The sequence below is a fragment of the Gopherus evgoodei genome, chromosome 1 (assembly GCF_007399415.2).
Source record: "Gopherus evgoodei ecotype Sinaloan lineage chromosome 1, rGopEvg1_v1.p, whole genome shotgun sequence".
In the NCBI taxonomy this organism is placed as follows: Eukaryota; Metazoa; Chordata; order Testudines; family Testudinidae; genus Gopherus; species Gopherus evgoodei.
Window position 1 is genome coordinate 125,502,447 of NC_044322.1, and position 72,089 is coordinate 125,574,535.

Here is a 72,089-nt window from a genome sequence, read left to right on the forward strand (position 1 = left end):
GCCTTGGGAGTTCATAGCTCTGGCACTTCTGGGCTTGCTGTGTCAGTCTTGAAAGTAGAAAAATTGCTGAAGCTCCAGAACCTCTTTTATTACAAATTAAGCACTGAGCCCAACCCATTCGTTTTCTCTTCTACTCCTTTTACCTTCCTCCTGGGAGCATGGATTTCATGCCTCTTCCAACCCCCTGTTTTTTCCCCTTCTACCTCTCATATGTCCTTTATTGGTAATAACAAAGAGGGAAAGACAAATGGAGAAGAGAGACAGAAATAAAGCAGTAAGCAGAAGTTCCTATGGCTAAGGGACTGTACTGAGACTCAGGGCCACAGTTCCTGGCTATGCCATAGACTAGCTGGATGTGCAACTCAAAGGTAGAATAAACCAAACAGTAGTAGTAGTTTCAGCTGGCCTCCTGGCTGTAGTTACTTATATTGAACAGCCTATTTAGACCTACAGACTGCGCTGAATTTCCTTCGGAATGTTTGATTTGGGGCCACACTTCGGAGTTCAGAATCATCCTCTGTTCAGCGGTAAAAAAAATGTGGTGAGCCCATTCTCCTTTTAGTTCACACTATCCCTACTGCCTCCTGTTCAGCCAGACTTACCTTGTGTAAAGATCCATGTCCATTTGGTATGTTGTGCCTGGACATGTATTTACTAGATCTCTCTCTTTCATTTAGAGGGCATCATGCTATCTGTCTCTTGGGCACCTAACAGAAATATAACTAAGTACACGTCCAGACTAACCCGCGGCATCGGCGGGTTAAAATCGATTGCTCGGGGATCGATATATCGCGTCTAGTCTGGACGCGATGTATCGATCCCCGAGCGCGCTTACATCGATTCCGGAACTCCATCAACCCGAACGGAGTTCCGGAATCGACACAGAGAGCCGCGGACATCGATGCCGTGCCGTCCAGACGGGTGAGTACCTCGATTTTAGAAATTCGACTTCAGCTACGTTATTCCCGTAGCTGAAGTTGCGTATCTAAAATCGATTTTAATACCTAGTCTGGACGTGGCCAATTTATTTGGAAAACCAGCTCCAGTGCTCTCGCACATATACAGCCCTGTATATTGGGAACTATCATTAGAAGAGGACGCAAGTGTTAAAGGACAGAAGTGTTCCTGAGGCTGGTATAATACACTAGAACACCTGCTAGCACTTTTCAGTGAGCTAGTATTAAATTATGGACCAGTAAAAAGGAATCAGATTGCTGTGAACAAAAAGAAAAATCTGTCCTGGGCAGTGGGTAAAGGAGGCTGGTGGAGACTCAGCCTCCCCAAACCTCTGCTAATGCTCCCTGCTCAGAGATGGCTCCAGCTTTTTTGCTGCCTCAAGTGGCCAAGTGAAAAACAACAACAACAAAAAGATACGTTTCATTCTTCAGCAGCACTCTGAGAGGGACTGAGGGACCCGCCGCTGAATTGTCGCCGAATCATAGAATCACAGATCCGGACATGCCATCCCTTTCCATTATCCACCCCAAGCACCTGCTTCATTTGCTGGTGCCGGGAGCTGGCCCTGTCCCTGTTGCAGCCCTGGGGCCGGGCTGGGCCATGGCAGGCTTCAGCGCTCCTCTGGGTGGCCTGGGCTCAGGGCTTGGCCAGGGCCCAGAGCTACTCTGGACTGTTTTGGGTGCTGGCAGGCCAGCTTGGGCTTGGGGCTGCTCTGGGCACTGGTGAGCAGGCTGGGGCTTGGGGGGGGTCAGAAGAGGAGGAGTGAGGTGAGGCCTTGGGTGGAAGGGGTGGGGCGGGGGCTAAATGCCCTGAACAGGGGTACACATGGCACCCATGAAAATTGTAAAAAAAGAATATGTACAAGCAAAGACCAGCTAATATTTCAAAATATGCACAGTTTTAGGTAACTCTTTATAATGAATTAATCTTCCTCAATTTTTGCTGTGCCTTCAATTTTTTTCTGACTTGTTTGGATTTACTTGTCCTATTAAATAGATTTACATTGTTTTTGTGGGTAGGAGCAGTTATCACATTTGCCAGTAGGTGTCACTATTGTTATAGTCTTGTTATACGGTTGAACCGGCCACTTTTATTGTGTATATAAATGCTGGTGAGAACTACATAATAAAGTCCTGTGATGGCAGCTAAAAATGTTATGCAGCTTTCTTTCAAATATTAATGAGGATCAAGATAAAACCACTATCAGAGCCGAGGGTGAAACTTTCCTGTGTGGTCTGTGGGAATAAACGTGTATTTGTCATGCAAACTTTGGCCAGGATGTATGTATGGAAGGTAGCAGACTAACATCCCACAATCTTCTTGTTCAGTGCATGTCTCCATTTGTAAGAGTAACCATCTCTGGAGCTTTTATTATTATTTAGCACAGACCACATTGCCAATTTTGGTTCCTGGAGGTTTCGTCACATGACATGATCTTTAATTAAAGATTAATCTTTTAATTCCTGGAGATTCCAGGACAATCCTGGAGGATTGGCAACCCTAGACTCTATCGTGCTAGGTATTGTACAAACAAAGCATCCCTGCCCCAAAGACTTTGTTATAGTCTGAGACCCTGAGCTTGGCCAGGTTTATGCCCCTGTTTAACTTGACAGGCAACAAGCTGTTCCATAGGGCTGCTTGCAGTGCATAAAGTTAAACACTTGCTTAAGTGCTTGCAGGTTTGAGACCTACAGACAAGTGCTAAGAGATAGGTGAAGCAAGTGGGTGCAGGGATGGGGCAATTAAAGTACAAGCGTCGAATAGCATAGGCTAGCTGTGTGAACAATTTGTAGCAAATCAGTAGCAGTTGCCACAGAAGTGCCTATTAGGCTGGGGTCATGTTCCCTCAGTATGCAGGCCTGGCTGTTTCTCTTTTGACTGACGTTGCTTTCATCAGCATTGAAATGACTGTCTGGTTTCATCTATTACTTATTTGTTTGGATTTTTATAGCAGCAATCTGTCTCTTGACACTTCACAAAATTTAATATAGCGATAAATACAAAAATTCTAATATATTAACTAATTTACTGCAGAAAATTCCCACCTAAGCTCCACCCCACCTAGCTCACCAACCCATCACTTCACCAAATACAATAATATTTGCAGAATAGAACTTCTTTGTGTCAGGCAGCTATTTGGAGCATTATAGGAGGTATTCTGGGTTGACTGTGCTGCCCACCACAAAGGCATCTCCACTGGGCAGGACTTGACTGATCCTAAAGTGGGACAGAAGAAGACTCCTTACTTTGTGGGATCAGATGGGCTTTTCCTTTTGTTGTAATTGACTGCGATGATTCTCTTGCCGCTGACATTCCAGTATCCATCCCTTGCACTGGATATGTCTTTGGTTAGCAGGAAATTTTTGGTAGTGCGAAAGAAGGGATTATCTAGGCTCTTGATGGTAGTCAAGGGATCATATGTGGCTCTTGATGGTAGTCAAGGGATCATATGTGGCTCTTGATGGTAGTCTGCTGTAGGTTTTTACAAGATAGGCATTGGTATGTAATGTCCTGCAAGGAAGTAGTGGAAGCTCAGATAAAACTGTTACTTGCTTATACTTATGGCAGGTCTACACTACAGCAGAGATGGACGCTCTGAGATCGATTCATCAGCGGTTGATTTAGCTGATCTAGTAAAGACCCACTAAACCAACTGCAGATTGCTCTCCTGTCAAACCCTGTACTCTACACCTGATGAAAAGAGTAAGGTAAATCGATGGGAGATTTTCTCTCATCAACCCCATGTGACGTAGACCCCGTGGTAACTCAACCTAAGGTACGTTGACTACGGCTACATTAGCCACGTGGCTGGAGTTGCATAGCATAGGTCAACTTCCGCGGTAGTGTAGATATAGCCTTATAGAAGTGACTGCTTTAGTGATTGACATACTTTTCTGTAGTTATATCCTAGTTCTCTTTGCCTGTAGATATTAAAGTGCTTTAAAAGGGATATCAGTGTCATTATCTCCTGTTTACAGATTGGGAAACTGAGACAGCGAGGTGATGCTGACTTGCTTAAGGTCACCAAGTCAGCCATGCTCAGAATCAGGAATAGAACCCAAGTATCTAGACTTCCCATGCAGTGCTTTATTTATTATATCATGCTGCCTCAAAGCTACAGAATACTATGAATTGAACTGATTTGCTGCTCTGACTACAACTAAAGTACACTGTATAATGGTAATAACTAAGCATTTACTTTGATTAATTTAACAAATCTTTTTTTATAGATTCACAAGTGGCTATTTGCATTTGTAATAGTCACTTCACTGCTAGCCCTGTGTCACTGGTAGCATATGATCATGTTAATTGAAATGGGAGTAGAATAGGATTTTGCTTCGTAACTTACTATAGCAATAGTATGTCAGTATTAGTCTATAGTGCAGATAATGGCACTTGCACAATGATGGAAGCTTGATGCTTCATCCCTCCAACTTTCTATGCCAGCTCTTGCATATGTGCAGTCGGTACCTTACAATGAAACTTACGGTACAGTAAAACCTCAGAGTTACAAAGACTGTGGCAATGGAGGTTGTTCATAACTCTGAAAGTTCATAATTCTGAACAAAACATTATGGTTCTTTCAAAAGTTTACAACTGAACAGTGACTTAATACAGCTTTGAAACTTTACTATGCAGAAGAAAATGCTGCTTTCCCTTCATTTTTTTTAGTAGTTTATGTTTAACACAGTACTGTACTGTATTTGCTTTTTTCCCCTCTGCTGCTGCCTGATTGTGTACTTCTGGTTCCAAATGAGGTGTGTGGTTGACTGGTCAGTTCATAACTCTGGTGTTCATAACTCTGAGGTTCTACTGTAGTGGATTGAGAGTAAACAGCATACGGTGCATGCACAAATCTATGATTTCTGATTTCCTCCCCTGCCCTCCTAGTGAGTTGTGACTGTGTTCCTCACTCAGGAGAACTATGCATATGCACAAAACAAAGCTCTTTAATGTTTATCCTGTGTTGTTTGAGGGCAAAAAAGTCACTCTTGAACCACAGGATTTTTTCATAACTTCTTAATTCAAAAAGATGCTCATATTTAGAATCTAACTCATATTTGGGTTGAGGCCGTGGATGTGATGTTCCAGGCCAAAAGGAAAACTTTTGACAGAACTGAATTGAGTGTTCACACTGGAAAAACCTTCTCAGTGTAACTTACTGCTGAAGTCTGTGATTGGGTAGGTGAACTCAACCTTACCAACTCTCATGATTTTATTATGAGGCTCATGGTCTTTAGTGTGTCTTAAGCCCCAGCTTCTGGAAGGAGATGATTACATGAGAATCTCAGCTTTCATTTAAAGAAAAGTGTTTCTAGTGCTTAAGTTTGTGGATTAGATTTTGAAATGTGACTTAAGTGCAACTTCAAAGCTAAAAAATAGGTGCCAAATACAAACGGCCCCACTGTTATTTCTTTGTAAATCTCATGGCTGCTTTTTGGGGGGTGGAGGGGGTGAGTGGGGGGGGGGCTGACTCATGATATTTTCATGCTTTGGGTTATCTATACTTTCTCTCATTACACTTCAAGCTGATATATATTTAAATTTACTTTGAAGATCGGTAGAGTTTTCTTTACATAATGAGTGACTTTTGTGATGATATAAATGGTTGAGCACTCAAAACTGTGATAGGTGCCTCCTAGAAACAAAGTCCTTTCCCCAAAAAGCATACAACTGAATGCCTGTATCCTGCAGGTTACTCAGTGTAGGAAGACCCCTGAGTCTACAGGGAGCTCCACTGACTTCAATGAGGCAGGGCATGGCTCTGTCTATGCCGTGTAATTTGCATGTGACAAATGAACATCAGATTTTTGTGGAGAAGGGGAGAACTGGGAAAGATCATGTAATTGGTCACAGGCATGTACATGGTCTGGTCCCTTTCCATTAAGTGTGGGGGAGAGGAGAGGGGCAGGTTGGACACCATCTCTTTTCTCATGGGTGACAGAGCAGAAGTGAGTGAAGAGGGGGACAGGCAAAGAGAGGTCATTCCATGCATAACTGGGAGCTAAGTATCCTCCCTAACCCCCCAAAACAGTCCTAAGGTGTCTTATGGGGGGAATTGTGGTGTGAGCCTGGTCCATTACTGCTCCTGAGAGGCCAATTAACCCACCTGGCTGCACCTGGAGCATGGGCCAGGCCTGATTAAAGATGAAGCCCAGGTAGGAAAGGAGCTAGTTGGGAAGGGAGCTACAAGGGGAGAGGGAAGGAATGGTGGCATGCCTCTGTGTGTGTTAGAGAGCGGATCCCAGAGATATATAGAGAAACAACTTTAAAGGGAAGGACCTGGACTGCCCAGGGAGGCATTCAGCTGAAGAGGAACATCAGGAGAGAACTCCCACTAGGGAACCAGCCCTGATGGGAGAAGGCAGCCTGGGAGAAGACCTCTGGGAATGGACCTGAAAGAAGGCCAACTACAGGTGGAAGTGGAGAAGCCAGACTAGGTGCAAGACTCCAGAGAGGTAAGTGTCCAGCAGAAGAATGGAAAGCCAGGAAAGATTCAGGATGGTTTACAAGTTTTAAGCCTGAGGGAGAGGCCAGAAGCTACTTTTATTGTGGGTTGTGTGCCACTTTTGAATGTGGTTCAGCCTCCAAGGGGAAGCCTGGGGGCCACTACTCTGGCAGCAGAATGGAATGGATGAGGAGCCCTGGATGGGCAGAGGATGTCAGATTGATGACCAGTGGTGTGACACTTTTTGGGACACTAACTTGGCAGGGGAGAGATGTTAAAGTGATCTGGTCAGAGGGCTGAGTCAGAAGAAGAGGGACCCACTACAGGGCTGTAGTTGCTATCAGTAAGGGACTGGAGAAGCTTCTATGCCAAGTTCAGCCAGGAGAGGGAGCTCCAGCAGTAAGTCCATTCTTCCAGAGGGACCCCATGTCAAAGGCCACTTCCGAATATGTTGACACTAACTACTGTGTTCCTCGGTTTCCCCATCTGTAAAATTGGGATGGATAATGCCACTGTAAAATGCTTTCAGACCTGGGATAAAAGATGCAAAGTTTTAGTCTGAAATACGCACAAACTTCAAATTTGACATTTCTCTCTTAAACAACTTATTTTGATTTTGAACTTTCTTAACAAAGGTTCTAGAATCCTCCTTAAATATGTCCTGTATCTCTTGGACTTCAGCAACAATAAATGCCCATGACTTTGGCCCAGAAACGTCAATTTACACGATTGTCAGCCCCATGTATTCAAAGATGAGTTAGGCCCCCAAAAAACATGAGATTGTTTAAAAAATTAAATTTGGAGTTTATTTTATTTGCTTTCAGGTTTCTGAAGCTTCAGGATTGCTCCTCTGTTCATGGTCCCAAGCTTTTCTACACAACCAGGAGGGATAAAAGCTTTCTTTAAAATGAAAGCTGAGACTTTCAAATTCATATGATTCCCAGAACTGGAGCCAGAAAAAAAAAACATGTGCAGACATGTAGCCAAGTGTTTCCGTGTTGTTGGTTTTTTCTTTCTGATATTCCTTGTTCTGGGAAGCAAATGGATCTGAAAAACCTCAGCTTTCATTTTTTCTGCTATGTGTTGCGGGCTTAAATGCAGGCAGGTTGGACTTCAGCCGTACCACAGCCTTCACCAAAAAATATGGAAATAATCTGAGGCAAGCAAAAATGCAGTTAGCCTAAACTGTATTATTCAGAAGCCTTCAAGTAGAAACAAAAGATTGGATTGATGCTACACTTGAAAGCAAACTTTCTGCTTTTGAGGTGGTGATACATTTCCATTACGTGGAGTCTTCAAATCAAGACTTGACATCTTTCTAAAAGAGATTTAATTCAATCACAAGTTTATTGGGCTTAATATAGATATTGTTGCCCAAAGTTCTGCGACCTGTGGTATGCATGAGGTCAGATTAGATGGTCATAATTCAGAGGGGTAGCCATGTTAGTCTGGATCTGTAAAAGCAGCAAAGAGTCCTGTGGCACCTTATAGACTAACAGAAGTTTTAGAGCATGAGCTTTCGTGGGTGAATACATGCACCCGACAAAGTGGGTATTCACCCACAAAAGCTCATGCTCCAAAACTTCTGTTAGTCTATAAAGTGCCACAGGACACTTTGCTGCTTTTACATTGTCATAATTGTCTCTCTTGACTTTAAAATCGGAACCACAAGCCACTAGTTCCCCAATGATCTAGCTGATTTACACCAGCTGGGGATCTAGCCCTATCAACCTATACTATGATGCAATATCAAGCTTCCAGTCTAGAAGATCTTCCCCCGCCACTTGAATTGGAGCACTTGTGCAGTGTGGGTTACAAGGCATGAAGGTGACTTTGCCAGGAGCGCCTGCTTTTGAGTAATCTATTCTGAATGCTTTTTAAACAAAGAAGGGTGTTACTTCCCGCAGCAAACATGCACAAAAAACAGAATAATCCAATGAAGTTGGCAGTGATACATGTGGCTGACTCAGTTTTTTTTCCTTTGAATACAGTTCAGAGAAAATATATTGCTTATTCAACTACACCAAACATGTTATTTGCATGCTAACGAATAGCCTGGGGCAAATGGTGGTATAACATATGAATTAATTACCCTTTTCAGTGACTGAAATAAATGGCTAACATGTTAACTCTTTGCATTTTTAGCGGAGGAAATGTTACTTGTACCTTGAAGGATTAGCGTTACAAATGTCTGTGTCTGTGTAAGTTTCAGTGTGTTCTCTCCTTGAACTAAAACTGCACACAACACCAGGGCCATCTGATTATCTTTTGCTATTGTAACCCTGGTCCTCTCATGCTCTCCCTACTCTTGCAAGTATCTGTCATTCTTGCTATATAAAGCCTAATTTAATTGTCAGGCCTCCAGGGTGTGGAATTGTCATTTGAGTGTTCGTAAAGAACCATGTGTGCCCACAGAGCTCAGCGAATAAAGAGAAAGCACTCGTTCATAGCCAAAGAATTCTTACACGGTTCCACTAGCCAGCACTGATGGGCTGACCATATGCGAACAGTGCATAGGTGCTGGAACGAGGCTTGGGGGCAGGAGGATGCTGTGGCATCCTCCTGCTTGAAGTAGTTTCTGTTATAGATACAGTTTACAGTTTGGTTCAATGACTCTCAGCACCCCCACTATACAAATTGTTCCAGCACCCCTGGAAAAGTATTTAGAAAATCATGTTCTTGCCTAGGCTGACCTATTATCAAAATAGCTTCCAATGCATGCCAGCATAGAGAGCACAAGCTGTGTCCTGAAAATCTTCCAATCTAAAAAACGGAGTGGAAAGTTGAAGCAACATATGAACAAAATAGTCTGGTGTATAGAAATGAGAGATGGGAGGCACTTAAATAGCTAACAAAAGATCCCAGGGGACTAGCATATGGGTGTACTGCATCCTAACCAATCCTAAAATGCAGGGATGTCCAAGGGGTTAGGGTGGTAGACTTGCATTGTAGGAGACCCAGCTTCAATTTGCTGTTCTGATACTGAACTCAATAGACATGACATGCCTCAATGTCTTAAAATCTTTGTCTGTGCCTATCATAACCTAGTCCCAGATTTGGACCTTAGCGTCCAAAATATGGGGGTTAGCATGAAAACCTCCAAGCTTAGTTACCAGCTTGGACCTGGTAAAGCTGCCACCACCCAAAAAATTAGAGTGTTTTGGGGCACTCTGGTCCCCCCAAAAACCTTCCCTGGGGACCCCAAGACCCAAATCCCTTGAGTCTCACAACAAAGGGAAATAAACCTTTTCCCTTCCCCCCTCCAGGTGTTCCTGGAGAGTCACACAGAAGCAAGCTCCGTGAATCTAAACAGAGGGATTCCATCCTCCCCGTTTCCAGCCTTGGAAAACAGAAGTACCGAGAGCTAATCTCTCTTCCCCCCTCACCCAGAGGGAATGCAAAGTCAGGCTAGTAAATCTAACACAAACAGATTTCCCCCTGACTTCTTCCTCCCACCAATTCCCTGGTGAGCACAGACATAATTCCCTGGAGTTCCCCACTAAAGAAAAATTCCAACAGGTCTTAAAAAGAAAGCTTTATATAAAAAGAAAGAAAAATACATAAAAATGGTCTCTTTATATTAAGGTGACAAATACAGGGTCATTTGCTTAAAAGAAATATGAATAAACAGCCTTATTCAAAAAGAATACAATTCAAAACATTCCAGCAACTATACCCAGGTAAATACAAAAGAAAACAATAGAAACCTTACTGCCTTACTATATTTGTACTTACAACTTGGAAACAGAAGATTAGAAAGCAGGAAACAGAAATCCTCTCATAGCCGAGAGAGAGACAGACAGAAGACCCCAGAACAAAAGACTTACACACAAACTTCCCTCCACCCAGATCTGAAAAAGTCTGGTTTCCTGATTGGTCCTCTGGTCAGGTGTTTCAGGTACTTCTTTCCAGGTGTAAGAGACATTAACCCTTAGCTATCTGTTTATGACAGTGCCTCAGAACTTTGTTTGTAAAATAGCATTTCCTTATATCATAGGATAAATGTACTTAAAAAGTAAAGTTACTATAATGATAGGATTACTTAAATACAATCCTTTTATGACCTAACACAGTGTCTCTCAACCTTTCCAGACTATTGTACCTCTTTTCAGGAGTCTGATTTGTCTTGGGTACTCCAAGTTATACCTCACTTAAAAGTTTCTTGCTTACACAATCAGACATAAATGTACAAAAGTGTCACAGCACATAATTACTGAAAAATTGCTTATGTTCTCATTTTTATCGTATCATTATAAAATAAATCAATTGGAATGTAAATATTGTGCTTGCGTTTCAGTGTATAGTATATAGAGCAGTATAAACAGGTCATTGTCTGTATGAAATTTTAGTTTGTACTGACTTTGCTAGTGCTTTTTATGTACCCTGTTGTAAAACTAGGCAAATATCTAGATGAGCTGATGTACCCCCTGGAAGACTTCTGCATACCCCCAAGGATACACATACCTCTGGTTGAGAACCACTGACCTAATGTATCACATGGTCTCTAAGGGGCAGATCCTACCAGTGTTGATGTTAATGATGGTTTTTGACCTTGACTGCAAGGAGAGCAGTATTGAGCTTTTTTGGTGTATATAAAATAATTCTGTGAATTAATGCATGAAGTTGCAAAAATGCCCTACTGTATGTGTCAGAATCATCACTTAGTGGCTCAGGGATAATTTGGATAAGCAAGATGTACAACTAACTTGTTGACATGCCCATTCGACATAACAAGATTTCAAGATGCTGGGAGTATAAAGAACTGTCTCAACCAGTCATTAACCAGAATACACCGTTAAAATGAAATGAGTACAGAATAACCATTCATATGTTTTGGCATATTAAAGATGAAATTATATTTGTTAAGTTAAATGGTGATGATGTCACGAACAACACCATCATACTGTATATATTCCTAGAAGATTAAAACCAAGCCTCCAGTTATCTATACTACTATTGCTCGGATGTCTGTCTTTCTTCATGCACTTGGTTGTCCAGACACAAGCCAACTGCATACTGCAGAGTATAACAAAATATTCCTTGACACTCTGTTTAGTTACATGACAATGGAAATCATGTAGAATGGTTTATGGGGTATTATGAAGCCAGCATTTAATTAAAAATACATAACTTCAGAGACAAGGTGACTATGACAAGGTTCATATGCTATTTCATCTGGAGCCTTATTCTTAAATATTCTCTCAGTTCTGTCTCCCTCTCCCCATATCTGTCTTTTTTTTTTTTTTATTTTAATCTCCATTTTTCTTCCTGTCTGTATTGGTGAAATAGGGTTTTCTCAAACCTAAAACACTTGTAAAGTGTAAGATATTAGCCATTCAGTCAGACTGAGATTTTTTCCGAGCCACTTTGGAGATTCAGATCCCAATTCCCATTCATTTTAACTGTGCTCAGGTGATCTGGAAAACTTCAGCCTAGATACGTAATGAGCCCAAAATGTTTTCTAGTCCTTTCCACTAACCTGGTTCTAGGGATATAAAAAAGAATAGACCATTGAGCTACATTCTGCTTTCCATTTCCCTGCCATGAATCCAGAGAAACTTTATGCTACTCTGGATTTACACTGATGTAAAAGAGCACTATTTGACCACTATGTTGGTATAAGTTTTTATAACTAAATTACAAATACCTTGAAAAAGATCTGTTCTGAAAATGAAGAATAAACTTTCAGCCAAACAAGCTGCTTCTGATCTTTCCTTTGCTGCTTGTGGCAATATCACTTTGTAAAGAGCAGTCCCCCTCACCAAGATTCCTGCTGGTCCTGATATAAAAATTGCGACATCTCATGGAAAAGCTGCCTTTTCTGGTATCAGCCTGCCTTGCTGTGTGGGAAGGGAGACATAAACCCTGCTCTATACAAATTCTGTATGCTGCTTTGGGAGTTTAGTGACCCGTTTGGGTTTAAATACCTTGTGTGATGGGATCTTTCCAGTTGCTTTATTCCCCGTTTTATGATGGGTCTTTAAATCTGATTCAGCAATATCCAAGAAGGCATGTATGAGCTTCTTTAAGCAACTTACCACTGGCGTGAGTAGTCAGAGCAAAACCTTAACTTGGAAGAGTCACAAGCATGAGCTATGTGTAATCCAACATTCAGGGCCTCCAGGCAGTGAGGGTCTTTACTAACAGGCAATTGGAGGTGGATTTTTGTTTTCCACCTAATGGGTTTTGAGCTTTCCTTACTCATAGTTCTGTGGAAAACAATAAAGCAGTGAAAGTCATTAAAGAAGAATGAGAGGTACAGGCACAAAGGCACCCGATTTTAGTGCTGGTACAGACAGGCTTGCTTTGTCAGGCAATGCCTCATGCTGGTAAGGAGTAGCACCCTTTTTACAAAAAAGTTTTACAACATTATATAAAACCTGAATGGCATAGGATCAGGATTTGAGTTAACTCCTTTCCTCTTCCTTTGAGTTATTGATGTTGCGATTCTCAAACTCTAATTCTTGTTTCCTGACCCTTTTTGTAGTGTGGTGGCAGTTAATTATGGCTCATACAGAAAACTCTTTCCTGGAGGGAATCTATCTTCCCCCCCGAAAGAAACCCTTCCTGATCTAATAGACATGCTCATCGTGCAGCTCTGCTCTCTGGTGCTGGTTCCTGACTTGAGTGCTGGGTAGGTAGTATGTGGTGAAGGAGGTTCCCGTTGTTTGGTGCAGGTGGGGAGGGCTGCAACAGGAAGGCAAGCACTGGCTAGGAAAGTGTGCTTGTTTAGGGAGTGGAGGAGAAAATGCACGGAGGGCTGAGGAGCTGCAGATGAGTGTTTTATTTTCCTGTCCGCATCAAACATAGAGGCTAGTGACATTCATCTTCAGCTTTCTCACTGGGTCATGTCATACGTGTAAACATGTGCAATAAAACAAATAAAAATACAACAGCTGGTATCTTTCAAAGTTAGGTTTTCAACATCCTTAGGCCATGTCTACACGTAGTGCTGCAGCTGTACCGATTCAGCTGCAGCGTGTCTGGTGAAGATGCTCTATGCTGACAGGAGAGAGCTCCTTGAAACTCTCCCGCCAACATAGCGCTGTGCACACGAGCACTTATGTCAGTGTAACTGATGTCGCTCAGGAAGGTGGTTTATTCACATGCCTGAGCAACAAGTTCTGCTGATTTGGGCTGTAGTGTAGACATCTTGTTGAGATGTGATGTCGACACAGTGCGTCTATGCTAGTGTCTCTATCTGTTCTGTGGGTGCATTATTTCAGGATCTGCTTTTAGACTAAAGATTTTTTCTTTTTCTTCTCAGTTAAAGTCCTACCCCCACCACAGGGCAATCCAGCATTGGGTCTCCCTTGCTGCTTAGACCTGAACTGACCCATATGCCAGAGAAGTTCTCACTTGCCTAGGGCAGGAATTCATGATGTTTCCAATCTAGCCTAAGAGGAATCCCTCTTATCTTCACATGCTTTTAAGCATTTGTTTTTAATCCTCTTCACTATGAATCACATCCACTCGTGATTTTTGTAATTCCTCATAAATGTAATGAATCATATCATTTCCTGCATGCATTTTAATTTCATATACCCAACAAGAAGTAGGTAGACAGGCAGCAATGCTTCTTGGCATGTAGGTCACTGGCATGCCAAGGATTTCCTTTTGGAAGCTTTGGTCTTTTCTGTAATCTCAAGAACTAGCTGTGGAACAGTCTTTGTAATATCTCATATTCAATAACAGTACAACTGTCTCCCCCAGATTGGGTTATTCTCCACGTCTCCAGAAGACTTTTTCTGTCTCATGCTTTTCCACTGTTAATGTTCTACAGCCATTCCCCATTCTGTCTGATGGGTTTTCCCATGGCGAGGAAGTGAAGATCTCTATTCAATTAAATTATATTTTCCTCAGGATGTCCTTCTCAGGTTCATCAATACATAGTTATTTCTGCTTTTTAAACCAAGCAAGTATATCACAAGTTATTTTGGCACCCTGCTGGTGTAATTTATAATCTACAGCACTACTGTTTCATTACTATATGCCACTGCTAAAAATATAACTATTAGAGAGACAAGGTGGATGAGGTAATACCTCTTATTGGACCAACTTCTGTTGGTGAAGGAGACAAGCTTTTGAGCTACACAGAGCTCTTTTTCAAGAACTTGTTTCTCTCACCAACGGAAGTTGGTCCAATAAGAGGTATTGACGCACCCACCTTCTCTCTAATATCCTGGGACTGACATAGCTACAACAACACTGCATAACGTAACTATATGATATTTGAAAAGCTATACAATCAATTCATACCAAGAAAGTAAAATCCTAGTTGGAGGGACCATGAAGGAATAGAAAGAGCTGTACATTCTTTTTCTTCAATTTTTTTTGTCTTAGGAATATATCCCAATTTCCCAGTAAGTATAGTTACCTGGGGATTGAAATTCTGCTACATTACCTGAGGTGAATCCACCAATCATACATCTGACATGTCAGGCATCAAAAACTGTAGCAAAGACCTCCAATTTTCCCCCAATGTACCTGTGGCAGGTCTATTTGCTCTTTGTCTTTCTTTGCATTGCTACCTTTGCTTTGATAGCCAGACCTCTTTCCCCTGTGGGAAAAGGCCCATTCTGCCCTCACACTAGTGCATGCTGCACATCCATCTTGGAAAATAGCTACTGTTCTAGGGTAAGCATTTAGAGAGATATGAGACTTCAGGCTTATTATGGGTAATGTGTTCAGATCTTTAAATAGAAGTACTTGCAGGGCTGACATAATATAGTCAACTCCCTTAGAAAGAACTATTTTTTTTATAAGACTTGAAAGAGGTCAACATGGAAAATATAAATGGCGGTGGTAAGCGGACATGGTGCGGCCTAGTGAATGGGGTATTTGGACTGGCACTTGGGAGACTTGGGTTCACTTCTTGACACTACTACTAGCTTGTTGGGTAACCTTGGGCGAGTCGCTCTCCCTCTGTAAAATGGGAATGGCACTGATGTCTCCTGTAAAACACTTTGAGATCTATGGATGAAAAGCATTGTGTAAGAGATTATTCTTCTCCCAAGCACCACCAACTTGTGATGTCAAAATCAGTTGTCATTCACAGTAGAATCTGCAAACCTTCATAATATGATTGCCCTTCCCTGCCTCCAGGCCTGGTTTGATCAGCAGTGAAACTCTCATCAGTGTTGACACTTAAATTCTAATGATATAGGTGGATCTGGCTGAAGATATTTTCATTACAACTTCTTTCCAAAGAAAAAATGGCTTTTTGAGCAAAATGACATTTTTTTTGCAAATAAATGTTTCCTTCAAAGTTTTCCCCTGTTATTTTATGTCTTTATTTTTTTTAATCAAGAATAATTCAGGTTGTTTTTTGAAACAAACCAAATCTGACTATTTTTGTTGCAAAAAAAAAAAATCAAATGAGCAAAATTTCAACTAACTTTTTTTTTAAAAATTATCCCATGGAAAAGTAATGGCCATTTTTAAGAGCATATATGTAGTCTTCAGACTTAATGCTGCATTTATACAAACAGGAGCAGCTTGCATTTTTATCTGAGCTTCTATTTCAGCGTCTCTGCAGATGCAGGTATGTGTCACTATATCTAGCTGCAAAAGTAACCTTCCGACAAGGAATTGTACGCAACCATAATTAAATAAAAGCCTAGAGCACAAAATGGCAGTCCCAGGAAAAAGTTCTGGCTTGACAAGATGCTTTGTGCTGGTCCAATGCCACCATTGGGAATGGATAATAAATCAGTCAAAAGAATAACTTTCTTGTGTGTTAAAAGATTAATTACAATGAAAAGTTGAGTTGGGAAAGGGAAAGAACACTCAATGGGACCTTCAAAAAGAAATGCATCTTAAGTCATTTTTATAGCTGTTTTTTTCATTGTGTACTTGTGTTTGACCTTGATTGTTTTAATACAGTTCAGAATATGTTGGCAGCTTTGTTTTGGAAAGGAGCAGTTAACTTAGTTGCCACTGGGTGTAGCTATTGTGTTGTTGTCTTTGGAGCTGATCACAAAACTGCTGTGAAACTGTTTATTTTTGCACTAATATATGTTTAAACCTGTAAGTTGGCATGTGAGAGGAATGGTGCCTTTTCCTTGTTTTCAATAAATTTAGTTTTGAAATAATATTCTGAGACATGGAAATACTCTAGGTTTCATCAGACTTGAGTATGGTGTGCAGATCATGTATGTACTGTACATGCCTAGCAAAATTTGCCCCTCCATTCCTACATGAACAGTAACTTCATATGAGGAATTGTGATGGGGTATACCTGACCCTCTGAGGCCCCCTGCTGAAGGCCTCATGACTCTACCACACCCTGCCCCAAAAAAGGGCAGTGGAGTGGGTCCTCCAAGCTGCCTAGAGTGACTGTGTGGAACACAGAGAATCAGGGCCCAGCAGTCTAGTATAAGAGGAGCTGTAGGACTAGAGGGAGTTCAGTTCCTTGCTGGAGCTGTAGGAGTGTGGATGAGGTGTGGCTGGCTAATGGAGCTACAGAACCCCAGGCAGGGCAGCGCTGCAAGAAGCTGGGGAAGGCGAGAAGAAGCCCTGAGCTGGTTGCTGGGACCATGGGGAAGTGGCCAGGGAATTAGAGAAGCTGTACAACATAGTTAAAGGGACATAGCAGATGGCTGCTATGTACAGAGTCCCTGGGCTGGGACCCAGAGTAGTGGGTGGGCCCTGGTCCTTCCAACCCCCCATTGGCCACTGAGGGGAAGTGGCCTGAACTGTAGTGGCCCATTTGGAGGGCTGTAGCCAGGAAGCCCCAGAGAGCGAAGACATTGTCTCTACGTAGGACAAGTAGTAATGGGCTTAATCTGCATCAAGGGAGATGTAGGTTAGATATTAGGAAAAATGTTCTACCTGGAAGGGTAGTTAAGCTCTGGAATAGGCTTCCAAGTGAGGTTGCAGAATCTCCATCACTGGAGGATTTTAAGAACAGATTAGACAAACATCTGTCAGATATGGTCTAGGCAGGGGATCTGGAACAATTTGACACAACTATAAATCTTGCATATGAGGGAAGCCATGAATTTTATTACTTCAAGCTAGGGGAGTTGTGGTGCTTAGTTCCTGTGCCTTGGGTCTATGTATACTTGGTCCTGCCTCAGTGGGAGGAGATGAACTAGGTGACCTCTCAAGGTCCCTTTCAGCCCTATGTTTCTGATTCTATGGGCAATCTCAGTTCCCAAATTAAGTCAGTGGCAGTTGAAGCTTTTCAGCACCTTTGAAAATCAGTCCACTTCTATTCAAGTGCACACTTCTTATGGTCAAAATTGGCAAATGTGTGTGCACATGTTCTTGCCTGCCCACTAAGGCCTTCAAGACACAAAACTAAATTATCAGATGAGGACAAATGTTTAAAAATAAATTCACTTCCACCATTCATCACTCTTGCTCATTGTTCCTTATCTACACTCTAGACCAGGGATCGGCAACATCTGGCACACGGCTTGCCAGGGTAAGCACCCTGGTAGGTCAATGGCCACTGCGGGAAGCGTCGCGGACCGAGGGATGTGCTGGTTGTGGCTTCCCACCACCCCCATTGGCCTGGAGAGTCGAACTGCAGCCAGTGAGAGCCATAATAGGCCAAACCTGCAGACGCGGCAGGTAAACAAACTGGCCTAGCCTGCCAGGGGGCTTACCCTGGTGAGCCGCGTGCCAGAGGTTGCCGATCCCTGCTCTAGGCTATAAGCTTTTCAGGGAAGAGATTGTGTCTCTTAAACTGCACTGTGAAACAACTGCACTGTGAAACAAGAAGCATAATTTTGGATGCTATAATAACAGCTTCCAAACTTGAATTCTTAGGGTAGCATGTAGAGTACAGACCAGTGGTGGGCAACCAGACACTGCACCCCCAGCTAGCATAGGTATAAATAGCAGTGATGATGCTGAGACACTACTTATGCAAGTAGAGTACAGACACTCCAGAAGCCTAGAGTGTATACCCTCCATGCCTTTCTACCTGCCCACGCAGTGCTCCCCCATCTACACTGCTAGTTTTAGTAATGTAGCATCCCTGATGCTTCCTCTTCCTCCATGTCAGCATCTTTACTGCTGCATGTAGCTACACACTGCAGTGTGGACTCAGCCTGTCTTTCACTGCTCTATATAGCTACATGTACCCTACACGCTCCTGCAAGTGTAGACAAGGCCTTAAATGAACTGAATCTGACCTCTGATACTCTTTCAGGTATTAGCCTATAGCTCCACATAGGCTAGCTAGCTTGTGTGTAAAGCACCACTGCACTCTGAGAGGTTTTGATGTATGGCAGGAGCTGAGTTAGGAGAAACATCAGAGTAAGAGTCCAAGTGAACTCTGCAGTAAAGACAAGCCATCAGAAGGATATAGTCAGGCTGGTTCTAGCCCAACATTTCCAGAGGTATTTTGCCTGGGTCATGTATGATGCCTTTGTGGCTTCGTGCTGCGGTAGTGCATGCACCAGCTACTGTAATGCCACAGCTATGAGGCAGTATAGCCCATTGGAAACACTGTTACAGGATATGATTGAAGATCCATTGACCTTTTGAGCTGGAAGGGGGAATAAACAGCCACAGAGTGGATATGATGCTTCTAACAGTGGAGGAAAACTAACACACTAAATGCGATGTTAAAGAAAATTAAGGGACAGGAAAATAAATTACCTGTAGTTCACAAAACAGTCGCATGATGTGAGAAAAGGGGTGAGAGAATAAAACTGTGATGGTTATGAAGACAAGTTTTCCTAATTCCTAGATATCCACTACAAAGTGGTTTCTAAGCAACCAGATCATACAGGTAGCCTTTGGAGCATGAAGTAATCTGAGTTCTAAGACAAAGAGGAAGGAAAAGATTAAATACTGCTAGGGCCAGGTTGAGAGATCACTGGGGGAGTGGGATCACTAAGTGCAGTCTCTGCCCTAATTGTGCAATTGAAGAAAGGATGATTTTATTTGTACTGAGGATTTCTTCCCAATGTAATTCATAATGTAAGCTAAGGGATTTGAAAGGGGAAAGAGTATCAAGAAAAAGCAAGAACTTGCAAGGTACAATAAATTCAGATGTCTCCTATTAAGACCAAATAGACAATGTGATTTCAGAATTTGTCAGTCATGGCCTCTCCCTGTCACCCCTTTGTATTCTTCTCCAGCTTAACCAATGTCATGCTCTATGCCACCATGGTTTAAATCTTTTGCTACGTTCTCTTCGTAAGCTTCTGTTTATATTACAACTACATTTCTAGACATAAAATAGGACTGCGGGCTTAGCCTCTGTTTTGCAGCAGAGTGAGATCTGCTGCTCTATAACCAGTCTTTGTAGTCTGCATCCTGATTATTAAATGTCCTTTCCTTATTCAGGCAAAAATTCCACTGAATGAAGGCTTGAGCCATAAGGGAGAAAAATTAACATCCAAGATTTAAACAGCTGACTCACTATAGATGTAACAATTATATAATAATGCAAATTTGACTGAAGACACTGAAAAATGTCTAGAATTTTTTTTGCCATCAGAGGAAAAATTATTGCCTTTGAGAATTACTGTAATTCAACACCTGTAGCTGTATCTGTAGAGTGTATTGTCAGATTCCTGTGGCTGAGACCCCTTAGTATAAATATGCATGTCATGAAATTCCTTGTACCTTCTTTTTCTTTTTTTGTTTTAAAATGTGTTGTAGGTGCTCTTAGCTTTGAATACATTATGTAATACATCCCTAACTAACAAGCTACATCTGGGGGATTGATGCCAAAAGGCTCTGTGATTAAATGTGCCTGTTCTTTATTTCATCCAAGCATCTTGTTCTGTGTATGTGGGTTCTCTTAGTTTTTCTTTAAATTCACAGAGGTGTGCTGGACAGACTGTCACTGCGGTGACTCATAATGACTCTTAAGGGCCTGCTCTGGCTCCCATTGAAGTATGTAGCAAAATTCCCATTTCTGAGCAGGATAAAGCTCCAGATGTTTTCCTTGGCTGGGCCTTCAAGCTCAAAGCCCATCAATGCATGTGAGTTTTGTTCACTTTTGAAGCTGCATATATCAGAATTAAATTTCATCTGTTATGATGTCTAGTCCGCTCGTGACAAGGTGGAACTCATCATTCTGGTGCTTTCTGCCAGCGACCCTGGGAATTAGCTCTTCTCACCAGTGCGTCCTCTTCTGGTGGTGCCTCATCGCCATCACTTCTGTTCTGGGACCCACATCACTCCCAGGACCATGACATCTTCTTTGGTGGCACAGCCCTCCAGCTGTGCCTCACTCTGTGCTTCCCCCTTCTGGGGGAATGTTGCAGTCCCTTAATCCAGCCACTTCCTCAGTGGTGAGTGGGGGCAGGGACCTGGGGCCAACCACTACTCTGGGTCCCAGCCCAGGGACGCTATAGATGGCTGTTGCTTGTTGCATCCCCTCTGACTTTTCATGAATCCTGCACCCTCTTTGTCCTTGCCTCAGCGCCTCAGCCTGTAGATCCCTGCAGTCCATCAGGGGCTGCCTTTAGCCCCCCAGGTCTCTGCCAGCAGCACTGCTCTGTCCACTGTACTCATTGCCTTCAGCTTGCAAGCAGTGGTGGATTAATGATTTTGCCACCCCTAGGCCCTGAAATGATTGCTATCTCTGGCCACATATGAAATTGTTTTAGTTTTGTTTCTTTTACAAATTCTCGCGAGTATGTTTACTAAATGGCATCATGCTGTCATTGGTGGTTTCAGTCATAGAATCATAGACTATCAGGGTAGGAAGGGACCTCAGGAGGTCATCTAGTCCAACCCCCTACTCAAAGCAGGACTAATCCCCAGGCAGATTTTTGTCCCAGATCCCTAAATGGCCCCCTCAAGGATTGAACTCACAATCCTGGGTTTAGCAGGCCAACACTCAAACCAGTGAGCTATCCCCGCCCCCATCATAGGTGACTCTGTGAGTATCCCGGGGCTGGAGCACCCATGGGGAAAAATTGGTGGGTACTCTCCATCCACCGGCAGCTTCCCGCCCTTTCCGCCCCAGTTCACCTGTGCTCCACCTCTTCCCCTGAGTGTGCCATGTCCCTGTTTCTCCCCCTAGCTCCCAGTGCTTGGCTTCGCGAAACAACTGTTTCATGGTGGCAAGCGTTGGGAGGGAGGAGGGGAGGGGAAAGCGGCACGCTCCAGGAAGAATCAGGGCCAGGATTTGGAGAAGGAGTCCAATAGGGGCAGGGAGGGGGCGGAATTGAAGTGGGGACTTTGAGGAAGGGGTTGGAATGGGGGTGGGGCAGGGGCGAGCACCCACTGGTGCTGGGAAAAGTTGGCGCCTATGCGTGGTAGAATCTCAGCATCAAAAATGCTGCTATTATAAATTTGCCACCCCTGCAAATTTGCCACCCTAGGTGATAATACGCCACTGCTTGCAAGGCAGCTAGTCCACCTCCCTCCTCAAACTCCAGGGACTGGCTGAAGCTGCTCTGTTCTGTAGCCCTTTTTATATGGGCTGGGCCAGTCCAGCCAATCAGCCCCTCTCTGATTGGCTGCCTCCTGCACAGCCTTCCAAGGGCTCTATTAATCTGTTAAAGCCAAGCGTGGGGCAGACGCCCCATCACACCGCTAATGCATGTAAATCTGTCTATCTAGTCTCACATCAGTTTTATTGCCCCCATTAACGTCAGCAGCAAACTTCATCAGTTCACTGTTCACTTTCTCCTCAAAATAAATAGATATTAAGTAGTATTGATCCCAATAATGGACCACTGGGTACTTCCCTCTACATTCTGAGGAGCAGACATTCATTATATCTCTTTGCCTTCTGTTTATTTAGTCATTTTTTAATCCATACTGGCACTTTAACCCTTTAACACTTAATTATATCCTTTAATAGTCTTATGTGAGATCACATCAAAAAGTGTTTGGAAATTCAAGCAGACTATGTCTCCCAGGTTGCTTATATTTTATGAACACTTAGAAAGAAAATGTTGCTTTGGCTCAAAGTTAATAAGAAATCTTTGCTTTCATAAAGACAGTGTTAGCAACCTTGTTGTTCCGTCCAAGTGCAGAATATATTAGAGCTGATCAGAAATTGGGAAAATGATTTGAAGTCATTTCTGATTTGTAGGGTTTGAAATGGACCCACTTTTTGTTCCCCATGCAACATTTCATGATCTTTATTGAAATTGTCCTGGCAAATGTCTCTTTTCCTTTGCACCATTTTGATCCCCACCTAGGGGCTTGTTTATATAATAACTTGAGCTGCTTTGGGCAGCTCTTAAAGTTCTCCATTCCCCACTTCTCACATGATAGCAGTGCCATTGGCACCATTAATGACATTCTGTGATGGGTTAGTTTTATAATGTGTATGCACTTGAAACTGTTTCAATGTGGATTTGAATCAGTTGGTATTTATTTGAATTAGTAAATACACAGGCATTACGAGTACTGTGTTTCTGTGACATTATTTGTATAAAAATAACATAAGTCAATACTGACAAATGCATCCTTGAAATTTACCATTGAAGGAAATGAACAAATATAACTATATATAATACTATATAGAGTGGAGCCTTATGTTCCCCCTTCCCTCAATCACTATAGTCCCAAATTCAGCAATGTAGACCAGTGCATGCTTAAATTCATTTCTATGCAGCAAAGCACTTAAGCACAAACTTAAGTTCCATTGCCTTCATAAAAATATGGAAGCCATTCTTTGTTTTAGGTGTACTCCACCTAGATTCAGTTCAATTTAGGGATAATCGCCACTTAGCCTCGAAGTGTGAGTTCTTTTGTAAAATTTATCTTGAACCTCTTTGATATGAAAATCTCAGAAGCAGCTCTGTCATGCACTACTGGAAATCGGCTGGTGGCAGAGGGCTGGAAATACAGCTAAAGAAAATAAATCCCTGATGGGTATTTCTGCAGTTGTTAGAAATGACTATAGGGTAGTTAGTATGGAAGATCACATGCTAAATTCTCTTAACCTCCAAGATTCTCACTGAGTTCCATAAGCATAATGTATACTTGTAGCAATGTCAGTGTGAACAGCTCTGAGGTTTTCTAATGGCTCTTGGAAGGTGGAATCGACAGAGAAAAACCACAAGTAAATCACTTTTTACAATGAGGCACAGTTTATATCAGTTTGAATTTATTTACTCATGGGTTTTCATGCCAATCCCCCTAGAAATACGTCAACATCTAATGGAACACACAAGTCATTTCCTTCCATGATATTTCTGTGGTGTGTATCTTGATGAAGAGTTAATTAACAGGAATCTCTTTTGAGCCTCTAATTAATCTCTGACAGTTTCTCTGGGGCCAAATAAAAGTCTATATTTAAGGGAATCTCAAATAAACAGGTGACTATCAACTGAGGTTTTAGATAGTTTAACCATGACTGCAGTGTTTCTGTCCTTGCTTCCACATCCTATTACATTGCTTCATCTTTAGCAAATACAAACACAAACTTCTTCAGTGTCCACATCTCCACATTTGCCTGTCCAAAGGCTTTTCTGGATGCTGTGAGTGATGTATTGTAGCGCTCCACTAAAATACTATAGTTGAAGTGGAAGAAGTGTATACAGGATAGATTGCATTGGTATTTCAGAAGGCAGACTCTTGGTTAAACAGAGTTATTTGGAAAGATATCTGGAAGTAATGAATTCTGAATGCTTTAGAACTAAACTAGCAAAAGATTTAGCTTTGCAATAAATAAAGCCAATAGAGACCTGATTCTCCACTCTGTATACTAGTTTTACACAAGTGTAACAATTTTAATGGAGCTACACCAACATACAACTAGCGGAACAAAGAATTGGGGCCCTATGATCTTTGCAAGGCATTCTGTAGTACAGTCTGTATGTGCAGTGGTGAGGACTAAACAGAAACTAGATAATTCTCATTCTAAGATAGGGAGATTTCCTTTTTCTTTTTTGTCTAAGGATGAAATTTTAATCAGACAATTTGGACAAGGAAAGTGCTAGTGAGGACAACTTGCTAAGTTAGAATTTCTTATATTCTTTACATTAAAGTGTAGTAGACCTTCTGTGTGTGTGTGTGTGTGTGTGTGTGTGTGTGTGTGTGTGTGTGTGTGTGTGTGTGTGTGTGTGTGTGTGTGTGTGTGTGTCCCTCTCTCATACCCCGTTTTGGTCAGTTCTAGATCCTTAGATATGGAAGTCAGCGACTTTCAACTGTTTCATTTGATTTATATCTTTTTCTTCTGGACTTTCTTCCCTGAGCATGGCATTTGGGGTTGGGATGTATGTGCACACTATTCACCCCACCCCCACCTAAAAATAACAATAAAAGTTGCTGTAAACTTAAAAAATGGGCCAGTTTTCTTGAGACATTTTGCTGTCTATTTTGCAAGCATAACGAAGACACATTTTCCAGTGAAAATGGAGCAACATTTTAATAAGCACCAGCCTATCTCCAGGGTGGTTCTGACTTCAATAAGAGTTTTGAATGAGTAACTAAAATAAGATTTAGATCTTTAAGCTTAGAAAAGCTCAAGGACATGCATGTAGTTAGTGTGCCTAGAATTAGTTCACAAGAATTAACTAATGCTTTGTCATTCACCACATCTCTTTAATCGAAGTTATTTGAGCAGGCCAAAAACAGGAAATATTTGAAAAACGTAATTAATTTTGAAAATGTTTAATTCAAATCTTCACATGGAAAAGGTGTATGGAAGTTTTCCCCCAACTTTATTCCCTCTCCCACTTTTTTCCTTTTTCTGTTTTGTCACTGAAAAGGGTGGTGGTGGAGAGAAAACCAGTTATTTTTTCCCCTTTCTACTGAAAACATTGAAAACTTTGGGGGAAAAGACTTATTTGAAAAGCTTTGTTTTTCAGATCACAACTGAAAACATCAGCTGGCTTTAGAAACAAAGATTTAGCTACTTAAATACCAAGGATACTATCTAGTCTAGTTTAACTTTGGCTTGAGACCCAGAAGTAAATTTTTTGAAGATTGTAGTCTACATTTGTTTAGGGCTGTGGGCTTATGAGGGAAAAACAAAGGTTGAATGTCATTTTTCCCATGCCATTATTTTGTTAAAAAAAATATAAGACTTCATTTGAATCTTATGTTAAGCCCAGGAAAGGCAGAAGAAATCCCACATTTATAATCTTGAATCCCAGGAAGGGAAACTGTGGCGAATGAAGCTTATTGTGTGTTGTTTGGTTGGTTCTTTTTTTTTTTAAAGAAAAGGGAATAAAGTGTTTCATAACTTGAGTCATGGAGAGGCAGAATGGAATGTGAGATACATTAACTTCAATCAAGAAAAGTCACAGGAAGGAAGTGGCTTATCACTTTGAAACAGAAGAAGGAAAGGGACACAGAGGAATTAGGGTGTTGTGTGCTTGTTTTATTAAGTTACACCTAGAAAGGGCAGAACAGAATACATATATTAATTTTATTTGTAGGGGATGTAAAATCAAATGGATATCTTATTGATGGGGAAGGGAATGAACAAAATGTTTTTGACTGACAAAAATATTCTTTTTTTGACACACAGGAGTGCCCTCCTCCTACCCTCTCCCCAACCTTCTGCAAGCACTCAGAGACAAGAAAAAATTAGAATAGGTAAATGGGAATAGAAACAAGATTGCTTATTTCCATGATACCATGTGGCTCTGTATATAATGTACGTCCATCATTATTTAGTCCTAAATCACCCACTGAAATGGAAAAGGCTTTGCTCTGATTAGTTTAAAAAGAGCACCCAAACACTCATCCCTCATCCCCATTAACCGGAGTGGCTGTAGCATTGAATGCTTCAGTGTGTAGTGAGTCAGTTATGGGCGGACAAGGTCCCTGTCACATATCACCCTCCTTGTCTAGAAAAAGCTACAGAACAAACAAAAAAAGCTGTTGCCCTTAGTGACAGTGCTCTGGCAGGACAAAGGATTTGCCACAGATGATGCCTGAATTGGAAGATAAAAGTGATAGAAATGGCTATCTGTGGCAAGTGGGAAATCCCCACCTAGGAGAACAAAGGGGGGACAGGTATCAGAGCAGGAACTTCAAAAGAAAAAGACACAGGCTTTTTGTGAGGGGTGAGGGGAGAGAACTATTTTGACATGAGACCAGCCAAAGACAAAGAACGCTGTCTAGAGGAGAGAGAGTAAACATCCTGATTCAGAAGAGACTCATGAGCTATAGCTGGGTGATCCTGGACACCAGTTCTATGGTATGTGTAAAAGTGAGAAACTGAGGCAGGTTTTTTTATGGCTTTTGCCTAGCTCTGTCTATCTCTTGTGCTTTCTGAAGTAAAGAGTAACTGTGTTAGAACTGAGGGCTGAGAATAACTAAATATTCAGTTCAGGTCCAAAACAATTGAAAATATTTTTTTCAGGTTGACCCTAAAAGAAACCATTTCACTTTTTTTGGAGAAACAAAATGTTGACATTTCATTTTGTGTTGTCTGAAATGTTTTGGTCAATCCAAAATAACTATTTTGGTTGAGCTGTGGTGTATGGGTTTTTTTTTGTTTGTTTTTTAAGATGGCTTCAATGTAAATTTAGGGACATTCCAAAACAAAATGTTTTTCTGAAATGAAAAGTCAAACCATTTCCTTTTGATCAAAACAATTTGCCATAATTGACTAACATTTTCAGACTGTTTCAGTCAACTCAAAGCTGCATTTTTTGACTGGAAAAAAATGAGTTGCATGCAAAATTTCATCCAGCTGTATTAGAAATTGTGCAACACCTGTGTCTGTTGGTTTCAACTATCATTTGTCCCTAAAGAGATAAACTGTAAAGCAGAGTGCCTGCACAGTTGGAGGTCTAGGAGAGGGTGTGCTAGCTTAGTCGGGAGGCTGGAAAAGATGACACTAGTTGCTGGACATAGGCAGTTGGACTGCAGGGTCTCAGTGCTCACAGGGAGGTGCTAGACTAGGGTGACCAGACATCCCGATTTTATAGGGACTGTCCCGATTTTTGAGTCTTTTTTTATATAGGTTCCTATTACCCTCCACCCGCATCCTGATTTTTCACACTTGCTGTCTGACCATCTATGCTAGACAGACGCACTGTACCCTGATAATGTGCCTTGGAGACGCTAGCCAGGGCAATTCTGGACTCTATTAAGACTCAGGAAACTTAAGAGCACACAGGCCCGGTGTGGTGAGACCCAAACATAGTAATCTGGTGAGTGTCCAGCACAGGAAGCTTGACTAGGGCTGAGACGGAGCTACTCCTGCAGAGAAGATAAGGAGATTCTGCAAGAGGATCATGCTCTATTATTCTTAGAATCAGCAAAGGAATTGGGCCCAGGATACCAGGATATTCCCAGGATCTGCCTTTGTTCTAGCTTCCAGCTTCCATTTGTCTCCCTCCAGCCTATTGGCAACATGGCTGCTGCTCCCAGATGTCTCAGGTGACATTTCACAGTGCAAAGGAAGATAATGATTACATTAATGCTATGAGCCTCAGCATTGCATTGCTTAAAACAGTTCAGTAGATCTTGGGGAATGACAACACAATCCTTGCAAAGGGGCTACCTGGGGTCAGTGGAATGGGAACAATTCTAGGAGGCAGCATACATCCTTCCATGCTCTCCTGATTTGGATCTACCCAGTGCTTATCTTGTTTGTGCACGGAGGTGGAGGGGATAATCAGGCCCATTGTGTTTAGGCAAGAGACTTGAGTTTATTTTACTAGTTCTTTTTATACCAACTGTTTGTATCAACAGGTATTTTAGGTATCTTCAGGGCCAAAGAAAGATGGTGATGGCCCTTCTGGTTGGGAAATCTCACTTGTACAGTGGAAGAAATTCTGAAGACTAGAGGAGGATGCGACCTATGTCTATCTGCATTGGCAGAAAGTTACAAAAGGCTTCATCCACATGCAGCGAGGAAAGAAAAAAAAATGTTGCTTCTGGTAATGTTGGGATGGGACTCCAGCTGTATATCAAACCATTTTAAAAAAACCCAAACACCCACATCGAATAGTAAACAGGGCAGTGATCTTAATTCAGGCAAAACACTCCCAGATATCTGTTCACTTGGGCCCGAGTTCAATGAAGCCCTTGCGATTGTGATTAATGTTAACTTCTATTAAACGTAAGGATGTTTCAAATTAAATATATACATAAGTATTTTTCTGAATAGGTGTCTAGATGCCTAGAAAGTACTAAATCTCTCTTTCAGGGATTGTTTTGTTCTTTTGCTTTTATTCACAAATATAAGCAAAAATAGACTAAAGCATCGTGTTTTAACCCTATCAATTCACCATTGTTTGAGAGCCATTTAAGAATTAGAACAACGTTCTCCTATATACTACTAACAATAATATGGCCAGATAACACATGGTCAGGATATTTAGAAAATGGAAAACTAATAATGAATTTTCAGAAGATCCAATGTTATAAACTTTAAAGCACCAAAAAAAGAAAACAAAAACAACCCAAACGTCCAGAAGGCAGTGTAAGTAACAGCATTCCCAGGAAACTGGTGGTGAAAAATACCATAAGAGCAGATTAATAAATGCATTAGTCTGGGTACAGGGAGGGAAGGAGTCATAAATTAATTATTCTTGCCAAGGGAGGAAGAGAACTCTAGAAACAGGCAGGATTAGATTTACTGGCCAAAAATTGAAGCAGGAGCATAAAGTTACCAGTTTAAAAGAAAATCTATGATGGTAAAAAATGCCTTCCCAAGCTTTTCGGTGACTAAGTATGCTCCCAAAGTAATGAGATTTGAATGCTTGCATAGCTTCAAGTTCTAGTATTGTTAATGAAGCTATCAATCATTTAACATCTGGTCCAATTATTTTATTTAATTACCTAGGGCCAGATTCTGATACTCCTAATTGTGTTGAGTAGTATCTTTCTCACCAAGTGGTCCTATTTAAAATTAATTGGGTTACTCATGGGATAAGGTACTACTCCATGTGAGTAGGGGTATTGGATCATAGGCCAAATAAACACCCCAGACTTGCTGCCAAAGTGAACCACCTTTGCTCCTCCTCCACCTTTTCCTGGTTATGAGAGCTCTCCCTCCTGCACACTGTTACACTTCACACTCCATTACTTAATAACCTTTTCCTGCTCAACTCCTTCCATCTTTAGGACTGAGCAGATCTTCCACTGCTCCTCTCTTCTGAGATTTTCAAAGCTCTCCTAGGGGATTTGGAATTCAGATCCCATAAGTTAGGGCTAAGATTTTCTTAGCCACTTGTAAGATTTTGAAAGAGAAATAGAGCACTCATTTAAAAAATAATTGTGATAAAAAGTCTTCATAATCCTGATTTTTTTTTAATGAAATGAAGGTGAGAGGAAGACACTACTCAGAAGGAAGAAAATAAAAATAGCACAAGAGATCTTTAGATTTTTATAATTAAGAGTATTTAATGGCCATAAGGACAACACCAATTGGCCTATGGTCACTACAGAGTATAAATCATATTGGTTAAAATAAATGCCTCCTCCTGAAGCAAATGGAGATGCCACTATCTCAATGTCCTTTAATTATGATGAATTGGAGGTTGACTTAAATCTCTCCTTGTCCCACATCCACCCAGGATCTCCTCTGTGGTGGGAGGCCGGCAGTTGGCTGAATGCTTCTTCTACTAGTTCATCTTCTAAAGCAAATCAGTTACTTTTCTCCTCCTTCCTTCTCAAGAGAATATCAACAACAATGAGCCTAGCATCAGTGGAAACCGCTCTCCTGGGGTTCCTTATTTGACATGGTCTGGGGTTTTATGAGAATATTGTGCATGCATCCCAGAGTGTGCAAGGTCTTAATACTTGTAGAGACGCTTCTAGAGACTCATCAGGCTAAAGGATATGACTTTAAAAAAGTAGTAAGGTCTATTAGAGGATCATGAAGTGGGGGAAGATTAGGTTCATTACCTAAAACAGGTGTCGGCAACCTCTGACTAGCGGCTCGCCAGGATAAGCACCTTGGTGGGCCAGGCCAGTTTGTTTACCTGCCGCATAGGCAAATTTGGCCGATCGTGGCTCCCACTGGCTGCGGTTTGCCACTCCATGCCAGCGGGGCAGCAGGAAGCCGTGGCCAGCACATCCCTTGGCCCACGCTGCTTCCTGCAGCCCCCATTGGCCTGGAGCAGCGAACCGCGGCCTTCTCTAAGATATGTGAAACTATGTTTATTCCTGAAACATATTAGTGAAAATCAGTCCATTATCCCCAGCTAAAGTTTCTGCCATCCCACGCAACATATACAATATGTACAACAACTTCTTTTGAGGACAATAGCAGTGTGTGTGTATTAAAAACTTTCAGACACTCGAAATACATCATATCTTCTGCTCAAAGCACAGGGGCAGATTCTCTACTGCTTCCATCCTCCACTGGGTATAGTAGAGAGGGGAGGCTTTCAGGGACCCAGTTGCAGCTCCTGATTTGCTGTCTAGCTCTGCCCCCAAAGAGAAACGTAGAGTAGATTAACATGCACCAGCTTGCAATGGCCCCTAATTGACCGTCTGCTAGTTGAGGATTGCTGGAGCGCATTGTAATCTGGCCTCGTCTCCCCTGTTCCTTGCCAGTGCTGGTGCTGGGAACTCTGGGCAGGACAAATAAGAGTCAGCCCTGCTCGCTATACACTGGCAGGGACTCCCTCACATGCTGAGGAAATCCCCAGCAGGCACACAGAGTAACTCCTTGCATTCTCTGCACTGCTTGTAACACGAAAGGCACAAAATGGGGCAGAGGAACTGCCCCATTGTCTTCAGTCCATTTCTCTTTCTTGGGTCATGCTGAACCAACACCATCAAATTGAAGACCCATTTCGTTTTTCTCTCCCACTACCAGTGCATTTTACTGCTTATTGGTAAAGCCAAGTCAACTATTTTTGAGAATCCAAGTGTATCTCCACTCACATTTGGAAGAAGTAACAATAAAGGACTTTATTCATAGGAAGAATTTTGCTACAGACCTCTTAGATCTAAAGTTCAAAGGTAGTAATGTTAGCAATGATAGAATTGTTTCAGCACTTGACTGGATTACTAAACAAGCAACATACTTAAGATGGGAAAAGTATTTTCATATCTTGCAGAATACAGAACCTCTGCAGATATCTGGTTCAGGAGTGCAATATGAAAATCTTCTAAGCATATTGCTCTTACAATATAGAGGCAAAGCTGTTGTACAACACAACTGTTGACTCCTCTTGTTTCATGTCTGCTTCAGGTTCCTCTATCTTCTGCAGCATATGAAAGAAACTGGTCTCCATTTGGAAATATATCCCCATGAAATAAGCTAACGTGAAAGAATGGAAAAGTTTTATTTCAACTTGTGCAAATCTTCAGTTTAATGAAGTACATGAAGATCACAGGGAAAGTTCAGAATCATAAGCTGTGGATCTTCAATACACAGATTCTGATTAGAGAAGTCACATGAAAATCTTGAACTATGTTAGGTGTGTTACACTGTCTGGACTGGCTCACAACTGTGAGATGCCAATCTCAGCTCAGACTGTCAGAAAACAGGGCAAACACCCCAAACTGGTATGTTGTTCTATAAGTAGATTTGACCAAGCCTGTAACAAATATGCACTGCTGGATCACGACACCAGTCTAACCAAGGAGTCACAAACAATTCCCATAGGGTATGTCTACACTACTAAATTAGGTCGATTATATAGAAGTCGATTTTTTAGAAAATTGATTTTATACAGTTGATTGTGTGTGTCCCCACTAAGCGCATTAAGTCGGCGGAGTGCATCCACAGTACCAAGGCTAGTGTCGACTTTCGGAGCGTTGCACTGTGGGTAGTTATCCCACAGTTCCTGCAGGCTCCACCACCCATTCAAATTCTGGGTTTAGCTCCCAATGCCTGACGGGGCAAAAATATTGTCGCAGGTGGTTCTGGGTACATGTCGTCAGGCCCCCTGCCCTCCCTCCCTCCGTGAAAGCAATGGCAAAAAATCATGTCTCACCCTTTTTCCTGGGTTACCTGTGCAGACGACATACCATGGCAAGCATGGAGCCCGCTCAGATCACCGTCACACGGTTTGGTGTGAGAGATCATACACGCAGGGCCAACAGACAACAGAATTTGGCTTGCAGGCAGACATGGTAAGCCACAGTCTTTTGGCTTCTTTAACCGTCATAACATGTGAGGATGGTTTCAAACAGCAGCGCCCTCATTTCCCATACCAAGCACCTGTTGAGTTGGCCAATTAAAATGGGTTGGCCATTTAAAAAGGAGGGGCTGCAGTTTGGGGGGTAATGTGCAGCACAAACCCAACTAAACCCCCCACCGTCAATGCTCTGGGATGATCGCTTCACCCCCTCCCCCAACCGTGTGGCTAACAGCGGGGATGATTTCTGTTCAGCCACAGGCAAACAGCCTAGCAGGAACAGCCACCTCTGAATGTCCACCTAATTTAACCAGGTAACCCTGGGAGAACATCCAGGAGAGTTTCACTAAGATGTCCCTGGAGGATTTCCGCTCCATCCCTTACATATTAACAGACTTTTCCAGTAGTCTTCAGGGCAAATTAATCATTAGACAAACTTTCTTTTAAACCATGTATTATATTTACAAAGGTACATTCACCAGAGGTCCCTTCTCCACCTTCAAGGTCCGGGAGCACACCTAGGGACGGTTGGGAAGGTACTAGATCCAGGGTGAAAACCAGTTACTGGCTGTCGGGGAAAAGGTTTTTTCCGCTTGCTTGTTGTGCGCTATCTTCAACCTCCTCCTCCTCATCATCATCTTCCTTGTCCCCAAAATCCACATCCCCGTTCCATGAGAATCCATTGATGGAGTCCATGCACAGGGGTAGAGTAGTTGTAGGGGCACCCCCTAGAATGGCTTGCAGCTCATCATAGAAGCAGCATGTCTGGGGCTCTGACCCAGAGTGGCCATTTGCCTCTCTGGTTCTTTGCTAGGCTTGCCTGAGCTCCTTAAGTTTCATGTGGCACTGCTGCGGGTCCCTGTTATAGCCTCTGTCCTTCATACCCTTGGAGATTTTTTCAAATATTTTGGCATTTCATCTTTTGGAACAGAGTTCTGATAGCATGGATTCGTCTCCCCATACAGAGATCAGATCCAGTACCTCCCGTTCGGTCCATGCTGGAGCTTTTTTGCAATTCTGGGACTCCATGGTCGTCTCTGCTGATCAGTTTGTCACACTGACCAAACAGGAAATGAAATTCAAAAGTTTGTGGGGCTTTTCCTGTCTACCTGGTGAGTGCATCTGAGCTGAGAGTGCTGTCCAGAGCGGTCACAATGGAGCACTCTGGGATAGCTCCTGGAGGCCAATACCGTCGAATTGTGTCCGCATTACCCCAAATTCGACCCAGCAGGGGCGATTTCAGAGCTAATTCCCCCGTCGGGGAGGAGTACAGAAATCTTCTGTTAGTCTATAAAGTGCCATAGGACTCTTTGTTGCTTTTTATAGATCCAGACTAACACGGCTACCCCTCTGATATTAAAGATTTATTAGTAAAGAAAAAGAAGAGTTATTGAGGGATTAAAGAGGGTAAACGAGTCAAAGCTTGTAAATCCAGAATTGTAGCAGAGATATAGTAATCTGCCAGTTTCCCAGAAATCTTTCAGGGTTACCCAGAACGACCCTGGGGATCTCCGTTGTCTTGTTCAGTTAATTTAGGTTAGAATACAAACAGTCCATAGATGCCTACCATTACATTATAATAGGAATAGACAAGTGAAACAACACAAGTAACATTCCATTAGTTTTCATGAAGTTCTATCACCTGAATACTCTTATGTTAACACATTTTTGATCTAGGAATATTTAATTATGTATCATATAAAAGTAATATAATAGTAAATAGGCTATAGATAGGCGAAAACCATACAAGTAGCATTGCCTTTGATTTCTAACACACAAGGGAATTGGCCTGAATACATTCAAATACATTTAACTGTTTTGCTGTTCACACACCTATGAATTGGCCTATGGCTCTGACCTGAGCTATTTCTTGAATAGATTGGCTAGTTTTGCCTACAGTTATGACACTTAATCTGATAGATGATGATGCACTATTAAAGAGCCAGGAGTTTACTGTAAAGTTTGAACATATCTATATCTATATCTATATATCCAAATTTACTGTTGGTCCTTAATATCATGCTGTTAACATTATAAAATATGTATGGGGTGTTTAGTTTCTAAGCTTTCTCTCTATAAATATGAGTTTCTTCTGTGTCTGCATTATAGCATCAGGTCTTTATTTTCATACTATTTCTGATCCCTATGGATATAACCTTCCTTTTTGTTTACAGGTCAACAATATTGATGCTTTCTATTTTCAACATATTTGTTTTCCTATTTTACAGATGTCAACAGGAAAATATTTAAATACTGTACAGCTCCATCTCTAATATTAGTCGCATTTGTCTTTATTCAAAAGTAAAGAAAGTATATTTATTTATTTCATAATTTTACCTAGTAGTACTTTCTATGTGCTAACTAAATCATATTTAATACATTTCTCATTCTTAAAGAAGTAAATAAAGTTTAGTTTCAATAAGCAATTAACTACTGCAGGTATTTCAATTTTTCCCAAAATTTCTGTTTTTCTGGTAGGCTGATGGAGGAAGAAGAAATACAGAAACTGAGTCTTTTTGCTATACCTTCAAAATTTCCAGGAATTTTATCTCTCTACCCTCTTCCAGCTAGCATCACTTCAGCCTTTCTGGGGTTCAGCTTCAGCCAGCTATCTTGTATTTCTTTCATGCGCTGCAATGGTTAATCAAACATGCTGCATTGGATGGATGAAAAGGACTCGCTGTCAAACCTGTTTTATTGTTATATTGATTGTCACTAATGGTAGACATAAGTCAAAAAAAGAGATTATAAAAATCAGCCCTGCGGGACTCTACATATGAGAGCTTGTGGGGAGGAGGAAAAGCTGCTTGTCATGACTTTCTGGGATCTGTTAGAAAGGAACAAGCACAGTAATGTAGTGCGTGCCTTTTCAGTTCCCGACACTACACAGTAGGATGGTCACAGTCCATATTCAAAGCAGCTGAGAGACTAGGGTGACCAAACAACAAGTGTGAAAAATTGGGACGGGGTGGGGGGTAATAGGAGCCTATGCAAGAAAAAGACTCCAAAATTGGGACTGTCCCTGTAAAATCAGGACATCTGGTCACTCTATGAGAGACTAGAGTACAAGCATCAATATTTTTCCTTTGTCTGTGCCCTACCCTGTTTTGAAGCGAAATTAGGAGGATGAGAGAGGCTACCAGATAATGATGCTGGAGCCAGTTAGCTGCCACTTTCTCAGTCCCGGCCAGAAATGAGTTACATGCCTGGGAATTAGTGTTTGAGGTTACTGACAATGGACTCTGACTTTTATTTTTTAAAACAAGACAGACTGTAGCATATTTCAGGGCAATGTTTTATATGAAAATTTTTGCCTAGAGATGATTACATGGGATGGGACATTCCAGCCAATCTCATTGTAGTTTTCAACTAGGTAAATTTATAAATGTTTAATTTCAGACTAGTTGATGGCAACAGGGTGGGGACAGTAAACTTCAGTAAATATAGTACCTGTGAAAACATATATGACAAATAGCAATGTCATGGTTGCTGATCTGTACTGCATTGAAATGAAAGTCTTCCTCGGACTGTATGGGCTATGTGTATCCAAGCAGGCATCTGAGGAACCCTTATTGAGTGCCCAAGGAAATATCACAACCCTTTATCACCTCCACTGCTCAGAGCAGCCCTCTTCAATGTTTCAAAAAATTAACTCTTTACCTCCAAAAAATATAATTCTGTGACTGTAAATCTATGATAACTATATTTTGTCAGATATGGTTCTGACTTCCATAGGTGGTTATGGCTATGCTGTGCGCTTTACAAATACCTAACAAGGTTGAGTTTAACCAAGAGATTGATCAAATTTCAGAATGCTTTGACAGGATGAAAGGAAGGTGGCTAAAGGATGAAGGAGTATAAATGATAAAAAGGAAACTTCGATTGCTGACTGTTTCCTGGCTGATTGCTGGCTGTGAGATAGGAGAGGGGTGTATATCTGGATTTCCTTGTTATTGTAGCACCCCTCTACAAGCCCTGGATTTCATTTATTTTAATACTCTAATGGTAAATTTATCTATAATAAAAACTGAGACAGTTCATTCCAGGATGAGGGTTTATATATGAATCCAAACTTCCTTCCTCTTTTTACAACATACCTCTTTCTATGTGCTAACTCATTCTTTGTCACTAATATAATTTCAACATGTAACTTTATATGCTATAATAATTAGAATATAAATAATACAATGCAAGCTGACAAAAATATGCATTTTTAAAATAAATTTGCAGAATAGGGCTTTTTAACGAGAACCAACGTTCTTTTGAAGAGTACACCATCTTTTGTTGTGCAGGTGAAGGTTTATCTAGTGGCAAGTGCCTGTGGAATTCTTTAGAGTAAATAGTTAATGAGAGTAGTTTTATGACTGCTTGCCGGCTGGCATGATTTTCTTTCCTTCCACCTAACAAAGCAATTTTTTGTAACCAGTTCCCCTGTAGCTTTAAGAATCCTAATCACAGTAGACTGTATTAGAATCTCTGTTATGTTTTCCAGGCTTTGTGAAAGGAGGGAAAGAGAAATAAACAGCATAAATACTGAAAAGTAAAGTGTTTTTTAGTTTCAATAATAAATTATTAGCAACACAGTTGAGGAAATGTGCGCTGTTTGGGTTTTATAATATATAGGCCAAACTCTGTCCTTAGCTGCATGCATACCTTCCGCTGGCTGAGAGCAGAATTTGGTCTTATGAATTTTATGTTGAGCAGGAACCTTCTTGCTCGCTCTCTGGCAGAACCCAGACTTTTGATAGAGAGAAATTAGTCTGTTTTTCAATGGTCTATATTTCAAGATTATGGTGATTTGAGATGTAAAATTATCTTAGAAACTCATTGTTTGACGAACACTCTAATGATTTCTTAAAAAAACCTACTACTCGAACAGTTCAGCCTACTTGTGAGGATCCCATCATTCCACGTATAAACAAGAACAAGAATGATCCGATCGTTAATCACTGGACTGATCTGGTTTCAGTTCCCCGCTCTGCAGTAGGAAAGTCAACAGGGATAAAATTTTCAGTCACCTCAGGGACTTAAGCTCCCATGTTACTTGTTTTGAAAATGGAACTTAGGCACTTAAAATCCTAAGTCTACAGAAAGTTAATAAGTCTCCTAAATCATTCAGGCACTTAGTGGCTCATTGCCTCAGTTCCCTCTCTGATGATGAACTAATAATTTTTGCTGTCTCTCATCTTTTGTCTCTTGGCTATTTAGGCTGGGATTTTGGGGAGTTAGGCACCTAGCTCTCATTAACTTTCTGGAGGAGATAGGTCCCTTTGAAAATCACAGCTTTACACTGTGTGCTCTTTGGGACATAATCAATCTCTTCCTATGGGTATGTCCAGTACCTAGGACAATGGAGACCTGGTCTCAACTGAGGCATCTAGGCACTACTGGAACACAAATGATTAATAAATATTAATTTCAGTCATGCTGAAAGGGCCTTAACATTCTGTCTATCTCTAAAAAGGGAATGAAAATCTGTAAAGGCTGGAAACTCATGTTGTGCAACAGTATCTTCAGAATAAATATGATGTATGCCCACATCTTTTGAAGAGACAATACCTATTTTGTAGAGACAGTGGCAACTTATCCTGCCATTATTTTCATATAATTCCTCCTGAAACTGAATAGTTTTTATCTGTAGTGTGGCACTGAGGTGACCTTGCTGATGACTGAATTGTGAATAATGCTTTCCAGCATGATCTTATGCTCTAATGTGCATTTCCTTGTAGAGCATGAATGATGTCTCTCCTAACAACATCAAAAATGAAAGAAATAACTATAAAACATAAGCCACAAGATGTATTTGCATTTTAATAGCAAAACCAAGGCTAGCCTAAAATGTGCATGGATGAATGACATTAATAAGTGACTAGTATGTTAAAAGTTGGCATTTTTACAGTGGCAATATTGGATTTAGTTGGAAAGAATTTTAATAGTTATTTAACATTTCGAGTTAGAATCATAATAGTCTCAGTTGCAAGACCTTCCGGTAAATAGTGCCTTCTACAGTAAATCCTTTTGATCTCCTCTTTGTTCCACACACTCCACATTATTTTCAATAAGAGTGTGAGTGACATGCATGATTTTTCTCTTTAAAATAGAATCAATCTAAGCATCAAAGTTTCCTTTTTGTATTGCTTGTTACACAGAGGCAAAATAACCCACTCCATAGCTGGCTCATTTTCATTTTTTGAGTGGAGTGGCTCTGAAAAGATAATTAGACTTCACAAGATAGGGGCACACGCTGACAGGCAGTGAAGGAAATAACATATATAGACTACTATGCAGAATATCCTTTGCATGAACATTTTCATCAAGGAATTCCTACATTATGCTGGTAAGTGGAAGCTTACTTATACGCTGTATCTCACTTTTAGATCTGTTTTTCTCTATGTATCACTTAAAAAGTGAGTTACATCATAACACTGAGGAAGGGTAAAGCTACAGGGCTCCATCCTCATTTTTAGCTCTGTACTCTGTTCTTTTGCATACACTTTGGATTGGGACTTACTTCCATATTTGACCCTCCCGCAGTTTCAGATAACTGAGTCGAAATCTTGGTTGTAATGCTGCACAGTATAGAACTAACATGCAGGATTCAGTACACCTGTGTCCACAAAAGACTTTCGTTAATACACATAAAACTCTGTTCATGTTATTAGGAGATGGCTCTTTTTCGGGTCCTGCTCTGTCACTTGCAATGCAGTCTCAGTTGGGCCAGGAGTAAAGTTTCGATGACCATGTTTTCATCAGTTGTCAGGTAGGCAGGAAATGGAACCCTTCTGGCAGAGACTTGTGCCTACAGTTAGTGGATGTTTGTATGCATACAAGGCAGGATAAGGACATAGAAATACAATAGTTTACAGGTAGAATATAGGCACATCTGGCAGTGCTGCCTGTTAATGACCTGACATTTCCCATTATAAGAACCTGCTTATCTTTTGGCAACCTTAATTCTAGTGTTTCCTAACTTTTGAGTGCTTGACCGTGCAACCTTAAAGTTCTTTAAACTTGGAGCGGGGGAAAGAGGGAAGAGGTTGTGTGACAATTTGTTGGCATTTTTTTTCTTTGACATAATATGCTGCAGTTTGCCTTTGGAAGCAGGCATCCTGTGTCTTAGTCTATCTTTACACTGTGTATGTCCAACTCCTATTATAATTGGTAAATTTCTCACACAAATCCCTATGCTTAAAATATATCCTAAAATAGTTAAACCACATAGAAACACTGTTGGGGAAATGAGTTTAGTCCCTTTATTCTTATGAAACAAAACAATTGTCCCTTTTGCTTTATGATTGTCTTTGAAGAAGTCAATGATCCTGTGATAGAGGGTAACTCTAGGAAACATTCTTTCAATAATGGACTCTAAGCAGAACAGTTTTTATGCTATATGGGTTTGCACATCCTGTTGAGTTTTACTGTTTGTGTGATTTCCCCAAAACTCCAAGTGAAATGGAGTCCAAGCCCACCAGATTTTACCTCATTTTGTGCCAACAGTATGCAAAACTGATCTTCATTAGGCCAAATTTGCTTAATCAAGTAGGCATTTATTTTAAAAGTTCATGAATTTGTGTAATTCTTTCAACAAATACACTGAGTTTTAAGTCAGAGGTTTGGATTCTGAATTTTACAGTGTTCTAGTTTTATTGTTCAGGAATATACAAGATCCGCCACTGAGAAGATAATTGCTTCTTTTTGTCTATAAAAAAGGGCTGAATTCTCCCTTGGAATAACTCAGTTGAAGGAGGCAGAGTTATACCAGCAATAAACTTCTATGCCAGTATTTAACACTTTTTTAAAACTTCATAAACTTATTTTGATACCTTGTAGAGACAAAGGTTAAAACCTCATTCATTCCTTTTGTATTCTTTGTCCAAGAATACTCCACTGGTTATCGATAAGTGATACATTTCAAAACATTCCCTTGAGACAAAATCTTTCAAAATGAAACATTTCAAATATCTGACAAAGCACTTTGTCTGTGGAAGATATCTTTGGCTAAAATATCTAGAATGATGCATTTCTAAGTGTCTGACTTGATCAGCATTTAAGCAAGATGGTAAGGTTTTGCTGATGGTGTAGATTAGATAATTTGTCTGGCCTGTAAATAGTGCATCTCTGATGGAGGAGGTCAGGCTCTAGTTGGTTGGGTTTTCACGTAGTTCGCATTTGAACAGGCTGGAGTGAACAATTGCACTGCCAAGTTGTTAAGCCCCCAGCACAGATTATCTCCAGGTGCTTGTTAGCTTCCCCAGCTGTGACTGTCTAGCTATTCTGAAAGTAGGACTGGAGACATCTGACATGGGTTTAATCAGGCTGGAACTTTATTATTAGATGTCTGGGCCTGCCCTACAGATAAAAATGTACAGTGCAAGTAACCCCATGTTTTCTATAATTAGCCGGGAGCTTTTACCAGCCCCACTAGGTCCCTCCAGCAAATCCATTGCCGAGACCCTACCATCCACCCCCCGGTAGAAGGGCTTAAGTGGGCTATAAGAATGGGGGGTTGGCTCCCTGCTTTATCAATCATAGGAGTCCCCAACCGCCCCTGTTCATTCCTTTAATGCAGTGGTTCTCACACTTTTGTACTGGTGACCCTTTCACACAGAAAGCCTCTGTGTACGACCCCCCTTTTAAATTAAAAACACTTTTTATATATTTAACACCATTATAAATGATGGAGTTTAAGCAGGTTTTGGGGTGGAGGCTGACAGCTCACGACCCCTGCATCAGTGTTGCCCTCACGGCTTGTAATCAGTTGGAAGGAACAAACATCAGTGCTCCGGCTGATCCTGAATAAACCTCAAATGCTGCGAAGACAACCTTAGAAACAAGTCTTAACCATTTGCATGAACACTCCTGCTGACTGAGGTAAAAGTTGGGTTCCCTTGGAGTCCCCCAAGCCATGAATCTGGTCCGCATTTGGCACCGTCTTTCAACGGCTTGTGTACTGCATGTTCTGCCTCTTAAGTCTGCAGGAATGGATTCCGAACTGTTGATCAGTATGCTGCTCGCACTGACCAACACGTCATGAGTGACAGCGGAGTTCTTTCTTAAACTACAAAGGCAAGAGGAGTGTGACATTGATCTCAGCATGCATACTAGCTATGACACGAGATTGCTTGTAGCATTCATGGAGGTGCTGACCACAGTGAAACAGCACTTTGGAGCTCCAGAAACAAGCACTGAGAGGTGGGATTACATTGTGATGCATGTTAGGGATGATGAGCAGTGGCTGTAGAACTTTTGGATGAGAAAAGCCACATTCATGGGATCATGTGATGAGCTCACTCCAGCTCTGTAGCGCAAGGACATGAGAATGAGAGCTGTCCTGCCATTGGAGAATTGCACCGTGGAAGCTGGCTACTCCAGACAGCTACTGATCAGTTGCTAACCAGTTCGGAGTGGGAAAGTCAACCACTGGACTTGTGTTGACGGAAGTGTGAAGGGCTATTAATTGCATCCTGCTGGGAAAGACAGTTACTCTGGGCAATGTGCATGGCATTGTGGATGAATTTGGACAAATGGGCTTCCCTAACTGCAGAGAGGCGATAGATGGCATGGAAATTCCAATTCTGGCACCAGATCACCTAGCCCTCTGCACCTCCCCTCCCCCCATGATGGGATGGTGGCACAGGAAATGGGGCAAAACACAAAGCAGCTCTGCCAAAGAATCTGTGGCAACAGATTGCCCAGTATCTCCATAAGAGTTTCCTGGAGATCTGAGGCAGATTCCCGTGAAGTGAGGGGGTCAATCAACAGCCTGTTCCACCACTCAGACTAGGCATGTGGTGGTACATGCATCATATAGAGACAAGCCTGCTTTCTGCAACTCCCCTGCCCCCAACAACTCACCTCAGGGATTCCCAAAATGTAATCCACTTACCAGGGGCCTCCTCTCCTGTTTGTCTTTGCCAAGATCCAACTGCTGTGACTAACTAGCCTCCTCTGGGGTAGAAAATTGCTCTTGGCTGTATGTATCTCTGAGTCATCCTCTGCCTCTTGGTCCCCCTCCCACTCCCCTTCCTCATCCAAGATTTCCTCCTCACTCGGTCCACTCTTGACGGGCACACAAGCCACTGAAGTATCAACAGTGGTCTTTGCAGTGGAGGTGAGGTCACCACTGAGTACTCATCCAGCTCTTTGTAGAACTGGCAGCTCATGGGTGCAGCACTGGAGTGGTGGTTTGCCAACCACGCATTGTGGTAGGCGTTCCGCAGCTCCTTCATTTTGACCCAGCACTGCAATGTGTCCCAGTCATGGCCCTTTCTGTCATGTATCAGGAAATCTGTATTATAATTCCTACAGCTGGATCACAGCTGGGACTGGACAGCCTTCTCTCCCCAAAGGCTGATGAGGTCCAGCAGCTCAGCATTGCTCTAAGTGGAGGATCGCCTGATGCGTGGAGCAGGCATGGCCACCTGGAAAGATGCACTGAGACCAATTCATGCATCACCGAGCAAACAGGAAGGGGACTTTCAAAATTTCAAAGGAATTTACAGGGTGGAGATGACGTGAGGGCAGGGCAGTAGAGTTTAAAACGGTGACCAGCGAGGCAAGAACAGGCATTGTGGGACACCTCCCGGAGGCTAATCGCAGCACTGTAATCAACTAGGGTGTCTACACTGGCACCGCAGGGCTGTAGCCCTAGCGCAGAAAGCTCTACACCTCTCGTCGGGATGGTTTTCCTAGAGCACCGCAACTGCGCAGCTTCTGTGCACTGAGTGGCTTGGCAGTGTGTACACCTCTGGAGTTGCAGCACAGAAAGCTGCTTTACTGCACAGAAACTTGCCAGTGCAGACAGGGTGTCATAAACGATAGTTAAGAGTTAATAGAACAAAAGTACTTCATGTCTCTTTTGCCTGGAAAGGGTTAACAAGATCAGTGAGCCTGGCTGTCACCTGACCAGAGGACCAATCAGGGGACAGGATACTTTCAAATCTTGAGGGAGGGAAGTTTTTGTGTGTGCTGTTAGTGTTTGGTTGTTGTTCACTCTGGGTTCTGAGAGTGACCAGACGTGCAACCAGGTTTCTCTCCAATCTCCCTGATACAGGTTCTTATAGATTCAAAATAGTAAGTACTAGGTGATAAGGCGAGTTAGGCTTATGTTTGTTTTCTTTATTTGCAAATGTGTATTTGGCTGGAAGGAGTTCAAGTGTGTATTTTGCTGAAAGGATTTTAATTTGTACTTAAAATACTTAGGCTGGGAGGGTATCCCCAGTGTCTATAGCTGAAAGACCCTGTAACATATTCCATCTTAAATGTACAAAGATAGTTTTTACTGTTTTTTCTTTATTTAATTTAAAAGCCTTTCTTGTATAAGAACCTGATTGTTTTTTTATTCTGGTGAGACCCCAGGGGACTGGGTCTGGATCCACCAGGGAATTGGGGAGGGAGGAGGGAAGGGGGAGAGAGAGGTTAATTTCTCTCTGTGTCAGGATTACTTTCTCTCTCAGGGAGAGTCTGGGAGGGGGAGAGAGAAGGAGGGGGGAAGGTGAATTTTCCTCTTTGTTTTAAGATTCAAGGAGTTTGAATCACAGTGATCTTCCAGGGTAACCCAGGGAGGGGAAGCCTGGGAGAGGCAACGGTGGGAGAAAGGGTTTACTTTCCTTGTATTAAGATCCAGAGGGTCTGGGTTTTGGGGGTCCCTGGGCAAGGTTTTGGGGGGGGTAGAGTGTACCAGGCACTGGAATTCCTGGTTGGTGGCAGCGCTACAAGTACTAAGCTGGTAACTGAGCTTAGAGGAATTCATGCTGGTACCCCATCTTTTGGACACTAAGGTTCAGAGTGGGGAATTATACCATGACACAGGGCCTTACTGTTTTGCTTCCATGTGGAGCCATGCAGCTGAGAGCTGCTGCAGTGCTGTGTTGTCTCCTGCTTCAGACTGCTCCATGTAAAAGGGAGGCTCCAGGCACAGTGCTGCACCTTTTAAATCCTGCATTCCTAGGGAATGACCACGCTGACCCTTTTGCAACAGTTTTCACACACCCCTCATCCCCAAGCCATAAGGCACTGTTCCCTTCTTCCTGCTTAAAGGTGCAGGGCTGTCATTGTCATAACATTTTAAAGAGAAACAAATACTTGCCAGTTGGGCGGTTAAAGACACCTCAATGGAGTAAAATGGATGAAAGAATCAAAGAAGTCTGGCTCAAAGTTAGGCCAGTGAGTAACTTTTTATATAGACTTTACCATTACTATCCTAAAACTGAAATGTGCCTAAGAGCCGTTACTGTTGTAGTAAACATAATTATCATGCAACTAGCATAGAAATAGTGTGGAAAGTTAGAGACTGACTTGGTCTTGGAAAAAATACCATCTCTACTATTAAAAAAAAAAAGATCCTTATTGGTTATAAACTTGAGATTCTAAAGTAGGATTATTGTGAGTTTGTGACCCAATGTTTTGTGACCGGATGGATGATGCAGTGGCTAAGGTGCTAGGGTGGAACTTAAGAGACCTGGATTCAATTCTATGCTCTGTCATAGACTTCCTATGTGATCTTGGGTGAGTCACTTGGCTCTTGCTCCTCAAATATGTTTAGGCACCTAACTCACAGTAATTTTAATAGGGGTTAGATGCCTGAGGATCTGGGCCTACGTCTCTCTGCACCTCAGTTCTCTACTGTAAAATGGGCATAGTACTTTCCCCTCCTCTTAAGAAGGGCACCATGAAGATTAATACATTTTAGATTGGGTTGCTCAGATACTATGTTAATGGGGGCCATATTAGTATCTCAGAGCACTGAGCTCCACTGAGGAACAATCTTCCTTTAATGATGGTTGCCAAAATTATATTGGTATCCAGACTTTGTCAGTGTGTATGAGGAAATTAGGCATCCTTGGGATTGCATGATCTTAGGGTACGTCTACACTACGAAATTAGGTCTAATTTATAGAATTTTTGTTTTAGAAATCATTTTATACAGTAGATTGTGTGTGTCCCTACACAAAATGCTCTAAATGCATTAAGTTGGCGGACTGTGTCCACAGTACCGAGACTAGCGTTGACTTCTGGAGCATTGCACTGTGGGACACCTTCCCACAGTCTCCACCGCCCATTGGAATTCTGGGTTCAGATCCCAATGCCTGATGGGGCAAAAACAGTGTCGCGGGTGGTTCTGGGTACATGTTGTCAGCCCTCCCTCTTCCTCCCTCTCTCCATGAAAGCAACAGCAGACAATCATTTCATGGCTTTTTTCTTGGGTTACCTGAGCAGAATCCATACCACGTCAAGCATGGAGCCTGCATTGCTACACAGCAGCAGCTCATTGCCTTTTGGCAACAGACAGTGCATTACGATTGGTAGCTATCGTCGTCATATTCCTGGGCGCTCTTTTAGCTGATCTTAGTGAGATCGGTCAGGGGCACCTGGGCAGACATGGGAGTGACTCAACCAGGTCATTCCCACCTTCTGCCAAACATGCAGGAGATAACGATGGCTAGCACTCGTACTGCATGGTCTTCTGGCTAGCAGCCAGGAGATGACGGTGGCTTGCAGTCATATTGCACCATCTGCTGCCAGCCTAAGATGTAAAAACTAGATGGATCAAAACAAGAAATTGACCCAATTTGTTTTGTGAAATCAATGGCCTGCTAAACCCAGGGGTTTGAGTTCAATCCTTGAGGGGGCCATTCTGTGTGACAGTTGTTCGTGTTTCTCCTTATGCAAAGCCACCCCTTTTGTTGATTTTAGTTCCCTGTAAGCTGTATCGTCAGTCGCCCCTCCCTCTATCAGAGCAATGGCAGACAATTGTTTCACGCAAAACCAGGTGAGGAGGTGTTAGGCCTGAATAAAGATATAGCAGACAAAACCAGGTATGCCAACCTGACCAAAGTCAGGTTAACAGAGGTTTGTGGGTAATCCCTGAGTGAAAAACACTGAGAAGCAGCAGCATGTCTCACAAGCGCTGGGAAAAAGTGAGATAAAAGAGAAGCTGCATTCCTGGCATAGTACCAGATGTGCTGTGTTCGGGCAGCTCCTTCGAAGAAGTGATAAAAGCCCTAGTTTCCCAGCCTCCTTGTTTTCACTCCCTGGTTTTGTTCTTTGTTTGTTTTTAACTCCCCTACATTTCTAACTTTAGGCATGCATGTATACTAAAGGTGTCTAGTTTCTAGTTGTTAGAAGAAGGGGGTGGGTTGCTCCAGTAAATAATTTATGACGCAATGGAACTGTCTATATAGGCTTATACTAAGATGTAAAGAGGGGGCTGGTTCTCTCTGAAGACGAGCTGCTCTCTATTAATGCTGGTGTTGCCTGTCTCTCTTGCGGTCAGACAACGAACTTTGCCGTCGGGGTTAGAGTCCCTGACAGAGGCGATGGCAGCGTGGTGACGAGAGGGACATGGTCATAGACTTTTCACAATGTACAGGCTGGGCAATGTGCACATCATTCTGATGAGCTCTGCATGAGCTCTGGAAATACGCTGGCCAAACAGGAAATGAAATTCAAAAGTTTGCAGGCCTTTTCATGTCTACCTGGCCAGTGAATCTGAGTTGAGAGCGCTGTCCAGAGCTGTCACAATGGAGCACTCTGGCATAGCTCCCGGAGGCCAATACTGTTGAATTGCGTCCACACTATCCAAAATTTGACCCAGCAAGGCCAATTTCAGTGCTAATCCCCTTGTCAGAGGTGGAATAAAGAAATCGATTTAAAGAGCCCTTTAAGTCAAAAAAAGGGCTTTATCATGTGGACGGGTGCAGGGTTAAATCGAGGCAACGCTGCTAAATTCAACCTAAAGTCGTAGTGTAGACCAAGCCTCAGAGTGAGAAGTCTGTGGCCCTCGGAAAGAGAGGAGTGGGGTTAGACATGACATCTTGGTGGGTTTTTTTTTTGTTTCTTTTTTTTAGTAAGGTGCAATCCCACATCACGTTCTCATACACATACTAGGGAAATGTGGTCTAGATGAAATTACTCATTAGGTGGGTACATAATGTTTGAAAAAACATATTCAGAGTCGTTATCAAAGGTTTTCTGTCAAACTGGAAGGGTTTCACAAGTTTAGTCCCACAGGTGTCAGTCCTGGTTTCTGGACTATTTAATATTTTCATTAATGACTTGGATAACAGTGTAGAGAACACTTACATAATTTTCAGATGACCCCAAACTGGGAGGGGTTGCAAGCACTTCAGAGGACAGGACTAGAATTAAAAGCAGCCTTGACAAATTGGAGAACTGGTTTGAAAGGAGCAAGATGAAATTCAATAAAGACAAGTGCAAAGTACTACACCAAGGAAAGAAAAATCAAATCCCCAAATACAAAATTGAAAATAACTGGCTAGGTGGCACTACCTCTGAAAAATACCTGAGGGTTACAATGGATCACAAATTGAATGAGTCAATAATATAATGCAGTTGCAAAAAAGGCTAATATCATTCTGGAGAGTATTACCAGGAATTGCTTAACTAAGACATAGGAAGTAATTGTCTTGCTCTACTTGGCAGTGCTGAGGCCTCAGCTGAAGTACTGTGTCCAGTTCTGGGTACTTATCTTTTGGGAAGATCTGTGAATAGCTATGGACCCAGAGAAGGTGCATTAACTACCTGGCTGAGGCCCATGACCCATGCAGCTATTATTGTAGGTTCATAAAGAATGCTTTCCACATGGTGCATATTCTCACAGAGTTCACCAAGGGATACCCTCCCCCTCAATATTTTAATATGAACACACCTTTCTGAAAGCAGTGGACTGCTGGGTTTGAAGAAGCTTTCCAGAAAATAATTTGACAACTCAATCAAGTGTCTGTCCTGGTGTACGCCAATCCCACCCAGCCATTTGAGCTCCATGTTGATGCAAGCTACACTGGATTAGAAATTGTCCTTCACTGACAGCATGAGGGCAAACTCTGACCAATAGCTTTTGTAAGTTGACGCCTCATACCCCGTAACAGAAACTACCTGATCATCAAGTGGATTCCCTGGCATTAAAGTGGGCCATGACAGTGAGGTTCCATGACTGTCTCTATGGGGCCAAGTTCATCATAAAGACTGATGATAGCGCTTTGACATACATCAAGGCAACAGTGAAATTATCCATAGTGGGGCATCGGTTAGCAGAACTCTCTGGCTATGATTTCACCCTGAAGTACTGGCCTGGGGGAATAAATATGAATGACTATGCCATGTTTTGTCAATGTCACACTGATGATTTATCACCCAGTGCTCGGATGGATGTGGGAACACCTGAATTGAGAGCTTCATGCAAACAGGTATCCTTTGTGGAAGCTAAATCCACAGCCAATAGAGAAAAAGCAACTGTCTGGGGACACCACTGGACGCCATACTCATTGTCTGCTCAAGTTTTACTGGAGTACAGTAGCCTCAGCTGCCCAGACTGAAGGACTAAGAGGTGCAGTATGCCCAGTGAGCCATTCCACAAATGAAGGATATCCTTTACACATTGGGAAGGAGAAAAGACCCCAAGGCTATCCTATCAAGTTACCTGGAAGAGGCCCTTATTGCTAAAGGAATGAGACCATCTATTGGTTCGGGATGAGTGACTTCACCAAGGACAGAAGAATCCCGAGTGGCCACACCCAAAGCATTTGGTGCTACCACAAAAGTTCCATTGGGGGTATTTGCAGGTCTGTCATGATCAATTGGGGCACTTGAGAGTAGAGAGGCTCGAGATCCTGGTTAAGGTAAATTCTATTGGCCTGAATGATGGTGGTGAGAACCCACCATGTTCACACCTGCACCAGGTGTATCCAGCAAAAGACTGTGCCTAAACAGGCAGTTCCGCTTGTGAATGTCACAAGTTTTGGCACCCACAGAGCTTGTCTTTTTGGATTTTGTGACAAACAACCATCAGGGTCTTGGTTTACTTGGTCCTGCCACAGTGCAGTGAGCTGGACTTCATGACTTCTTGAGATTCCTGCCAGCCCTGTGAGCGACTCCTTATCTGTCAGCAAATACCTCTTGGAGGCAAAATTAGACAATTACTCTCCCATTTTTGGTAGCATGGCATGTATTTTGTGGAGGTGATGGGTATGGGAAGGCTACAGTTGGAGATGGAGAATTGAGGGTTTGTATTGCCATCCCCAGAGCATGAGTCAGACTCTTCATGAATGGGTTCTATGCTAGGTAGAATATGCACATTCAGGTGCTGGCGTCTCTGTAGGTGATAGGTAAGGTGCTTTGCATTAAGGTGGCCTGAGTTTATCTTTTTGCTGGTGAGTGCACGCTGTTCCTTAGCTCAGGCATGTTTGTGTCACTGCTTTTCCAGCAATAACTATTGGATTCGTGTGGCAGTATCTTACCCAGCATGAATAAGGATGATAAATTCTGGTTCTACAGAGAGCAGCTCTGAGTACTAAGTTATTTTCTCTCTTCTCCCATACACTCTAATTCTCTTCCATAAATGTGAAGATGCTTGTCCTCAGTTCCATACCAGTATTTTCTTCCAGCCTTCTTGACTTCCACATTAAGGATTACTGGCACATCTGTTTCATTTTGCTGTGCCCTAGCAATTTGCTTAATAAGCCATTATATGACTCTGAATTACACCTGCAGCTGTGGCTTGTTCTCTCTGACTTTTTAAATCATTCAATCAATTTGCCAAATCTAATGTTTTTATTTCACTTATTGTACTGTCACTTGTGATGTTTTTTAAAGCTTGTCATTGCTGCAGTGATTGCCACTGCATTCATTTTTATTTATTTAAATGTAACAACTAATAAAATCCCCCATGCAAGAATCTGATTGCCCTACCAATAATTAAACATACAGTTATAACTATTTTCTGTCCTATCCTTTGAATTATTTCTAATGTATTTAGGGCTGTTCTTATTTCTATAAATCCTCTCTTTCTCTATTTCTGTTTTTATTGCAATAGCCTTAGACCCTTGACTTAAATGAAAAACCTTTGACTTATAGGTATAAATTCCTAACAGTAAGGATAACTAACCATTGCAACAATTGACCAAAGGATGTGGTAGAGTCTCCATCACTAGCAATTTTTATATCAAGACTGTCTGTTTTTCTAAAAAGACGTGCTTTAGAAATTACTTTGCGGGAAGTTCTATGGCCTGTGTTATACAGGAGGTCAGACTAGATTATCACAGTTGTTCCTTCTGGCCTTGGAATCTATTAATCTGACTGGGCCATCGTAATCTGAAGGGAATGCAAGAACATACAATCTATCCCCATAGTTTCATTTTATTAACTGTGCATCAGTCATCCACTTGGCTGCTTGAAGGGGTTAATATTTAATTAGGGGGAAAAAAATCCTAAGCAGGATCTACATTTATTAAAATACTTCTGAATAAACTGAGATGAGGCAAATTCATTTTGCTTATGAAAGGAACACACTTTGTGAAAGTCTTCCTTTTGAATTGTAACTCAGAAAGATGCTGCCATTTCGTATTGAAATCCAGTCAGAATTTCTAGGCTTTCTTGGGATAATATATGAATGTACTATTGAAGCCACATATGAGCAATTAAGTATGCTGGGTATGTATTTTTTAAATATTTTTTTCTAGAAATATTTTCTCTCTCCTATCTTAGGAGAGTGTCCTCTGTTTTTCATCTCTGCTTTGTTGTCCACCCCACAGCTCAGAAAGACAGAATCCGCTGCTTGGCTTAAGTAAGGAGAAAGCAAAACCAGCTATAGCACCTAGCAGACCATGATCATTGGTCCACACCATCTTATTTTATATCTGTGTACATCATTTACATGGGGCTGTAAGGGTCTGATCCAGAGCCTTTCTATTAGTGTGAATGGACTTTGGATCAGGCCCTGAGATACAAAATGCTTGTCATTGCTGCAGTGATTGTAGTAGGCCCAAAACTATTTTCCATGTAAATTGTATTCTAATTTAGAAGACAGAAATAATGTATTTACTTGTAGATAAATGGAACCAAGTGGAACTTTTTTTTACAGTAACTTACATGGGACCATATGCTGACCTTTTACACAGGGGTGAAGAAAAGATGCAACACCGGTGTTTTGGAAAGCGCCTAGAACATCATGGGCACTATCTCAATGTAAAGAAATAAGATTCCTCCATTGAAGCGGTTCTACAAGATGTAGGTGGCTAAGTTATGTGTTGCCTCTAAAACATGTGATGGAAAAGTTTTCCCTTCCCCAAAAAACTTCTGCTACTTTACCAGATGTGGTGGAAAAGGTGGTATGGCTGTGGTCCCAAGGGAGGAGTTAATAGGCACAGCTCTTTCTCCTCCTGTAAGTGTGCATCTAATGTACAGAAAGTTAATGCTGCTTCATATGTCAATAAGGTATGATGTATGGGGACCGTAACACAGAAGAGGCATTTAGAGGCTGCATAACCTACATAGAACAAAATAGATGTAATGTATGTTGCACGTATACAGAACATATTGAATCAGACATGGAAGTGTATTCTACAGGTGAGATTTATTTTCCAAAGGAAAAAACAGGAGTTAGGTGCCTAATTCCCTTTTGTGACTTTGAAAATCTCTCTCTCTCTCTCTCACACACACACATTCTCTCCCTACAACTGTGTGTAACATAAAAATCTAATATACTACCTATGTAAATAAAATGAAAAAGCCCTTTTAAAAATAGTAGGAAATGGTGAATTTAAGGGTGTGCAGATCGACAGTGGGAATCTTCTCAACATGTGACTGACAGTGGTGAAATAGTATACTTGATCCTAGGAGATCTGCATGTGGTATAAACCAGGAAGGTTGACTTAGTGCATAGACTGGACCAGGACACAGAAAACCCGGATTTAGTTCCTGGCTCAGCTGGTCTTCTCAACTGATGTTGAGCAAGTCAATTTGTCGGGAGCATAAAATCCATTAATGAATGAAATACATTCAGCTTGTATGTCAATAAGAGCCAGGTTGCTGAAGGGAGATTTCAAAGCACATGCTGTGAAGAACTTCCCCCAGACTTGTTTTAGCACATCTCATACCCTAATAAATATTGACAAGTAAATACATTCTTTCTGTCTTCTAAATCAGAATACAATTTACATGAAACATAGTTTGGGGCCTAATAACTGTGTTATTCATAAAGATGCAAACTGACAGGTGCAATACAGGCATAATATTATAGGACCTATTATGGGGAGCAAACTATTTTTCCCTTTTCCATTCTTTATGTATTTATCATAATCGCCTTTGCTGTACATGAGCTTATTTTATTTGTAACACATCATTAAACATAATCTAGAGGAGAAAATACCTATTTTTTTCTTGATTTTTCTGGCTCATTTTTCTCCATTCTGCAGCCATAACACTTCCTCTGTTTGAGAAGAGAAATCATTTTTGCTGTCTGGAAACTATGGAATAACTTCTGTATGAACCTTCAGCTCTGCTTTAATAAGATAATTCTCCATTTCTGGCACCAGACTCACAAGCTTATAAGAAATGACCTATTGTTTTATGGGCCAAATTCTCTGATGGTGTAATTTCATTCACAGCAGTGGATTTATACTGGCAGAGAATTTTTCCCTGTTTATTTAGGTATTTGACATATTATTTAAAGTAGTATCAAATGGTCCTACTTAATTAACTCAAAGTAGTCTTGGTTTCCATTGTCTTTCCATTACAATGGGTATGTAGTTTGGTTTGTTTGTTTGGTTGGGTTTTTTAATTCTGTCATTGAAAATCCGTAATAAGAGGTGAGATTTACATTTTGGATCCAGGTAGTCAGACTGTGATGGTTCTTTGCATTCATTGCATAAGAGCAATGAGACTTTTTCTAGTTGTTTTAGCCTTGTTGTGGACAGTTCCAGTGTATCTGAGTGCAGTCGTCATTATAGGTGATTGGTTCCTGAGAAACTTTGGGTCTGTGCCTCAGTTTTAAATATCAATACCAGGGCTTTGAATCTGATTGGGTATTCTATAGGAAAAAGTGGAGTGAGCCACTGGAGTAACATGTTAAAATCAGAGAGATCTTGTAGGGTGTGCCTGACTATCCTCAAAAGGGTGCTCCCAGACTCTAGATGATAAGAATTCTAAGGTTTTCTCCCTTTAATGCTCCTCAATGGAAGTTGCTCATTGAACTGAAAACAAAAACTTCCATTTCTATCACGAGTAGAAAATATTCAGTTTGGAGTAAAGCTGCTCAAGTTATTGACATTTAGCCCTCTTTGCTGTTTGCAAGTCGCTTGGTAACCAATCCTCATTTCAACTAATATATATATTCTTCAGAAGCATTTGACACTGTGTGTGTGAACCAATTTCAGGTGATAGTAAAATGTTCACTTTAATAATTCATTATTTATGGTGTGTGATTGGTCACCCTAAATTGCATGATATTGTTTGTTATCTAGTCAGGGAGTAGAACCCTCTTATAACCAAAATAATGTACAGCAAATAATGCATTTCTGGGGCAAATGTTTTGATATTCATTCATCCTACTATGAATACAATTTTTAGCCTTCACAACACTTGTGAATAAACTAAGTTCAAATATTTGAAAACAATAAACGGTATGATCCCCTGCAAAACAGCAGAACTAACTTGTCATGACGTGTGAAAATATTAGTGAATCACTTTCTGCATTATTTGACAAAGTCTGGTCAGGATCCAGTTAACAGAGTAAGTCAACAATTCCAGTAAAATGGTTATAAAGTAATGCAAGACTCTCAATACCTTTTCACCTTCTGTACCTGACTGAATGCATTGCCACAATAGCCTCCTCAAGTTCTTTTTTCTTTAATTTTCGCAAACAAAGGGACAAACTGGAATCTGGGTATAACCCAGAGGACTCCTTCAAGCCAGCACTGAAAGTCTTTGGTGGATTACGTGCCTAAAGCACTATTTTTATATCTATATCTATCAGTGCCACTTTCATTTTGATTGGCTAAATGATATGATGAGCACATACCATGTCAACAGTTCTTTACATACACTGAGCACCCACAGATGTACAGTTTTCAGGTGTAGCTCATGAGTGCAGTGCTGATTTAGCTGTATACAGTGCACTGCCAAATAGGAGCGCCAGCTTTTTACCAATAAAGTGTACGGAATAGGTGCTCCAGGAGCTAATAATAACCTATAATAACATGGCAGAGGTCTAACAGGACCATATACTATTGAACACATTGTTGAAGTTGCATTTACAACAGCTTGATTAAGGAGAAGACGTGCTTTCAGCTCCAAAAGGATCTCTTCAATTAATGCTTTCAATAGCAGGCCACAACTTCACCAGTCTATACAAGGAACAGGAGAGTGGAGAAATGACTAGGGTGGGGAAGGATTGGTGGGAAAAGAAGTTAGCTAACCAAATTCGATTAAAATCAATGTTTCATGGAACAGGTGAAGATACCATGTGGTTTTTTGTTTTTTTTTTAATTGCTGGTAACTCTCTCAAAATAAGTGTATGTAACCTGACACTGATTCAAATCCTTGTAATAAAAGGAAAGCAGCAGCAGAGAAAAAGTAATGTGTTCTGTCAGTCTTCCCATTTTACACAAAACAAGTCACTCAGTCTGATTTGGGAAACATTTTGAAGGCACATGCTGATTTAATTCTTCACCCTCCTACAGAAAAAACATTTTGTAACAGGCAGTAAAACATGTGTCCAACACATTTTAAACTATCTGTTACTGCTGTCAAAAAGCAGAGGACAGCATTCATTAAAGAGCTCAGTGTTTAAAGGGCATAAATATGCAGTGCAGTTTAATAGCCTCTTTGAATTGTAAGCACCTCAGGGGGAAAAAGAATTTTATTTCTCAATTCCTTTCCAATGGAGAAGCCATCTTCCAAACAGCCTTAGGATGTGGAATGAAGTAATCAAGACTTAGTGTGGCATACAGCTTATTATTCAAAGAAAGGATAATTACTAGACATATTTGCACATCAGTTTTAATGTTAATATCAAATCTATTTTATATTAAAATCTTGGTACACTTCAAACTTGCAATTATATTTTAAAAAGGCAAGTTTGAACAGGTGGTGAAGAAGGGAGAGGTACTTCCTATTGAAAGAGAATCAATGAAAAACAGATGATTACTCAGTGGGAGTCCTTTTAACATGGCAACAATGAAAAACACTTACATAGCTTTAATAGCTGCCTGTCAGAAACCATTTGGGCAGCAACATTCCTCTTTGCCCTACTGCTTTGGTGAGCATTTAGAAAATAGCCTGTAACAGTCTGGCAGAGTTTGTGTGAAATATCCCACCCTGCCAGCAGGTGTTTGTCCTACTGAAAAAGGGATAATTCTGACTACTTACTGAATGAAGAGGCCATATTTAAGGTGAGGCGGGCGTGACTCTTTAAAGAGAAGAGAGGACCTTGAGTGTGGGTGGATGGAGTAGTCCCAAGGAAGGATCCTAGGAGCACCTAAGTCTGGAGACAAGACTTGACCAGAACTATTTTCCTCCTCTTAATTTCTTAATAAATATGATACCCCAGGAAGCAGGGTGTTTTTCTGTATATGTCTAAATAGTATGTGGATTTCCTTTTAGTCCAGCTTTAGCACCTGCTTACACATCCCAAAATGCTTTGACTGTTCTGTGTTCACGTCATCAGCTCTGAAGGAATCAACAAAGGACTTAAAATATTTACAGTTAAATAATTTCAGCCTAACATAAAAAAGGCATCTGCAAACAACATATGTTTTGTCAACTTTTTCTTACCTTTTGGAAGTGATTTACTGGTGGTTTTGACTAATACCAAAAGATAGCTTCCTTTTGTTTGCAAATTTATTTTTAGCTGCTGTGTGGTGTGCTGCTGACACACAAATTTAAGCAGATGGAAAAGAAACATTTAACAAGGATCCTCTAAGTAGTTTCTTTCCGTGTTTGTCAGATTTGGGGTTTATTTGTTTCTCGTTTGTGCAGTTATTAAGCTGAAATGACCATACAAATCACACTTTAGAAATCTACCTTTCACAAATCTTACCCTTATACTCAAGTGACCAGTCTTCAGTCTCAACTGAAGTTTGAGAGTTATAAAATGGAGCATAATAACTTTCAGTGAAGGTTAGTTTCACTAGGAAGGCTCAACTTCACTCTGTTCAGGAATCTACTCTAAAGCCCATTTGAGTCTAGGGGACTTGGGAGTCTTCCCACTGGCATCAGTGGCTGTTGGATCAGACTGCACCAAGTGCCCTGAACTCTTAAGCAAATGAGCTACCAGTAATTATTTAATAAAAGTTCTGTGTCAAGGAAGGGGTTAAGCATGGTACATTTCTGCAACCTCAAGGGCAGGACAGAAGAAATGAGCTGTGGGACAGGAAAGAGGAGGGATTTAAAAGAAAAAGAACAAGAAAAGGTACCATTCGTCCCCCTCCACACACACAAAGAAACATACATGAAAAGAAAAATCAAACAATTAAGTAACAGTTGCAGTATCAGTGTCTAGGACAGTAACATTAAATACAATTATCAGCAGTGGGAAAATAAATCCACCAGTCAGTCACCACTCCAAAACACTCTGTGCACTTCCTATATATGACTTCTGAAGAGGTGAGTTAATTTCTTGCACAGAAATGAAGCTCAGTGGGGTCAGTCTCTTGAACCAAGAGAGGAAGTTAACTCCAGAAATGTAACACTGAGGTCCTCTGCCTTGTTCTTTTGCTTTCATTTTTCCCCTTCCCAGGAATTTAATAGCTGCTCTCCTCAGGGAGAAGAAAATGAGTAGACAGTATCTGCCTTGACCAGTCATTAATGCCGGAAGTTTTCTTTCCAGTTAGTCCTCCAAAAGACAACAGCTTCTCTCCTTCCTGTAGCACCAGTAACTATGATTTATTTTCTGGGGTGCTGTTCGGAATGCCTCATGTGCTCATCCTCTCATCAGCTAGTTTTAGGAAAAGTACGCAGAAGTTTAAATCCCACTGTCTGGAAGCAATGGGTACAAATTAAGGTGATCTAAAGCTCTGTGTATTGTGACCCAACAATCACTATTCAATATTTTAATCAAAATCTAGATATAAATATAAAGTCACTGCTGATAAAAATTTGCATGACACAAACTGGCAGAGCAGTAGGTAATGAGGATGGCAGACCTACAGAATGATCTGAATCACTTAGTAACCTGGGACCATTCAAACATAACTCATTTTAATATAGCCAAGTGTGAGGTTATACATCTAAATACACAGAATATAGACCATACCTACTGTATCCTAGAAAAGGATTTAAGAGAACTAGGTTGAGTGGGCAGGGGCGGCTCTAGACATTTCTCCGCCCCAAGCACGGTGGCATGCTGGGGGGGGTGCTTTGCCGGTCACCGGTCCCATCACTCCGGAGGACCTCCTGCCAGTGTACCTGCGGAAGGTCCGCTAGTCCCACGGCTCCACCGAAGCTGCGGGACCAGCGGACCCTCCACAGGCATGCCGCCAAAGGCTGCCTGCCTGCCACCCTCCTGGCGACCGGCAGAGCGCTTCCCCGTGGCATGCCGCCCCAAGCACGCGCTTGGCCCCCTGGAGCTGCCCCTCTTAGTGGGGAAGCAACTTGATCTCCCAGTCAGATGCTGTGGCTAAAAGGACTAATGTGATCCTTGATTGAAGGTATTTTTTATGTTTATTGCCAGCGAGTGGCCAATATGAGAATGGTTATTTACTGTTACCAGCCCCAAAACTGTATTGAGACTGCTCCAGTGTTTGGGCAGGGTGGGGGTTGAGGAAAGTTTTCCATGTGAACCAATGATGAGGATAAACTGAAAACAACCACCACCAAGTTCTATCCACTGTAAATGACAACTTTTTATTGCAAATTAAAATGGAAAAATGAAAGCATATAATGCAGTCAGTACTCAGAAAGTCTTTCCCAGGACTTCACTGCAAATGATATAGAGGATGATGATAAGCAATGTGCTAATTTAGTGAGCATTTGCAGAGCAAAACATATAGTTTACTTAAAAATTTGGTGTCATCCGAAAGCACAGTGCGAAATCCTTTGAGCTGGTCAAAGTTGTCACACTTTATCCTAACCCTATGCCATCCGATTGTGCAGTGTTTTACATTTAATAGTTTCTCCAGTCAATCTGGAATGTCTGTGCAGTTTTTGTAGCAGAACTGCATAGTTTATTAGAGCACTGTAGTTCTGGTGCTGCAGCAAATGCCATGCTAGGAGATAGACTTGTCTGTGACATCAATGATGGCAGAATTCAGAGATGTCTGTTGGCAGAGTCCACCTTTGATTATAATAAGCTCTGGAAATAGCTCGAAGCATGGCAGTAGCTGCACAAGGTGCTTTCTATTTACAGGGAGGTGCTAAGAATATAGATAGCCAAACAGTCCCAGGCACCATACACAAATCGTCCAGCATTTACACAAAGAAAATGAATCTTTAAGTAAACAGAGGTACCTCCTTACGAACGCACAGTTGCTTTAGATGTGTGGAAATACATGACCATATTCCCTCCCCATATGAGGATACAGAGGCCTGGGTTTGCTGGAAGCAAGGACTTCTTACAAAAGTGTGCTGTAAAAGCTGGATACGTGGAACAGAAAAGGAGAAGCAGGTTCACTATGTTGCAGAGCAGGAATAGGAGCCAGCAGCCGAGGACTCGGTGTATACTATGTTTACTGTTACCAGCAAAAGCCAAAGGAGAATCCGCTGCAAATGGATGTTACAATTAACGGACAAAGAGATGGATACAGGAGCTTTTCTGTCTAATCAGAGAGGATACTTATCACCTGCTGTGCCATGGCCGAGGGATAATACACCACTCTTGGGAGCTAGAAAGGTGGTGTTATGTACATACACAGGAGAACAAGTTCCAATGAGAGGTACAGTCAATGTGTAGGTGTAATGCCAGGACCAGAAGCTATGCTTACCTGTACCTCTCCCAAACCTACAGACAGACTGGACTTGTAGTAGTAAGGCAATTATGCTAGAAAGGGCAGAATAATCACTTGTAATTGCCTGAGGCTGGTCGAATGGTTCTCAACCAGGAGTACATGTACCTCTAGGAGTGCACAGAGGTCTTCCAGGAGGTATATCAGCCCATCTAGATATTTGCCTAGTTTTACAGCAGGCTACAGAAAAATCACTAGCGAAGTCAATACACCTAAAATTTCAGACAGACCATGACTTGTTTATACTGCTCTACACTGAAATGTAAGTACAATATTTACAGTCCACATTTTCAGTAATAACGTGGCTGTGACATTTTTGTATTTTTATGTCAGATTTTGTAAGCAAGCAGTTTCTAAGGGTATGTCTACACTACGAAATTAGGTCGAATGTATAGAAGTTGATTTTTTAGGAAGCGATTTTATACAGTTGATTGTGTGTGTCCCCATGAAGCACATTAAGTCGGTGGAGTGCATGCACAGTACTGTGGCTAGCATCGACTTTCGTAGCATTGCACTGTGGGTAGCTATCCCACAGTTCCTGCAGTCTCCGCCACCCATTGGAATTCTGGGTTAAGCTCCCAGTGCCTGATGGGGCAAAAACATTGTCGCAGGTTGCTTTGGATACATGCCGTCAGTCACCCCTTCCTCCGTGAAAGCAATGGCAGACAATCGTTTCATGCCTTTTTTCCATGAGGATGCCATACTGCTTGCAGCAGATGGTGCAGTAGGACTGCTAACCGTTGTCATCCAACCACTGCTTCCACTGCAACTCTGCTCTCCTGCTCTCCTGATGCCATGAATCCACCTCACAGGACCTCTATATGACTGTCATCATCTACCGCTTCTGCTGCAACTCTGCTCTCCTGCTCTTGTCTTGCCATACCACGGCAAGCGTGCAGCCCACTCAGCTCAGCTAATAGACATTGATGCTGTTGTGTCCTGGTGCTGCTGGCAGCAGACGGTGCTAAAGGCAGGGCCGGCTCCAGGCCATAGCTCGCCAAGCACGTGCTTGGGGCGGCATGCCATGGGGGGTGCTCTGCCGGTTGCCGTGAGGGCGGCAGGCGGCTCCGGTGGATCTCCCACAGGCGTGCCTGCGGAGGGTCCGCTGGTCCCGAGGCTCCAGTGGAGCATCCGCAGGCAAGCCTGTGGGAGGTCCACCAGAGCCGCAGGACCACCGGAGCCCCCACAGGGAAGTCTGCGGGAGCTCCACCAGAGCCGCCTGCCGCCCTCACGGCAACCAGCAGAGCACCGTGCATGCAGCTGTGCTTGGGGCAGTGAAATTGCTAGAGCCGGCCCTGGCTAAAGGTCTCCAAAACTGGTCTTCCAACCACCTCTTCCGCTGCCACTCTGCTCTCCTGCTCGCATGAATCCACCTCACAGGTACTCTCTTCGTTCTCTATAAATATCTATTCTCTTGGCATCTCTCTATAAATATCTATTCTTGTGGCGTCTGTCGTCAGCCACTGCTTCCACTGCAACTCTGCTCTCCTGCAGATGCCATACCACAGCAAGCATGGAGCCCACTCAGATCACCATGGCAGTTATGAGCATTGTAAACACCTTTTGCGTTATCCTGCAGAATGTTCAGAACCAGAACCTGCAAAAGCAGGAAAGGAGGTGACGGCAGCGCAGTGATGAGAGTGATGAGGATATGGACACAGACTTCTCTCAAAGTACGGGGCCCCAGCAATGTGGACATCCTGGTGGCAATGGGACAGGCTCATGCTATGGAATGCCGATTCTGGGCCCGGGAAACAAGCACAGACTGGTGGGACCACATAGTGTTGCAGGTTTGGGATGATTCCTAGTGGCTGCAAAACTTTTTCATGCATAGGGGCACTTTCATGGAACTTTGTGACTTGCTTTCCCCTGCCCTGAAGCGCAGGAATACCAAGATGAGAGCAGGCTTCACAGCTCACAAATGAGTGGCAATAGCCCTGTGGAAGCTTGCAATGCCAGACAGCTACCAGTCAGTCGGGAATCAATTTGGAGTGGACAAATCTACTGTGGGGGCTGCTGTGATCCAAGCAGCTAATGTGATCACTGAGCTGCTGCTATCAAGGGTAGTGATTCTGGGAAATGTGCAGGTCATAATGGATGGCATTGCTGCAATCGGATTCCCTAACCGTGGTGGGGCAATAGACGGAATGCCTATCCCTATCTTGGGACCAGACCACCTTGACAGCCAGTACATAAACCACAAGGGGTACTTTTTCAATGATACTGCAAGCACTGGTGGATCACAAGGGACGTTTCACCAACATCAACGTGGGATGGCTGGGAAAGTTACATGACGCTCACATTTTCAGGAACTCTGGTCTGTCTGAACAGCTGCAGCAAGGGAATTACTTTCCAGGCCAGAAAATAACCATTGGGGATGTTGAAATGTCTATAGTTATCCTTGGGGAACCAGCTTACCCCTTAATGCCACGGCTCATGAAGCCATACACAGGCAACCTGGACAGTAGTCAGGAGCTGTTCAACTATAGGCTGAGCAAGTGCAGAATGGTGGTAGAATGTGCATTTGGACATTTAAAGGCATGCTGGTGCAGTTTACTGATTCGGTTAGACCTCAGTGAAACCAATATTCTCATTGTTATTACTGTTTGCTGTGTGCTCCACAATATCTGTGAGAGTAAGGGGGAGACATTTATGGGGGGGTGGGAGGTTGAGGCAAATCGCCTGGCCACTGATTACACACAGCCAGACACCAGGGTGATTAGAAGAATGCAGTGAGATGCACTGCGCATCAGAGAAGCTTTGAAAACCAGTTTCATGACTGGCCAGGGTATGGTGTGAAAGTTCTGTTTGTTTCTCCTTGATGAAAACCCACCCCTTTGGTTCACTCTACTTCCCTGTAACCCAACCGACCTCCCACCTTCGATCAACACTTGCAGAGGCAATAAAGGCATTGTTGTTTCAAATTCATACATTCTTTATTAATTCATCACACAAATAGGGGGATAACTGCCAAGGTAGCCTGGACGGGGTGGGGGAGGAGGGAAGCACCAGGTCGGGTGGCGGAGGAGGGGAGGAGGGAAGGACAAGACCACACTGCACTTCAAAACTTATTGAATGCCAGCCTTATGTTGCTTGGGCAGTCCTCTAGGGTGGAGTGGCTGGGGGCCTGGAACTCCCCTCCCCCTGCGTTCTTGGGCGTCTGTGTGAGGAGGCTATGGAACTTGGGGAGGAGCATGGTCGGTTACACAGGGGCTGCAGTGGCAGTCTGTGCTCCTGTTGCCTTTCCTGCAGCTTAACCATACACCAGAGCATATCAGTTTGATCCTCCAATAGCCTCAGCATTGCATCCTGCCTCCTCTCATCACGCTGCCACCACCTATCATCTTGCTCCTGCCATCTCTCCTCTTGCTCTAGCCACCTGTCTTCTGATGCTTCCCTCCTGTCCTGGCATTCATTTTGTGCTTTCCTGGACTCTGACATTGTCTGCCTCCATGCATTTTGCTGAGCTCTTTCAGTGCGTGAGGACTGCATGAGCTCAGAGAACATTTCATCGTGAGTGCATTTTTTTGGCCTTATCTGCCCTAGCCTCTGGGATGGAGATGATAGCGGAAGTGTTGAAACATTTGCAGCTGCAGGAGGAAAAAAAGGGAGAGTAGTATTTAAAAAGACATATTTTAAAGAACAATGGGTAGACTCTTTCATGGTGAACCAAGCTGTTAACATTACATAGCACATGTGCTTTCGGTATAAGGTGCATTTTGCCGCTTATATTGAGGGCCTGCTGGTTTGGTGTGAGAGATCATACATGCAGGGCCAGGTAACAGAATTTGGCTTGCAGGAAGCCATGGTAAGCCACAGTCTTTTGACTTCTTTAACCTTCATAACATGTGGGAATGAATGTCCCCTGAATAAAATTCCCCTATTTAAACCAGGTGACCATGAATGAAATCACTTTCTTGAGGATAACACAGAGAGATAAAGAACGGATGTTGCTTGAATGCATTCCAGTAGCTGTACTGGCTGCGAATGCATCCCAAGTCTTCAGAGCAAATTAATCATTAAATACACTTGCTTTTAAACCATGTATTATATTTACAAAGGTACACTCACCAGAGGTGCCTTCTCTGCCTTCAAGATCCAGGAGCAGACCTGGGGATGGTTGGGAGCGTATTGTCTCCAGGGTGATGAGCAGTTTCTGGCTATCAGAGAGAATGGTTTCTCTGCTTGCCTGCTGTGCGCTACCATTCTCATCATCATCATCATCATCATTGTCTTCCTCATTCCCCAAATCCTCATCCTTCTTGCGTGAGACTCCCCCCTTTTAGGAGTCTACAAACAGGGGTGGGCTAGTGGTGGTGGCACCCCCTAGAATTGCACACAGCTCATCATAGCAGCAGCATGTTTGGGGGTCTGACCCAGAGCAGCCATTTGCCTCTTTGGTTCTTTGGTAGGCTTGCCTGAGCTCCTTCAGTTTCACACAGCACTGCTGTGGGTCCCTGTTATAGCCTCTGTCCTACATACCCTTGGAGATTTTTTCAAATATTTTGGCATTTCATCTTTTGGAATGGAGTTCTGATAGCACGGATTCGTCTCTCCATACAGTGATCAGATCCAGTACCTCCTGTTCGGTCCATGCTGGAGCTTTTTTGTGATTCTGGGACTCCAGGGTCACCTCTGCTGATGAGCTCTGCACAGTCATTTGTGTTGATCAGTTTGCCACACTGACCAAACAGGAAATGAAATTCAAAAGTTCGCAGGGCTTTTCCTGTCTACCTGGTGAGTGTGCTGTCCAGAGCGGTAACAATGGAGCACTCTGGGATAGCTCCTGGCAGGGCCAGCTTTAGGCCGATTCTCGCTATTCCCAGGAATAAGGCCTAGGTGCCAGGACCCCACGCCTTAGGCACCTTTTTAATTTTTTTTTCTTTACTCATCTGGTGGCTTTTCCTGTCTACCCTGGTGAGTGCATCTGAGTTGAGAGTGCTGTCCAGAGCAGTCACAATGGAGCACTCTGGGATAGCTCCTGGAGGCCAATACCATCCAATTGTGTCCACACTACCCCAAATTTGACCAGCAAGATTGATTTCAGCGCTAAATCCCCTTGTTGAGGAGGAGTACAGAAATCTTCTGTTAGTCCATAAGGTGCCACAGGACTCTTTGTCACTTTTTACAGATCCAGACTAACACGGCTACCCCTCTGATACTAAAGATTTATTAGTAAAGAAAAAGAAGAGTTATTGAGGGATTAAAGAAGGTAAATGAGTCAAAGCTTGTAAATCCAAAATAATAGCAGAGATGTAGTAATCTGCCAGTTTCCCAGAAGTCTTTGAGGGTTACCCAGAACAACTCCTGGGATCTCCATCGTCTTGTTCAGTTAATTTAGGTTAGAATACAAACAGTCCATGGAAAGGCAGACAATTCTGCTGGAAAGTTCTACTCCAGGGATATCGGGACTCCCCTGCAATTTTTCACGGATACATGAGACAGGTTCTGGAGGGAGTGGATTCAGCAAGGTGCATACAATATGTAACAACCTGTTGCTAATGTCAAAGACAGAGGAGGAAGACAGGGAACTAACCAAACAGGTCCTGCAAGCTTTGGCTGATGCTGAGGGTGAGCTACAATGAATGCGTAACTGATATGAGAGCCTAGTATTCCCCACAGTCTCTCTCTCTCGTTGGATGTACTGAAGCCTCTGCTGCTTGAAATCTTTGCTCTGGACTGAAAACGCTAGGTTTGGTTGCTCATTGCAGTGGAAGAGGATTTGCTTTTCTGTTTATGAACCTAAAACAACTGCAGGAAGTCCATTCATGCTCAGTAATATCAGGAACCCAATGTTTCATCCCTGTGCTTTTTCCCATGCCATCCCTTATAAAATGATCCTCCTGAGCTTTTCTTCAAGGCCAGTGCCCCCTATGCATTCAGATATCTTCTGAAGACCACTTCTTCTGCTACTGCTGCAATAAGTGAGTCAACAAAGATATTTATTTTTTTCTCTATAATCAGGGGAAAAGGGGTGGGGAGACCACACTTCACCACACTATGTACCTGACTTCACTGAGTCACCATGTGGTCTTACTGTTGTAACATCTGCCCCTCCTTCCCTGACACACCATATTGTTTTCTCTCCCTCTTCATTCTGTCATTGTCCAAAATTAGATCCTGATCCTACAATCTGATGGTCATGGTTGAACACCTGCACTCATGTGGAGCCTCATTGACTTCAGTCAGAATTTGCACAGATGTAAGTCTGCCTACATTGATCTGATTGCATGATCAAGGTCTGAGACTGGAAATCTTTGGGGTAGCTGGGACTATGTCCTCTTATCTGTACTGTGAAATATGTTGCACACTATTGGGTGCGGTAGAATAGTAAATAATACTTTACCTTGACTTCTCCCACCCATTTTGATTTTTTTTGCATTTTAAAACTCCAGAGGGCAGATTCTCAGCTGGTGTAGATTTGCATATCTCCATAGATCCACTGAGGATCTGCCCCAGGATATTTTCAATTCTATTTTCTGGAATTAACTAGGGTGGTGCTGTCAAGCACTACTCAAATTTATTTTAGTTTACCTTTATTCAGTCATTACTATGCTAGATGGTGAACTAAAAACGTATGAAAACAGTTTGTGACTGTAATGACATACTGCATGTTAGTTTAATTAATGGATGTGAATAGATAATCAGGTTATAAATCAAGTCTGGGATTTAACTAATATCATGAACTGTGACAATGAAACTTGAGCAGTTAGTCACAGCTAACTGAGACTCATTTGTACGTATAACTTTTTCAAACCCATGTCATTGTTCTTGGAATACATAAGGAGGGAAAATCACACTTTGTGAAGACAGAAGAACATTTTTAGTTTGCTTATGTTGTCTGGCCATATTCCAACCTTAGTAATTGCATTTGCATACCCCAGTTTTCCTCTATAGTTTCAACCAGCGAAACTGTTCTTCATTTCCTCTTCTAAATCCCTCATCTCCCCAACCCTCATGAGAACTAGCAAACTCTGATAGTGTTACTAATGCAGACTAACAGTTGCAGTTCAGTAATGAGTCATCTTTCTCTCATTCATTTTATATATATATCATCTTTTGTCAAGAACTCCAAGAAGCTTTACCGTGTGTGTGTTATCTATCTATCTATCTATCTATCTATCTATCTATCTATCTTATCTAAAATTTTCCAAACTTCCAGAAATATATTGTTCAGAGACACAGACAGGCAAAATTCAGTCTTATAACAGCAGCAGTTTTAGAGTCTGATATCTTAAAATATTCAGGGATAAAATTTGAATCTTCATAATAGTAAAAATGGAAATTTTTCTTCTTTTCTTTGGAAATACACATCACTTCCCCCTAGCAATAGAAAATCCAAATATATTCTAACTTAGAACTCCAACATAATTTCATATGGAAAATGTATTTTAGATATTTTAGAGGTTTCTAACCTATATTAGTCTGAAACCTAATAATATATTTTTGTATTATTATAACTTGTATGTCTATGTCTTATTTATTTTAAGAACAGTTTAAACTGCACAAATAAAACATGATTCTATATACATTATGATATCTACAAGGCTACCACCACTATCTGATCTTCCCTAATCATATGTCTGCCAATACTGGTCGTGCTTCTACTCACTGCTGATATACACTGGGTATGTATTAATAGGGTGCTTCATAACCCTGGCAGTTAGAAACCTCCCTGGTCATAGAAAAACTGAAACTCTTGTGGTTTGTTTAAGGATGTAGGGTTTGATCCTGCTCCTGGGATTGTAACTTAACATGATCCTGCACAAAGCACAGGGTAAAGGCCTCACTTTTGCTATGCAGCCATAGGTCATTGTTTTCCATGAAATTGGAAGAAACAACCTCTAGTAAATGGATTTCTTTATCTGTTAACTTTAATTTTGCTAGTCAATATATGTTCAAAGGAAATTAAGACAGAGTAGCATGCCAGGATTCTTACTTGTTTTTATCAGCTATATGCCTGCTTCCACTTGTTATTGTCAACATGGTAAAAAACATCTTTGGTGTATTTGAATAGATGGCCTTTAGTGTAATTCAGTGACTCATGCAGCACAGCCAGACAAATAAAGCCTCCGGAGGTGATCTGGAGGAGTACTAGACATAAGCAATCTAACTCCGCTGATTTTGATTTGCCCCCTGGAAATGTCAGATTTGAAAGTTCATTGACTTTGTTGGCGAGAGATATATGTCCCTGTTAGATTTCATTTGAGCCTGGACGTATGGTACATTTGTTATTGTCCTGCTGCTGTAAGTCCAGGAAAGTCGGACCTCGAGTCCTGGAAGCAGTGATATAACTTTGATTAGACAAATATTCAAAGCCCTTACTGTCATGGGAGTGAAACGAGAAGGGGGTGGGGGAGAGACTGCTTATGCCTGAAGCCGCAGAGTAAGAGCATGTGTTTAAACCTGCTAAAAATGCAGGCTGCTGAATCAAAACAAGGTTATTCTAGATAACATTTTCTGTTAGCAATTCAAAGTGTAAAACAAAAAGTGAATTGCAAATCAATGAACCATGAAAATACATATTTAAAATAAATACTAAGCTGGAGGAAACAGAAGGATTCCATTGAAATCAAGAATTTTGATTCATCAAGGTTTATCTGAGGAAACCTTTTACTGAAGTAAAGAACTCCACCATTTTCTAATCCCCTTCTTGCAACACTGGGTTCTAATTCTCATTCACTCTAATGCAGAATGATTGTCTTAATTGTGAAAGCTCTGGAAGGCAAGAGCTTAAAGGGTTAAGAAAACTAGGAATCCAGCAGTTATTTCCTCTCATAATCTGGTTTAAATTTTGTGTTGAAAATAGTAGACTTCATTCAAAAAGGTGTTCACATGCCAAGTACACAGGGCATAAAACATGCAGAGCCACATACTGGCCTTTAGGTGTGCACACCAGGCAGAGATCTGCAGCCCACTTGGACCCCATGCCAATGAAGCCTTACCCTAATCCTGAGTGGAAGGCCCCCTCATACCTACCCAGTTCAGCCGCTCACTAGACGCTGCCCTGCTGACTCCACTTCCACAGTGCCGTAAGTAGCAGAGGATATTCAGGGGAAGTGGTGACCCCTTCCACATCCCAGTGTGGAGAACAAAATCTCCCTCAGAAACAGTATTGTAAGCTAGGAGTGGACATTCAATGGACAAGGAGATTTTTTTCTCCCCTCATCCCCCAAACCATCAGGGTTGGGGTTCACAGCCTCTAATTAGGCAATACACCAGCAGCTAACTTTTCTATAGGCTCTAACTGAGTGCTGCCACTTCCATGGAGTCTTCCGTCTTCACCATGATGTCTGCTTTGTGGAGATTACTACACAGACACACACACACACACACACGAGAGGGAGAGAGGGATCAGGAATTGTGGAGGTCCATCAGTGGAGATGGGAAAATTCCCTTTTTTGGCCTGGGAAGCCCTTGACCACGCAGAGTAGATGAAAACTTTTTCCTATCATCTGTTATCACACTGGCCTCAGAATTCTGAAGGGTGGTGCTCTTCTACATGGGCAGATAGAAGCCCTGTGCCTTTCAGGATTTGGGCCACCCTATTTGTCATCTCAGACAGCTTCTCTTGTAATTGCATAGTGAATTGCAATATTGCATAGTGTAACTTGTCATTCCACTATGTTTTGGTACATACTCTTCTAGAAGGAACTTGCTGACAAAGGAACTGACAAAACTGTCTTGGTATTATATTGAGATTATTAGGCCAACGGTGATCATAGGTAAGGTTAGATCATTTTATCTTCCCCTGATTACCATATGCTTCACGTGTCCAAGTCAATGTGAAACTTGCCAGGATTGTAAATGTCTAAAAGACATTTCATGCTAGAGAAGGGCATTATGAAAATCTTTTTCTTATCTTAAAGTGCATGCTACATGGGTCAAGCGTCTTCATTTCCTTAGTAAAGGATCAGCATTTGATTTTGAGCTATAGAAAGCTATCTCCGCAGAAAGGAAGTGATATTCAATTTTGAAGGGTTTTCTTAATACAATCTTAGCCCCAGCTCAGTGGAACCAAGTATTCCCTTTTTACTAGTGAGTGGCAGTACCCTCTGAACAGAGCTAATGCCTCTTTCTGAGCATGACAGCATTATTAAGCAGCACTTCAAAGATAAGGATCATATGAATGCTCTTTCCTGGTTGGAAGAGAATTAATTAATTCAGTTCATGGTTGATCCTAATTAGCTAAGTATATTCAATAAACTAAAAATGATTCTCTGGTATTTGATGCTAATTGGACATGTCTTAGACAGAACAAATGTCTCAAGCGATTGATAAAGTCCATATTTACACAACTATAAAATAATGAAAACTTTTCCTCATTTTAATTGTGGTTTATAGATTATGTAAAACATTACCTGGATGCGTTGGCTTTTTTGTAAATGTTTAAAAGAAAGATTTGGTTTTTGCTGAACATCAAAATTAATGCAGTGGTGACTGTTTTGAACATCTTATCTGAAAAATGTACAAGGATTTTTAAAGGAAATCTTTGTAAAAGAAACATGTATGCCTTATTGTAATTTTTCAGGCATAAAGACAAAAAGGACATTACTGTGAGTGTGTGTTAACCTAGGCTTGGAAGAATTTGATTTTTATTTTATAATCTTGACATATAATATTGATTGTTTTTAAAGATTTTGTCCAAATTTGATTTCAGTTTTCAAAGTTGTATGCAATTATGGGGGAGGGTGTCAGACAATAATTATTTAATGGCAGTAGCTCTAGCTCTGCTAACATTGGCATTGCAACACGCTTTATACGCATTAAGTTGGGGATCTAAGTCCTCAAGCAGAATTTTTCTTATTTTGCATATCTGTAAATTTCAATTATCATCAAGGGCAATATTTTTCATTGGTTTGTGTGACATCAACATTTACTAATAAAAATCTAATCCTTCCAAGGCTAGTTATACCCATCTCTGTGGAAATAGTTTCCATGTCATAAATTGCACAGCCATGTGATAAATTGATTTCACTCACCATTGACCGCTTCACCTGAATCATGCACTCCAATCCATCATCCTGGGACTTGTTTTAACAGTTCAGATCCCTGGCTGTCATTCACATATAAATCACATGCCTGTAAAATATTTCCTACTTCTCCCCGTCTAATGTGGAATTCCCTCTCTCTCAACCTAAAATAATCTGTCTGAGGCCTAGCCCAGGTAAGATTTAGTACTGGACCAGTAAAAGATCCCTGTACATAAAAGTGCCCCAGATTTAAAATCTGGTATCTCACATCTTCGCAGGGCTAGAAAAAATAGTTTTGGTTCACTGGGCATGGGCTACAAATCCTTGCTTCTAGTCCTGAGAACTTCTGAGGCCTTCAAAGTTATGAAATTATATGGCATTTCTAAAGGTGTTTGGGATGATTTACATGAGTGGTTCTCAACCAGGGGTACATATACCCTGGGGGCACACAGGGGTCTTCCAGAGGGGTTCATCAACTCAGATATTTGCTTAGTTTTACAACAGTCTACATAAAAAGCACTAGTGAAGTGAGTACAAACTAAAATTTCATACAGACAATGACTTCTTTATACTTCTTTATATACTATACACTGAAATGTAAGTATAATATTTATATTGCAATTGACTTATTTTATAATTATATGGTAAAATGAGAAAGTAAACATTTGTTTCAGTAATAGTGTGGCTGTGACACTTCTGTACTTTTATGTCTGATTTTGTAAGCAAATCGTTTTTAAGTGAGGTGAAACTCGGGGGGTACACAAGACAAATCAGATTCCTGAAGGGGGTATGGTAATGGAAAGGTTGAGAGCCACTGATTTACATAACTCACTCTTGTCTTTGTCACTTGAATAAGTATGACCATCCCATGTCAGTAAGCCAACTCATATTAGTAAAACCTTTTATACCATCACATTCAGCTGTCATAGATTATGTAGGTGCCATAGGTGTTACAGAACAACTATTTAATGAATGTTTTGGGGAAGGGTTATTTTAAGGGACTTTTTTTGGAAAACCATTTATCTTAATTACCATTAATCCAGTTATGCAGGCTTTGAGGAGGAGAGAAATTAAAATGAATATATGTAAAACTCCTCCAGTAAGGATCTGAATATGCAATGTCATAAGTTTAAAGCCCAGTATCTCAGGATCTGCCAGTGCAAGCTGCGAGTGCTCTACACTGCAAACCTTTTGAGGTTGGGAAGCTTCTTTTTCCTAGTTGTGCAGGTATGCAGGATACTAGTCTATAAAGCTGTGATCTTTTGATTTGTAGAAATCTTCCACTTGCTCAGAACTGAATTTTGAGGATGTGGGAAACAATCCATATTTAGGAGGAGGAGGAGAAAACTTTTCTCTGGTGTGTTGACTTAAACATATGTAATATGATATAAAATGTGCAACCACCTAAGAGGGGCTTCTCCATAATGCTCCTTAACTTATCTACTGTAGACTTGTTCACTCTCATATCCAAGCCATTAGCAAGAAAGCTCTGCTCTCTGCGCCTCTTCCTTTGATATGAAATGTTGATGATTGTTTTCCAGACTGAGACCAGGCACTTCAGGAGTGCTCCCTTTCCTTTCTTAGCTTTTATAGACTAAATAAATCATGTCCCTCAAGCATGTAGATGAGGCTTAGCCATCCCTACCAAACCTGAGTCTAAATTCTCCCACATTCAGCCCACTTCTTGGAAAATGGCAAGCTGTTTCTTTTATCACCAGTCAAACTGACACTTTCTGTATTCTATAGGCCCCTTCAACCTGCATACTCTTACTTTCAGGATTTCTTTGGTGTAATCACTACCGGGTCTAATGCTGATGTTCTTATTCAGGATTGAAAAGGGACCCTGGCAGCTCCAGCCACCGCCACCAACCGGGTCGTTAAAAGTCCGGTCGGCAGTGCTGCAGTGCTCAGGCAGGCTAGTCTCTACCTATCCTGGTGCTGCACCGTGGAAACAGCCAGCAGGTCCAGGTCCTAGGCAGGGGTGTGGCGGAGGGGGCACGTGGCTCTGGCCAATGGGAACTGGAGATGC

General features: G+C 41.9%; 1 long non-coding RNA gene across 1 annotated transcript; it reads left to right on the top strand.

Moving 5' to 3' along the window:
* The first annotated feature begins 877 nt into the window (after positions 1–877).
* On the top strand, positions 878–28,250 carry LOC115646250. Its single transcript, XR_003998971.1, has 3 exons — positions 878–921; positions 25,821–26,495; positions 28,001–28,250. It is a non-coding gene; the product is annotated as an uncharacterized LOC115646250 (long non-coding RNA).
* The last annotated feature ends 43,839 nt before the right edge of the window (positions 28,251–72,089 follow it).